Source organism: Gossypium arboreum, chromosome 9 (genome assembly GCF_025698485.1).
Source record: "Gossypium arboreum isolate Shixiya-1 chromosome 9, ASM2569848v2, whole genome shotgun sequence".
NCBI lineage: Eukaryota > Viridiplantae > Streptophyta > Magnoliopsida > Malvales > Malvaceae > Gossypium > Gossypium arboreum.
In genome coordinates, this window is record NC_069078.1 from 1,770,632 (window position 1) to 1,842,720 (window position 72,089).

The window sequence follows — 72,089 nt, forward strand, 5'->3', positions numbered from 1 at the left end:
AAATTTTGGTTAAAGTCTAAAAGTGCTCCAGTATCACCTTCCATCTGTACTAGTCATTGAAATTGGTGAGGGGTTTACATGATTACTCATCCAATGAATCAAAAATAGTAACTGAGTCAAGCTTTGATGAGAATGCACCATTGAAAAATGTCACTGCTAGAAAATCTGAGACTAAGCGACCCAATGTTCCTCTCTGCACAATAGAGAAACAAAAAAATTAAGCAAGTCGGGGTTCTAAAGTTGCTTGTTGATGCTGCCAGCAAAGAAAAAGAAGAAAGGTTGGTTGAGAAGTGGAATCAAGTATTCCTAACCTCTACCTATTCTAAGAAATACCTTTCTATTCTTAACAAAAACTTTAACAAAGAGCAAAACATTGATGAATCTAGTTTTGCTAACCCCGGGATCAATATAGTTCTTAAGAATAATGGATAGATAGGGTCAGTTAATTTTGTTAAACCCTATGTTTGAAATGTTATCTTGGAATTCTATACCAATCTCCTCTACAGTCTCAATTATGACAAAAGCAAACTTTATCATAAGGCTTTCGTTAATGGTGAAATGTACGAGTTTAGTCCAAAAGTGATCTGAAAGGTACTGAAATACTACTATCAAAACATGGTCGAGTTAGATGAGACCTAGATCAAGCTACTATTGTTATCACCAATAATGTGCATCTCTTGTGTCCTAAAAAAGGTGTCATCCATGCCTCTTCACTTTCTATAATTTTTGCTACTGTGTATGTTATTGCTACCGAGAATTGGCTTATTGGTAGCCAGCAAAATCCTGTAAGTAAGAAGGTTGCAATCCTTCTTAGAAAAATTTTGAAACACTAAGTCATGGAAGTCTCTTCTCCTCACCTATTTTTGTAAAAATTTTGATAAAAGAAAGATTATTTTTTCTCTTTGTTTTGGTTCGAATTAAAATACGAAAAAGGAGAACACCAAAAAAAGCTTTATTTTGATCTTGAATGTGACGAGTTTTTGTGTTTGTGCACTATTAAGAGTTTGGATTTCCGTACTTTTGTTTGGCCTGGGTTTTCGATTGTAATATGTGTGCTCCCCTTTTTTCCTTTCTTGTTTGCAGGATCTAGTTCTGTGTTCTTTTTCTTTTTTTTTAATGTTGGAACATTTTCTTTTTGGAGGAGGTAGCTTCATTGGGGGCTTGATTTTAGGATTTTTTTTCCATTAATTTGCAAAAAGAGAAAGATAGGGTTTTTTTCCCTTTCTTTTTCCCCCACTCTCACCCTCCCTTTGGCTTTCAGAGGTTGAGCAAGAGATCGAACAGCTTCCATTTTCCCTTCTTCTCCTCTTATTATTTTCTTCATCTTCTCCATTTCTTTTATTCTTCTTTTTACTTTTTTTTTACCCTTTGACTATTTGTCCAACGTGACAAGTTAACTAGCCACATTAGCCAGTTAACTTGCCACATCAATAGTCCCGTTAAGACAGTAACAACAAATATTAATAAGTGACTGATTTGTCACTTTTTAATAACGTTAGTGATTATTTTGTCATTTTTTTAAAGTTGAGTGACTGAAATGAAACCAATGTGACTATTTTGTCAGCTAACTCAAAGTTGAGTGATTGTTGATGGAATTTACCCTTGTTATAAACACCCATTCAAACTTATCTTCATAAAATAATTTCTTCATGTAATAATGTTTTTAAGAAAAATTAGTGTCAGTATTTTAATCGAAATATTTTATAATATTAATAGTTTAAATTATTAATGACATTATAAAATTATAGATATTAAATTATGTCAAAATTTTAAGTGTAGAAATTAAATTTTAAAATTTACATTTCAAGTATAAGAGCCAAAGCGGAAAACTGAAAATTGTATTATAATATAGAAAACAAAAGGCAAAATAAAAAGAAGACCTTTTGGACTTTTCTTTTAACTATAACCAGTATTGATTATTTAACACATGTACTTGTTTCATTATGGATGCTGATTACATTTGTTTTTTTTTTTTACATAACGCCTAAAACTATCCATAACTTTTCCCTAACCTATAAATAAGAAGATAATGCGATTCAGCACATTTGAACTTACGTCCTCCTCTATTATAATTATAATTATATCTTTTTTTTAACCGTAGATAATACAAATTTAATTGACCGACCAATTCAAGTTTTTTTTATAATTATAATTGTATTTTTTTTAGGACAAATGTACGAAAATGCATTCTATCCACAATTAATGGGGGCAACTCAAAAAGTTGTCTTCGTCTCCATTTAGTGGTTGCGACTGTGGAATTACATGAAATACATGCATCCATCCCGCTCTCACTTAGACCACATTCAATGTACCCCTCTCTCTCTCTACGCACATGAGAGGTGAATCCAAAAATATATATTTTTAAATATAAATTCTTTTAAAAATTATTATTATTATTAATTTATTATTTTATAAATGGTAAAGAGATTAAATTGTTTTTGATATTTTTTGTAGTTTCTTATTTCGCAATGTATAGATTAATTGTATACTTTAACTATAATATATTAATTCATTTTGTATTACAATTTATTTATAAATTATACACATAATATAATAAAAAATTTAATACTGAAAACAAGAGAAAATAAGAAATGAGGGTTTATTTAATACTGAAAATGGGATATAAGGCTTTATTTATTTACATAACTAATTTTAAAAGTTATTAAAATGTATAAAAATATTTAAAAACAATTTTGTTTTAATATTATTGATAAAGTGTTATTTCAATTTTTAAAATTATTTTTTTGTGAATTATAAGGAGGACAAAGAATTCCATAATAATTTACTCTCTTTTTTCTATGTTTGATCATTGTGAAAAGAATTCTAAAATAAAATCTTGCAAGGATAAATTTAATATGAGAAATCACTCAAAATTGGTTGGTATCAATATTATTGCCTATGTAAGATAACGCGAGTTCAAGCGCCTTGTAGCTCATTTATCATCCTATTTAAAAGTTGGGAGGACTATAGATAATTCTAAACATTTGTATCAATTCAAAAAAAATAATAATAATAATAATCCAAACAATCCATATGATGTATCATATTTTTAAAGATAAATATATATATATATATATATATATATATATATATATTGAAAGTGATACAATATCAAACCATTACGACAGAGACTGTTTAAGGAATGATAAAGTAGAATCAAACCATTACAGTACGACCAAACTAAAGTTAACAAACTAGATTAACTGGACTAAACCCACACATGACAACTGCACATGATGAGACTTTGAAAACATATATAATTGCGAATGATGGATCTCGAATATGAATACTCAAGATCTAAGACTTCCACCTTTACCAACTAAACCAAAGTATGATTGACAAAAATATTTATATTTGAAGTGGAAGCATTTTAAGTTATTAGTCCTATAAAGTAAGAAAAAAGTTAAATAATTATGAATTACATGAATTGCAAATTGATTTCATTAAAGAAAGATGGTAAAATATCAAAATGTGGCCTAACCTATAGCATAGTTGAGAGATTGGATTTTCCATATGTGAATTAATGGATAAATAATGAATAAGCAAATTATAATTTGTAAATCCAATTAGAATTGTCTAATAGCCTATTAATGGATAAATAAGATGTTGATTGGCAACTCATGCTTATTGAATAGCATTTCAATGTCTTCATTCATTTAAAATAAATTTGCATATGCGATTTTTAATTTTAAAAAATTAGGTAAGCTATAGAATTAATATTTTTTTAGTCATCCAACTATGAAAATTTTCAATTTAATTACTAACATTTTAGATCACTTCTATTATGGTCACACACGTTTTATATCATTTCTATATTGATCGAAAAAAAAAAGTCGCTTATATGATTTTTAACTTTTAAAGAAAAAACTAGGGAATGCTATAGAATTAATCATCCATTTTGTTTTAGTTACCTAACTTTAAAATGTTCAATTTAATCACTAATATTTTAGATCATTTCTATTATAACCACACACATTTTAAATTATTTCTATTTTGGTCATATTTAGTTAAATGGTTAACTAAAGTGATGATGTGATCTTTTTAAATTGACATAATAACAAATTTAGTCCTCAATATTTATATATTCAATCAATTTAATCCTATTTCTAAATAATTCAATAAATTTAACCCTCAATATTTACAAATTCTATCAATTTGATCCTCAAACACATATAATTAAGTATAAATTATATATTAGAAAGCCTCGAACAACTCTATATAATTGAAAAACTAGTATAAAATTGATGTATTGGCCATGAAAGCACTTAATCTATTGAGGTAAAGAACATTATTTATGAGAATGCATTTGATTATAAAATCTTTTGTATTGTAATTTTACAAACCAAGTTCAAAAACAGTGAATTTAGTGGCAAGTATACTAATCTTTAAAATACAAAAAATAGGAAATTATCACTACAAATATGATAAATTTAAATTCGCTTACTCTAAATATCTAAGATAGTAACTATTTCTCATTAAGTTAAACTCTGCAAATATAAAAAACCGAATTGTGTCCCTTTTTTTGTTCTTTGTTTCGTATCTTTGTTTGGAGAAATACCCACTTTCGCAAGCACTTCTACACTTCCACTTTATTTTTTAAAACTAAAATTTATCGTCGGTCTAAATGACCGAAATGCGTTGCATGCACTTAGCCCCGCCTATATTATTATATATTAATAATTAAATTACATTATTCCATTTGATTTAATTATAAAAAATGAAATATTAACATAACACATTCAAAGTTAAAAGAAATTAGAGAAATTTTCGGACCTACCATTAGCGTCTTCCTATAAACTTGGTAAGGTAGGCATTATTTCACCAACCCCACCAATACCTTTGATTATTTATGGATAAAAATACAATGGGAGACTTTTTATTATGATTAATTCCATAAGATTAAAAATCACATTGATCTTTATATTAAAAATTTCATTTATTTTTATTGTTAAAAATCTAATTATTTTTGTCAACCATCTCAATTTTTAACAGTAAAATGAAAAAATATTCTTAATAGAAACAATTTATTACAATGATTAATTTACCTTTTTACATTAATTTATAGATGTATCACTTAATAAACTTTCTAACATAATTCATAAACCTACTCAGGTCAACTTCAATGATTCATTTTACTATTTCATAAATAATAATATAATATTAAGAAATATTATATTATTTTATCATTACTTCAAAAAGAATTACTATCAATAATATCTACTATATTAATTAGCAAAAGAACATCACTCACGATGATGATAATAATATTAATAAAATAAAGTCCAATAAATAATTGCAATAGCGGACACTACCCCAACCAAATTCCAAACTTACCTTCTTTTCTTATCTTCTTTTCTTATCTCTAAAATAAAAATACTCTTTTCACAAAAAGAAAAAAACCATGACATCACATGGAAACACTATCATCTAATATATCAAGAATTATTAATAGTAAAAATACTATTGAAACCTAGATTGCATTTTGCGTTAAAATATTCTTTTACCATTAAAATATGATATATATATTTCATGTTGCCGTGTCAATTTTTAAATGAATGGCCAATTTATTTTTTCATCTAATATATAAAGACTAATTTACCCATCTTTTTAGTGAAAGGGCAAAATGCAACCCCACCTCAACTACAAAAGCCTCCATGATACTATTACCAATTATTAATACCTTAAACAAAATTGTGAAATGAAAAAATAATACCGACACAAGGCCTGAACAAGTAATCCATCCGTGTCTAGATTAAATTTAGCATTGGTAGATTTGTAAACAAAACAAGATCAAGAATTGCAGTGTCAAAATTTTACGACTAGATCATATGATTTAAAGAAAAACCAAGTAGTTCGAATAAAATGGTTTTGCCCTACTCACAACCGGATCTATTGCGGATAAACAAGATCATCTAACAAAAAAATGGCTTTAAAAAAAATAGATATACATGACTTAACGAATTGTTGTACCTTGCCCAGCTGGTATACCTTCTTCAATAACCTTGTTTGCTTGAATGGTGCTGATAAGACTGGCAACATTGCCCTGGTGAATGAAATGGGTTGGGTTGCTAAGTATAAACACGAGTTCAATAAAATAAGAGACTCATACTGCTTTGGACATGATAATATTTCACTACAAAAAAGATTAATCTATGCAGATAGTAATTACGGACAAGCAGAAACAACAGGGATATGTTTTCGACTATGCCCAACAAAAATACGAGTTTTCAAACAGTTCGATATTTAAAAAAATTAAATAAATAAACAAAGCATCTATTGTATGAAATACTTTACCCTCCATGTTGCTAGTTTTGATCGAAGAGACAGCCATTGATGCGGGCCAAAAATGTGCTCGCTGCAGCGGCTGCATGTTGAATGAAGAAATGAAACCAGACAAACTTAAATCACACATCACCAGAAGGAGAGAACTAACAGCTTACCTTACAATCACAACCTGATTCATCTGATCCATTTTACAGTCCATTAGTTTAGCAGTTATTGCCTTAACAACCCACAATTCCACCTCGTCATCATTGGTCTACAAAGAAAAAAGCCTAGATTATGGCATCATGCATCAAATGTGGTCAACAGATAGCTAAGCAAATTTTACCCTAAGAGTATCCTTGATGAGAGCATATGGAATTTGTCCGGATTCATTTAAGCCAAGATCAACCAATGATATCAATCTCATCTTTGTTATACAATCTTCATGAACAAGACCTGAACCATGGAAAGTAATAATAATATCAAATTTGCCCATGAAATATCCCATTATAATAGGTAAAAAGAAAGATAGAACATTACCATAACTTTTCATTAAGGTCGAATTAGCAGCCTGAAATTCAAGGTAGGCGTCCAACTTCTGGGTCAAAAAGATCTTCAGAAGCTGATAGACCAATGCGTATTTAGAATCCTTCTCCAATTGTGCTACAGCAGGAATATCTAATAGATCACACTGCAAAAGGACAACAAAAATTAGTAACTAACCCTGAGCTTAAAAAAGAAGAATGCAGTATATAAAATGGAAACAAGATAAGCTAAATATTTAAAGAGCTCTAAGGATGGAAGCCATAGAGAAAAGTTGTAAACCCAGAAAGAAAAAAGAAGAAAAAAAAAAAGAGGGCAGCGAAGTAGGGGTTTGTTTTTCTATAAGATCTTCGAGATGGGTATTGCTTTATTAACTGATTTATGTATCTGATTCCACAAGCCCCACAATTGGGAACTAATGATTGGCTCTATCTAGAAAGATTTTGGATTTGCTCATAATTGATCAAATTATATCACAATTTAGAATCAATTTCAACATATTCCGTACAGAATATTTATATACTACATATTACATATATAAAAGGGCACCCTACTTTTCAAGAGGATGAGCTGATGTCCAGCCTTGGTAAGATTCTTCGCTTTGCATCTTAATTAAACCATATGCTCCATTGTGAGTTGCTTAAGCAATCCCAATCAGCCCCTCTCATGGTGACAAAACAAATAGGTACTAGTTATACCAGAATTGATGGTTATCTTCGTTCATTAGAAATTGGATGGGATCCTTAGTGGGCGAGGAAATAAACCGTTTCATAGAAATATGGTACAAATTATTTTTTAGCTCTTACTAGTGTGTGTGCTTCATGAGGAGAAGACTGAGCTTCATGCAAATAAAATGGAGAAATGTTTGCATTCGGATCAGCTAGGATCTACAACATTAATATGATAGTAAAATACCTGAAACATGTCTAGAGCCTTCACAAATTCTATGACAGAACGAACAGCTTCCTCCTTGGCTTCACTAATTATATACGAGTCCTCACCAGAGAAAGTTGCCAAGTACTTGGTCAAGAATTTGAAAGAATCCTTTCCGGAGCTGGATTTGCAGGACAAGCACAAAGTTGAAGTATATGTAAGTGTGCATCCAATATGAAAGAAAATATATAATAAATATAGGCACAGGCATGAATTTATGCTTTGGGTTGCTCTATACCTTTTGCTTTCTTTAAGTACATTTGCAATGGTAAGGAAGAGGTTCCTTTGATCCTTGACCCCAATATTCCACTCTTTCAAGAAAAAGTCAATCTTTTTAAAAGAAGGTATAATATGATCAACAACTTTCCCATTCAAAGCCAAATTTAAAGCTTGCATGTACACGAAGAACCGGCTATCTGGGCCCCCCAACAAATTATAGAGATTAAACAAGCTGGAAAGAGAAAGTCAAACATTAGAGAAAGCCTTGAAAGTTCTATAAGCTAGAAGTTTGGATCATTATTACTCATTACATCTTTAAACGCAGTGCAGGCTTGTCATTTGGTTGTTGAGTTATTTTCGTTGATACGAGTTTTGCCACCTCAAATTCATCTAGATTTTCAAGCTTCGAGGCAAGATTGCAGATAACAGTAAAGATGCACTCAAGATCTGTAAAAGATAATAACAAAATTACTTTATTTATAAAACTAGATATTCAATGCAAATTTATAACTTCACAATAGCAATATAGCAGCAATAATATATCTAAAGTTAGGGCATCCTTATAAGAAGAAAGTTAGTGTTATCAGCCAAATCTGTGTTGTTAGGTGCACTCCAGGCACTAGAACCCTTACGTCATAATGGATTTTTGAAACACAAGATGAATTTTGGAAAATAATATAAAGCCACAACCAATCTTTTTCCTTTAGTACGATTGGCAACATATAGAATTTATCCTTTCGATAAAGTTTTAAATTAATTGAAGATTACCAAAAAGATATTTTAGATCTACAAAACAAAAATTGGGTTCCAGAGCACCATTATGTGCGAGAAAAGTATTAGCACCCACGATGACCAGTAATAAAAACAGTACCTTATTAATTATAGATTGTCATGACTGTTGAGAATTAAAGGTTTTATTTTAGAAGGGGAATTGGAAGTCCATGGCACTTCCATTTTCCAATTCCAATTGACTTAAAATATTCTTTTTGGAAATAAAGAACACTTTTTTCATATTTCACGATAATCAGCAAAATATGAAAATCATTTTTGTATTATTTTTAAAAAAAAGTATACTCATTTGATTTTGCAAAGGATAATTCTTTTACTAATAATAATCAATTTAATCCTTTTTGACATGGCAGCTGAGGACCCATTATTTTAACTTAGGAATAGACAGTAACATGTTAGTAATAGATTATCACAATTGAATAATTACACACATATATGTATATGGTTTAAAAAACATTTTTCATGTGTATCTCTCTCTCCACAAGTATTCAAATACCTATAGAGGTATCCAAATGTTTTAGTGAAACAAACTGAACACTAAAGTAACAAGTGCAATAATTTTTCCAACTTCCTGAGAAATCTGAACCTCATAAGATTAAGTGCCCAGATTCTAAAAACGAAAAACTTGGATGTCCTCTCCCCATTAGCTCGATTGAGGGGAATTTTGAAACTCCTCTTCCATTAGCTCGACAGAGGAGAATTTAGAACTCCCCTCCCTAAAAGCTCTATCAAGGGACTGTCCATTTATGAAAAAAAAAAATTGCATTTTGAATTCTAAAATTATATTTAATGAAAATTTAGAAATGAGAGTTTGGATTTTTAAAAAGGCAAAACTATAAGTTGTAGACACTCAATTTTGCCCGGGTCCAGAAATAAGTCCAAAAATAAAAATAATAAACCCCCAAAAAAAAAACCGAAATCCAAGTTCAGTTCAGAATGACAAATATAATTTGGCCCGATCGAAATGGCCCATTATTTGAAAAGATTTAAGTTCCATCTACAAGCTTGACTCATATGGAAATATAATCTTCAATGATATGCAATCTTAGATATGATATGCAATCTTAGAAGATATGATTTTATAATCTTAGAGATTTAATTTGTAGATACCTTTTAATCTTAACCGTTGATGTAATTGATCTATTCCGTTGGATTTGAGGAGGTTCAACTATAAATAGAGGCCTCTCCCTTCATTGCGAACACACTGGAGCTTTGGGAAACAATAAAAATTTTTAAGAGCTTTCACTCAAATTTCTCTCCCTCTTACGTTCTTATTTTCTACGGTTTGTTCTTATTTTATTCTTTGTTCATCTTCGTTTTTCAACCCTTTTTATTTTGATTTAATCCATGTTTCCTGATTTTTTTATATATTTTAATTTTTACTAATTTTAGTATCATATCAAACTCTTTCAAAAATAATTTTTTAGTATTACTCATAGTAAATTATTTTTAAATTTTACTCAAATCATTATTTTAAAAAATATATTTCATTTAATTTTCATATTTTATCCAAAAATTTTTCTAAAATGAGGCAATGTTTTTCTTATTTAGGAATTAGGAAATAGTACCCTAACATCTTTGGGTTGCCATTTCCGTTTGTCTAAATACCTAAAGTATCCTTCTAAATAGATTTTGTAAATCACGAGATGATTTCGATTCACGAGTTTAAGAATATCGTGTCCTATCATCTTTGGATGTGATGTTTGTATTCTTTCGAGCTAAGGAATCTCGATTTTCAACTTAAATAATTTTGATTTTAAAAAGGATTCTCTTTTAAATCCTTTCAAATTTTGACATTAAGGCGAAAACTATTCAATTTAGTACCAATTTTGAGCGTTGCGAGGGTGCTAATCCTTCCTCGTACGTAATCGACTCCCGAACCTGTTTTCTTAATTTTCGTAGACCAAAATGTTTTATAAGGTGATCCAATCACACCTAAAAAGGTTGGTGGCGACTCACGTTTTCGTTTTTCAAAAGTCGATCCCCATTTTTCAAACATCTCTTTAAAAAATAGTTTCGACAGCTTGACGACTCCACTAGGGACTTAAGAGAGTCAAACCAAAAAATTGAGTATTTTCTGTCTTAATGTCGAAAGTTTGGAAAATTTAAAATTGGATCCTTTTTACATGTGTTTGCTGCATATGTTACCTTATTGCTATACATTGCATTTGCATGACCTTGTGGTCACTCTTAAGTGGGAGTGAGAAGCTACGCTTTCGTAAGATTTTCACATTCGTATGAGCTAGTGGATTACTTCCGGTATACTGTACCTATGTCTTCGTAAAATTTTCATCTCCGTATGGTCATAGGGAAATGTGTCCCCCTGAACTGAACTTGGTCTATATGAGCCTATAATGGGTGAAGACCAAGGAATCTGCTGGTTCAGGTACCCTGGCTTTAGAGTTAAAACTCATATAGTGAACTTTAAAGAGTTTAGGAAAGATAGTGATAGCCTTTAGTAAGCTACCCTTGTAAGTACTTGTTTATTATTTTTTTTATGATACTAAACTATTTTTATTTTGCTGTCATTGAATGTCATTTAAAGGTGTCGATTCACGACTCGATTAGAAAGTTTTGTAATGAGGAATGAATACCTTGACAGAGTAGAGACAATGCTTACATGCATGCACAGTCGAGAAAACTTCGATTAGATAAAGGAGATAGTGTCACCGAGGGATATACGTCAGAGTTATGGGACTTCACCCGTATTAATTTGACGCAAAATGAGTTTCAGGAGATGAGAAACATTTGGGCCCAGTGAGATAACGAGGCTAAGTAGCTTTTCTATCAGAGTTATAGAGACCTTCCCTATTTGCTAAACGTCAAAGTAGATAGGCACTTGTTTCGAGCTATGGTACAGTTCTGGAACCCTACTTATAGTTGCTTTACATTTGGTGATGTTGATCTTGCACCTACTTTGGAGGAGTATACGACTTTACTGCGTTCCTGAGGATTCAGGGTCACAAGGCTTATGTTAGGCCTGCTAGTTTTCCAACTTTTGCAAAGAAGTTGGTGATGATTACTGGGATGAGTGAGCAGTGGGCTGTAGCTCGTATACAACAAAAAGGTGATAGTAAGTGTGTTCCATGACCGTTTTGAGGGATTTGATATCGACACATCCAAACGTAAAAAAAAGGGTTGACGTCCTGGCTTTGAGTATTTACGGCATGGTGATTTTCCCAAAGGCGTTTGGGCACATAGATGAAGCAGTTGCGGATTTATTCGATCGCGTTGGTAAGCAGAATACACCGGTACCAACAATCTTAGCTGAGACATTTAGATCCTTGAGTGCATGTCAGAGAGCCGACGAAGGTAGATTCATTGGATGTGCACAGTTGCTGTTGGTTTGGTTCCACAGTCATTTTTGAAAGCTTGATAAGGTTCATTGTCGAGTATTCTTTGAGAGTTATTCTTCCTTAAAAGAAGCAGTAGACATGTCGAGGAGAGATGGATAGACATTCTTCAGAATTTTCGAAAGGAAGATGTTATGTGGAAGGCTCCTTGATTGGTTCCTAGTGAATCCTTTACCGCTGTGGCAGTTTTGATTGGGTCCCTTTGCCAAGAATTTAGGGAGTTGTTGGATATGCACCATTGCTTGTTCTAAGGCAATATAGAACGATGCAGTTCATCTTGGTTACACAAGGTCTAGCTCAAAGTAATTTTTCTTATAAAGGAGATCACTATAAGAAGAAGATGCGAGAGATTTCTGAGGCTTGGAAGAAGCCTTTCTGTATAAAAATCTTGACCGAAAGCTCGACGTCAATCCTTGAGTATAAAGGGTGGTTTAGTAGGAGAGTCAACGATAATTTCCCTAAGCCAATTTTGAGAGTGGCTCAATCATTAGAGGAGAGCTTACAAGTGATTCCATCAGAGTTGGAGGTTATAAAGCAAGAGTTCGAGAGAAAGAATTCGGAGATTGAAAAGAGGATTGAGAAGCTCGAAGAGGAAAAAATGTGCTTCAGTCTCGACGTCGATGTTCAAAAGATGGAAGTCGAAAAGGTAAAAAAAGATAGAGGAAGATCGAGATGATTTAAAGACGCACTACAAAAATGCCCAAGTAACGTTGAAATGGGTCGGATTAAGGAGATCTCCAAAGTAGTGGCAGCAAGAGATTCAAGAAGAAAGAGCTAAAGCCGAGTATTGGGAGAAGTTTCAAGAGATGCAGTCGCGTAATCAGGCCCTAGAGATGGAAAATCAAGGATTAAAAACTAAGGTGGCTGAACTTGGACGATCTCTTCATCATCACCGAAGTCGTAACCTTGCAATCAAGTTAAAAGCAAGCTTGAATAAGATCAAGGAAATGAAGCACGATATTGAAAAGTTGGAAGCAGTACTACAGGGCTGTGAGTTACGGATTGAGCAGCTCGAGGCAAGAGAAGAACAGTGGAAGGGAGAACTTCACCATATTCAGGATTAAGTTGGAAATAAGGATTATCTCATGAGAAAAGCCTTAGTTCAGATTCGAGAGGTTGTTGAATACTTGCAGGATTTGGCAGTACAAGCTAGAACGCTGAGTATAATGTATGAGTTATCGTCAGACAGAGGACGAGAGTTAACATTGTTATTAGATAGGATTAAGACTCTAGGTCTACGGGTGAAAGCGTATTTGTAATCCGTTTTATGAAAAAATTTTGTTCCTTAAATAACGTTTTTTAAAATGAAATTGAATCAAAATCGACATCTTTTTGCATTCATGCATTTGATAGAATTTTATTGTATCATATTCATTCAAGTTTATAAAGACCCTAATTAGTTAAAATTAATAGGGAGAAAGAGAAAGAAAATCTGGAAGCAACACATCACTACGGAATTCGTGTAAAAACTAAGAACATAGACTAAAGATTTGAACAGTTACAGAAGGACATGCAAGACCAATTGGCAAAGATGCAAAACGACATGAGTGAGCAAATGTTGGAGGCACAAAGGAACATGATAGCTGAAATGGCCCAACTTTTAAGTGCTACTGATAAAGGAAAGGCTCCCATGGCAATTACTGGCGAGGAGGGTAAGGATCATCCTCTAGGTTTCACCCCACCCCACGTGCCTACACAAACTGAAGCACTTCCTAGGAGGCCATCTATCACTATAAAACCCCAACAAGGGTCGGTCGATATTGGGATCCCCGTGAATTTCCCAACTGGTTCAGGATTCAATTTGGATGACAATCCTGCAAATCTTGACTTAGATATGCATGAAAAAGACGATCTAAGAACTGAGGCTGTAAGACAATTAGAAAATCGCTGCAAATGGTTGGAGAAAAAGTTCAAGGCTTTAGAGAATGCTGATGGACATCATAGGGTTGATGCCAAAGATCTAAGCTTGGTCCCAGACTTGGTGCTTCCTCACAAATTTAAGATGCCAGAATTTGAGAAGTATAATGGGACTACTTGCCTAGAAACCCACATTACGATGTTCTGGGTATGTGAATAATGATTAATTGTTGATTCACTGTTTCCAAGACAATTTAATTGGGCGTGACCAAGTGGTATAATCAATGGTAGGGCGAGAATAAATTCATGGAGGGATCTTGCACGGGCCTTCATGCGTGATATAATCATGTGACTGACATAACTCCAGATAGGATCACGCTGCAAAACATGGAGAAAAAACCTAATGAAAAGTTTAGACAATATGCATAGAGATGGAGAGAGGTAGCAATGTAAGTTCAACCACCGTTGTTGGAGAAGACTACCATGTTGCTCATCAACACTCTTAAAGCTTAATTCATCACTCCCATGATTGGTAGCACCACCAAAAGCTTTGCGGATATAGTAATGGCGGGAGAGATGATTGAGAATTCCATAAGGGGTGACAAAATTGAAGGGAAAACAACTAAAAGATCAACCCCAAAAAGAAAAGATAGTGAAGTGAATAACACAAGGGCAATTACAGTTGGTCAACCTAAAACAGCTGCGGTTGAGCAACAGAGTTCTCAAAGGCAGGAGTCAAGTGCAAAGCAAAATTTTGAAAGGATGCAATTCACACCTATCCCCGTGACGTATCATGAGGTCTATGATTTGAAAAAATAGGTGTGAATTGCATCCTTTCAGAATTCTGCTTTGTACCTAACTCTTACTTTTGAGAACTCTGTTGCTCAACCGCAACTGTTTTAGGTTGACCAACTGTAATTGCCATCGTGTTGAAAGTGCTTGTGTTATTCACTTCACCATCCTTTCTCTTTGGGACTGATTTTTTAGTTGTTTCTCCCTTAATTTTGCCACCCCTTATGGCATTCTCTATTATCTCTCTCGCCATGACTATATCCGAAAGCTTTTGGTGGTGCTCTCAATCATGTGAGTGATGAATGGAGCTTTTAGAGTGTTGATGAACATGGTAATCTCCTTCTCTAACAACGGTGGTTGAACTTGCAATGCTACCTCTCCATCTCCGTGCATATTGCCTAAAATTTTCATTAGGTTTTTTTTCCATGTTTTGTAGCGTGATCTTATCCGGAGTCATGTCAGTCACATGATTTTACTACTGCATGAAGGCCTGTGCAAGATCCCTCTATAAACTTATTCTAGCCCGACTCAGTTGATTATACCACTTGACTGCTGCTCCAATTAAATTGTCTTGGAAACAATGAATCAACAATTGATCATTATTCACATACCCAATCATCCTCCTACATTACATCGTAATGTGGGCTTCTGGGCAAGTAGTCTCATTGTACTTCTCAAATTCTGGCATCTTAAATTTGTGAGGAAGCATTAAGTCTAGGACCAAGCTTAGATCTTTGGCATCAACCCTATGATGCCCATTAGCATTCTCTAAAGCATTGAACTTTTTCTCCAACCATTTGCAACGATTTTCCAACTGTCTTGCAGCTTCAGTTCTTAGATCTTTTTTAGCCATATCTAAGTCGGGAATGACAGGATTTGTAGGATTGTCACCCAAATTAAATTTTAAACCAGTTAAAAAATTCATGGGGATCCCAGTATATACCGACCCTTGTTGGGGCCTTATAGTGACAGATGGCCTCCTAAGAAGTACCTCAGTTTGTGTAGGCATGTAGGGTGGCGTGAAACCTGGAGGATGATCCTCACCCTCATCGCCAGTAATTGTCATGAGAGTCTTTCCTTTATCAGTAGCACTCAAAAGTTGGGTCATCTCAGCCATCATGTTCCTTTGTGCCTCCAACATTTGCTCACTCATGTCGTTTTACATCTTTGCCAATTGCTCTTGCAATTGGTCTTGCATGTCCTTCTGTAACTGTTCAAATCTTTGGTCCATGTTCTTAGTTTTTGCATGAATTCCGTAATGATGTATTGCTTCCAGATTTTCTTTCTCTTACTCTTTTTCTCCCTATTAATTTTAACTAATTAAGGTCTTTTTATAAACTTGAATGCATATGATACAATAAGATGCTATGAAATGCAAATGCATTAATGCAAAAAGATGTCAATTCTGATTCAATTTCATTTTAAAAAACGTTATTTAAGGAATAAAATATTTTCATAAAACAGATTACAAATACGCTTTCGCCCGTAGGCTTAGAGTCTTAATCCTATCTAATAACAATGTTAACTCTCATCCTCTGTCTGACGATGACTTATACATCATACTTAGCGTTTTAACTTATACTGCCAAATCTTGCAAGTATTCAACTTCTCGAATCTGAACTAAGGCTTCTCCCATGAGATAATCCATATTTTTAACTTGATCCTGAATATGGTAAAGTTCTCCCTTCTACTGTTCTTCTCTTGCCTCGAGCTGCTCAATCCGTAGCTCACAGCCCTAAAGTACTACTTCCAACCTTCCAATATCGTGCTTCATTTTCTCAATCTTATTCAAGCTTACCTTTAACTCGATTGCAAAGTTACGACTTCGGTAATGATGAAAAGATCGTCCAAGTTCAGCCACCTTAGTTTTTAATCATTGATTTTCTATCTCTAGAGCCTGATTACGCGACTGCATCTCTTGGAACTTCTCTCAATACTCGACTTTGGCTCTTTTTTCCTATATCTCTTGCTGCCACTGCTCTGGAGATCTCCTTAATCCGACCATTTTCAATGTTACCTGGACTTTTTTGTAGTGCGTCTTTAAATCATCTCGATCTTCCTCTATCTTTCTCTTTTCCTTTTTCACCTTTTCGACTTCCATCTTTTGAACATCGACGTTGAAATTTAAGCAAATTTTTTTTTCTTCAAGCTTCTCAATCCTCTTTTCAATCTCCGAATTCTTTCTCTCAAACTCTTGCTTTATAACCTCCAACTTTGATAGAATCACTCGTAAGCTCTCCTCTAATGATCGAGCCACTCCCAAAATTGGCCTAGGGACATTATCGTTGACTCTCCTACTAAACCACCATTTATACTAAAGGATTAACGTCAAGCCTTCGATTAAGATCTTCATACAGAAAGGCTTCTTCTAAGCTTCAGAAATCTCACATTTTATTTTTATAGTGATCTTTATAAGAGAAATTACTTTAAGCTAAACCCTGTGTAACCGGTATGAACTACTTCGCTCTATATTGCCTTAGAACAAGCAATGGTGCATATCCAACAACTCTTCAAATTCTTGACAAAATGACCCAATCAAAACTGCCACAGCAGTAAAAGACTTCACTAGGAACCAACCAAAGAGCCTTCCAATAACATCTTCCTCTCGAAAATTCTAAAGAATGTCTATCCACCTCTCCTCTAAAATGTCATCTCTCCTCGGCATGTCTATTGCTTCTTTTAAGGGAAAATAACCCTCAAAGAATACTCAACAAGGAACCTTATCAAGCTTCCAAAAATGACTGTGAAACCAAACCAACAACAACTGTGCACATCTAATGAATCTACCTTCGTCGGCTCTCCAACATGCACTCAAAAATCTAAATGTCTCAGCTAGGATTGCTAGTACCGGTGTATTCTACTTACCAACGCGATCGAACAAATCCACAACTGCCTCATCTATGTGCCCCAACGCCTTTGGAAAAATCACAATGTCATAAATACTCAAAGCCAGGACGTCGACTCTTTTCTTTACGTCTGGATGTGTCGATATCAAATCCCTTAAAACGGTCCATAGAACGCACTATCACCCTATTGCTGTATACGAGCTACAGCCAACTGCTCATTCATCCCAGTAATTATCACCAATTTCTTTGCAAAAGTTGAAAGACTAACAGGCCTAACATAAGCCTTGTAACTTTAAATTCTCAGGCAACGCAGTAAAGTCGTATACTCCTCCAAAATAAGTGCAAGATCAACGTCACCAAATGTAAAGCAACTATAAGAAGGATTCCAGAACTGTACCATAGCTCGAAATAAGTGCCTATCTATTTTGACGTTTAGCAAATAGGGAAGGTCTCCATAATTCTAATAGAAAAGCTGTTTAACCTCGTCATCCCATTGGGCCCAAATGTTTCTCAACTCCTGAAATTCATTCTACATCAAATTAATACGGGTGAAGTCTCAACTCTGACGTATATCCCTCGGTGACACTATCTCTTTTCTCTAACTGGATTTTCTCTGACCAAGTATAGATAAAAGTATTGTCCTCCATTCTATCAAGGTATTCATTCCTCATTAAAAAACTTTCTAATGTAAAAATCGAGCCATAAATCGACACCTTTAAATGCCAAATAACATGCAATGACAGCAAAATAAAAATATGTTAGTATCATAAAAAAATGATAAACAAGTACTTACAAGGGTAGCTTACTAAAGGCTATCACTATCTTTTCTAAACTCTTTAAAATTCACTATATGAGTTTTAACTCTAAAGGCAGGATACTTGAACCAGCATATTCCTTGGTCTTCACCTATTATAGGCTCATATAGACCAAGTTCAGTTTAGGGGGACACATTTTTCTATGGCCATACGGAGATGAAAATCTCACGAAGACATAAATACAATATCCCGGAAGCAATCCACTAGCTCATACGAAGATGAAAACCTTACGAAAGCGTAACTTCTCACTCCCACTTAAGAGTGTGATCACAACGGTCATGCAAATGCAATGTACAGCAATAAAGTAACAAACATATGCAGCAAACACATGTAAAAAAGATCCAATTTTAAATTTTCTAAATTTTCGACATTAAGATAAAAAATATTCAATTTCTTGATTTCTTTTAAATCCCCGGTGGAGTAGCCAAGCTGTCGAAACCATTTTTTAAAAGGATGTTTGAAAAATGGAGATCAACTTTTAAAAAATGAAAACGAGTCGCCACCAACCTTTTTACGTGTGATTGGATCACCTTATAAAACGTTTGTCTACGAAAATTAAGAAAATAAGTTCAAGAATCGGTTACATACGGGGAATGATTAGCACCCTCGCAACGCTCAAAATTGGTACCAAATTGAATAGTTTTCTGTCTTAATGTTAAAAATTTGAAAGGATTTTAAAATAAAATCCCTTTTTTTAAAACCGAAATTATTTAAGTTAAAAAATCGAGATTCCTTAGTTCCGAAAAAATACAAACATCACATCCAGCATGACAGGACACGATATTTTTAAACTCTCGTAACTGAAATCATCTCGTGATTTACAAAATCTATTTAGAAGAATACTTTAGGCATTTAGAAAAACGGGAAATCACAACCCAACATGTTAGGGCACTATTTCTTGAATTCCTAAATACAAAAACATTCCCTCATTTTAGAAAAACTTTTGAATAAAATATGACAATTAAATGAAATATATTTTTTAAAATAATGATTTGAGTAAAATTTAAAAATAATTTACTAAGAGTAATACTAAAAAATTATTAAAAATAGAAGTTTGATATGATACTAAAATTATTAAAAATTAAAATATATAAAAAATAAGGGAAACATAGATTAAATCAAAATAAAAAGATTGAAAAACGAATATGAACAAAAAATAAAATAAGAATAAACCGTAGAAAATAAGAGCATAAGAGGGAGAGAAATTTGAGTGAAAGCTCTCAAAAATTTTTATTGTTTCCCAAAACTCCAATGTGTTTACAATGAAGGGAGAAGCCTCTATTTATAGTTGAACTTCCTCAAATCCAACGGTACAGATCAATTATATCAACGGTTAAGATTAAAAGGTATCTACAAATTAAATCTCTAAGATTATAAAATCATAACTTCTAAGATTGCATATCATATCTAAGATTGTATCAATCTAAGATTGCATATCATATCTAAGATTGCATATCATTGAAGATTATATTTCCATATGAGTCAAGCTTGTAGATGGACCTTAAATCTTTTCAAATAATGAGCCATTCCGATCGAGCCAAATTATATTTGTAATTCTAGACTAAACTTGGACTTCATTTTTTTTTAGTTTATTATTTTTGTTTTTAGACTTATTTCTTAGCCCGGGCAAAATTGAGTGTCTACACAATGCCTTCATCCTCGACAAATTTAGCCTCTCCAAAGTTTGGCCAAAGGATCATCCATTTTAAAAATCATATAATTTTACTCATTTCATTAAAATGAGTTTAGATTTTAATATATATACATAAAAGAATGTAGCCTGATTTCAAGAAAAATCCTTAGCTCAATATGCCAAAAATCACTCTTTAACATTGAAAAAACAGTTTGATTAAGATTTTTGAAATCTATCTAGTCAAATTTTATATTTTGGACTCATTTTAAAACCAAAATAACTAAATCAACGCCTAAGGCAAGATTACGATTATCCAAAGCACAACCACATCCAAACAACTCATAACCAAATAGCAACTTCAAGTAATGTATCCAAAACATCACAACACTGCCAAAAATCACAAATAAACACATCCAAACAATTCACAATTACATAGCAATGTCAAACAATATATCTAAAACACCATATAACATCCAAACAATCTCAAATATTAAGAAAAATTAGGAATTTTCAAAGACAAAACTCTTTTTAAAAAAAATCAAAACCCCTTTTTATATTATTTGGAAGTTAAAATGCTGAAGTTTTACCTTAGAAATCTTAAAGGTTTCTTAATTTCTCCAAGATTGGGTTTCTCTTTCAACACAAGCTCAAGAATTCTATGGGTGGCATAAAAAAAAAATTAAACATTTCTTAACTTCTCAAGATTGGGTTTCTCTTTCAAAGCAAGCTCAAGAATCCTATGGGTGGCATAAAAAATTCAGTGTTGCTTTAAACTCCACCCACTTTGGGTTTTTACCTTAGAATTGCGTTCTTTCTTTTTTTATTGTGTTATCATGTTGAGAATTCAAATCTCTCCCAAAAGACAATTTTAGTTCTAATAGATGGCATAAAATCTAATGACAAATTCTTCAACTTAGCTAATCATGTATGATCAAAATGGATTTAAAGGCACAAAATGTAACTGAGGGTTCAAGGTTACAAAGGAAAGGATAGTCTAGGCCAAATAACTATTTGAAGGCAAACCAAGAACCATTTCTTTCCATAAGGAACTTCCTAGTTCTTCTGTTTTTTTCCTTTCACTCATTTCATTTCTTTCTTCTTGTTTTGTTTTCTTTATTCACACTTTTCTTTCCCTTCTTTTCATTTTCACCTTTTGTTGTTGCCTCTCGAAATAAGTTCAAAACTTCCAAGCTCTCTTACATTTGCAGCCATATCTTGAGGCTCCAATTTCACAGCATAATGAAAACCATCGACTCATTTTTTAGACACCTAATTTTGTACTAGACACCAAAAACTCGATTGTCCTTAATCTAAGTCCTTAGGTTTTGCTTAAATTGAGTCTCATAAAATATACTGAGACCTTTGGCACGTTCAAAAGGAACCTAAAGATCCCAATAAAGGAGTTAATAGGAGAGGTAAAATTGGAAGGCTCAAATTAAAAAAGTCAACCATGCATCCTTAAAGTGAAAAGTCTACATTTTGAGAGAGTTAAAATGGACGAGTTAAATGAGCTTAACGAGTGGGAGAAATGGAAGTAAGAAGGGGGCAAATTATAGTCCCATCCTATGTTGCTCGAACTCTTCATTTTTCTTTTAAGTACACATGTTCGGCACTCGTGTCCAACAGATGGATACATATAACCCCTAAAGATCTTCCAAATACATGAAAAAACATAGAAAAATCTAACCATGATTGTGTCAAATACATATATGCATCACTCACACCTAAACACAAGTAACATAAGTTCCACCCATTTCCATCTGTAGGCTAGGCACATCACGCATGTACATCATCAAATGCAACTTGCCTAAAGTGGTCTAAATTGCTTTTCTTGTATGGCACTAAGGTATAGTGCTGTAAGGCGTACACCTCGTGCCTTAGCATTAGACAACAAAAGCACCTCAGACCCTTTCTCAAGAGGTCCATTTGATAATTGATCAAGCACGCACTTGGTTCATCTAGTCGCTCTCTTTGCAAGGCAATAGGCACAAAAAAGAAAAGCCCACCCAACCAAGGTTATCTTTAATTTCTATTATTTTTCACATTTTTTGTTGGATATACCTTCACTAGTAAGAAAGGAATAGAATCCAATTATATATTCCTCAATTATTTGAGTATTCAACATAGAAATGGACCATCTTGACCAATAAAAAAAAATTACATGTTTTGTAGATAAACTAGACCATATATGTGATATATCTATCACATATATATATTAAGCTTTATATGTATATATATGACATATATACATTGATAAATTCATAGACAGACACATTCAAAGTTTCACCCATGGACATATTGCGCTTTACTTCATTCAAGTTGGAATCTTTTTTTCTTTTTCTTTTTTTGCCTTACGCCTAGAGGCAATATAAGGGTCCTAGTGCCTAGAGAGCACCCTAAGGCACAAGGCCTAAGCGCATGCCTTAACAACACCAGCTGAACCCATTTCCATGCCATTGCAACTCAAATAAATAAATAGAAGTTACAAGTGACCTCAAAACAAAAATTCGATTTACTACACTAAGAAGTAAGAAATAAAACTTAGTTTGAAAGATCTCAACTATTTTATCAAAAGAAGTTGCAGACTTGGTAGCTGTTATGTACTCATAAATGATTAAAACTGGAGAAAATCAAAACCAACAATTGATTTTCCAGAAAGTTGAATCTTTAATTTATAGATTCTTGAAAACATTATTTTTTTGTAATTCCAAACACGCTTTAAGAAAATGAAACAACTTGACATAAAATTAAGAATTCCACAAACTTCACTGAACCGGGAATGAAGCTAAGAAAATAATATTCATCTCAATTCATAAATCTCCCAAATTATTCAAATAAATAAATAGAAAAAGGGGTAATTTGTACCTTTATCAGAGACCTTGGAAAACACTAAATCAGCAGAAGTAAGCATCAAAGAAGCTAAATCCAACCATCTTCCCATCACTATACACTCTTGCGCTTCCATACAAAGCCTCGTCACTTGCGGCTCCGCAACCTACCACCATAGTTGAGCAACAAATAATTAATGAAAATTTGAAATTTCTGATTTAAGAATTTCTTTTTGGAAAATAAACTGAGGTTACCTCTGGACCAGCATCGGCCCAAGCGAGTTCGGACGTGAAGCGGACGACAGCGAGAGCGGGATCATCTTCGGAGGTTGGAACGACTGTGGTCATTGTCGTTTTGCAGCTCTCTGTAAAACCCTAACGTCCTTTGGTAGGGGGCGACAAAGCAGACAGAAGAGCAGCAAGAGAGCGAGTGGAAAACCCTCAGTTTTTTTTTTTTTTTTAAAGTCATTATTATTTTAAAGATATAATATATATATATCTTTTTTGTTTAGTTATATTTTTAAGGAAATTGGATTGGTATGGACAGTTAAAATCCAGACCAGATCCAAAAAAACTGAAAAGTATTGATCATAAAACGGCGTCGTTTACAGGTAGCTTAAACCCAAAGTAATAATGAGAGGGGGCGGTGGGTAGATAAAAGAGAAAAGTAAGATCTATAGGATATTAATAAGTCGTTTATCTTTTTCTACAAAATCCCAATCTCTGACGTCAGCAACTGAATCCCATTTCTCTAAAAGGTCTGTTCTTCTTCTTCTTCTTCTTATTCTTAATATCTGCTTTCTTGGTTTTTAACATACCCTGTGTTAGTTTTTATGGGTCTCTCTCTGTGTATTTTAAGTGTTGTTACATGTTTTGTCTTAAGCTTTAATTCTTTGTTCTAAGAACGGATTTGCTATTGTAATCACGGAAAAGCCTGGAATTTTGTGTTGAGGCAAAGATAAAATTAAAAAGAATTTGGGGGCAGAAGATTATTTTTTTTTTGTGTGTTCAAATGATTGACTTTTTGGAGAGGATAGAAATGCAATTTGTTTTCGTTAAAATGGACTAAATTAAACTGTTAATTTTTGAAAGGGATTAAAAGTGCAATTATACCATTTAACCCTGGCTTCCACCCTGATTGGAGTATAATTATTTTTTATATACACCACAGCAGTGGAGTTCAAAAACTATTTGTTTTACCAGATTTATGCACTTCTATTTGTTCATGTTGGTTTAACTATGGTAAGAAACCCAATGTTGAGTTATACTAAGTTTGTATAGTTAGATAAATCAACAACTAAAAGGTATAACTATGTTCCTCCGACTCATCATTATCCTTGAACTATCTTTGTCCGACTTATATAAGGGTATGCCCCTTTAAAATTATGGAAGAATACAAAAAATTGATCCTTAGTCCAAGCAACATGGGGGTATAATATAACTCTCCATACTTGAATCTTAGGTGCAAAAGCTGGTTGGACTGTAATGTTTTTGCTAGGTCATGTGAGTTTATAAACTTGGAAAATATGGATGTGTTCTGTAGATTGTTCACAATTTAACTGGATGACTTGAGTTAGAATATGTATTTTAGCATTTAGACTTTTTTTGTATTTTAGACTCTGGGTATGGGAGACTGTTTGCCTAGATATCCAATCCATTGAATTGTTTGGTTGTTCCCAAATAACGAAGAGAAATTTTTATGTGGAATCATGAATGGTTAACTAATAGCGCCGAGCATGAAGTTTGCATGTTATATTAATAAGTTTGCTTGATCATGTCATTTGATACTTATTGCAGGCCCCTATCAAAAAAGGGAATGAATTGAGGAGGTTGGAGGAAACATGGAGGCTGACTTGATTAAGGAAAATGATAGAAAACGATCATTGCATGAAAACCATGGGTTTTCAACTAATTCTGATTCTTTCTCGATAGCCAATATTGAAATGCAAGGTAGCTTTGTAGAATTAAATGAGTCGCAAGCTTCATTTGTGGGAACTTTCGAGACAGGCAAGGATGCAGCCCAGATTTTTTCAGAAACAAGGTCAGCGATTACAAAGAAAAGCAAGTTTAGGAAAAGGATGGAGCAGCTTGATTCCTCGGACTGTAGTGATCAAAGTCAGATTGATAAGCATCCTGAGGAAGTTGGCCTTACTAACACTGATCAAACGAATACTGTTTCAGGTCCAACTCTATCGGATGAAGGGAATAGTGAAGAAAAGATTGATTCATTTGATGCAAATGAAACAAGTGATGTATCTCTTGCTATTGTTAAACCTCCTGTTAGTCAATCGAGGAAAAAGCTGCTTGTTCTTGATTTGAATGGGTTACTTGCCGATATAGTCTATAATCCTCCAATTGATTACACTCCAGATGCACTCGTTGCAGGACGGGCCAGTAAGAACTTGGTTTCAGGAACTTTATATGCTTGTTAATGCTTTTTACATTCTAACTATTTTTAAAACTAATTGGAAATTTGCTTATTTTCTTCCAGTTTTTAAGAGACCCTACTGTGATGAATTTTTGAAGTTCTGTTGTGAGAGGTTTGAAGTTGGTATCTGGTCTTCAAGAAACAGGTACTTCTCATTTTTTTTTCTTTTGGAAACAAATAATTTATTGCCTTCTCTTAGTGCTAGATTGTTGCCATGGAGAATTGATGTATCATCTTAGTTGCTGGAATTTCGAACTTTCGCAGGAAAAATGTGGAAAGATTTATTGATTTTCTGATGGGAGATATGAAACAAAAATTGCTGTTTTGTTGGGTAATTATGGCCTGTTTCATTTTACTTTCTGTTAAACCATGCAATCTGCATAATTCTTCTTTATATTTTTGTTTTCTCTCTTCTAAGTCATCTTTGATAGCATCGCCTTGTCGTTATCCATAGTTAAGAAAATGTTCAAGCTAAAAGCAGTCAAGATTGATGGTTGCCACTAACAAGAGTGAAGATTGAATCTTCAAGCTGTTTAACCTTTGATTTTTATTTTCAGAAAAGAAAAGAGAAGGCCTGCTTGGTCCCTTTACCTAAGAAAATGCTCTTCCTGATTGGTATTCAATCACCAGCAAGAGTAAAGATTGAATCTTCGAGCTGTTTAACCTTTGCTTTTGTATTATCAGAAAAAGAAAGAAGAAAAAAGGCCTGCTTGGTGCCCATCTAAGAAATTACTCTTGCTGATTGATATTCGATCACCAGCAAGGGTAAAGATTGAATCTTTGAGCTGTTTAACCTTTGCTTAGAATTCTCAGGAAAAGAAAAGGAAAAAAGGCCATCTTGTTGTCCGTGCCTAGAAAATGCTCCAGCTGATTGGTGGTCAACCACTAGCAAGAGCAAACATTGAATCTTCGAGTAACAAAATTCAATTTCCTTAGTTTCAGGATTAGTTGCTTTTCTGACACCATTTTATATAAGAGCTAAGATAAGAGATAGCATGAGAAGATATTGAGTGCCTACGTAGTAAGGCCGTGCTTGAACAATTCATGAAGTAATATGTCGTAATTCTTGAAGATTATTTGGGTAAATACAAATGTACTGGTCTAATTTCATTCATGCTTTTTGCATCAACTACGATTATATGCAATAAACTGGGAACAGTACCAATTCTGATTCATTTGCTTTATGCACAATATTTATTAGGATTCGTCTTACTGCACCACTACACAATTCAATACTCTTGGGCATAAATATAAGCCCTTGGTTTTTAAAGATTTGAGGAAGCTTTGGGAAAAACATGACCCTGATCTTCCATGGGAGAAGGGATATTATAACGAATCAAACACGTTGTTGATAGATGATTCTCCCTACAAAGCACTGCTTAATCCCGTAAGTTAACGGACTACTTCATTTTGTTTTATTTTTATTTTCCGTTGTCTTCCTAATATAGGTCCCTGATATATATATATTTTTTTTCGATTTTCTACTAATCTTTGCAGCCACATACTGCAATATTTCCTCATTCATTCAAGTTCGACATGAAGGATAATTCATTAGGTAAAAGAACTTCTGGAATTATTTACATTTGTGGTAAAAGTATTATGAAGGCTCTAGGAGTCAAATTGTATTTTACCCCCTCTATACAAAAAATGGGCAAATTAGTCCCTATACATTAGATTAAAAAGCAAATTAGTCCTTTTTGTTAACAATTTCATTTATTTGTACCAGTAAAAACTGGCGTGGTTGATAGAATAACCAGGCAATAACACGTCGTGTGCCACGTTTACCTCATGCTAATGTCTAGGGACCAATTTTAACAGTAGAAATGGATGAAATTTTTAGAATGACTAATTTGTTGTTTGATCTACCGTATCGGGATTAATTTGCCTAATTTTTTAGTAAAGGAGGAAAAATGCAATACAACTCTTAGTACAAGGGCCTCTATGGTACTATTACCTAGTTTTGTCAAGTTCCATCATTTGAAAAATGTTGAATAACTTGGTTCTTTTTTGTATGTATTTCAGGTGACGGAGGTGATCTTAAAGTTTACTTGGAAAGACTAGCTTCAGCTGATAATGTACAGAACTTTGTCGAGCAAAATCCACTTGGTCAAATAGCCATCACTGAAAGAAGCCAAGATTGGGGGTTCTACAGCCAAGTTATTGATACATGTCTTCAGTCCGAACTACAAAATGATGTGGGTCTTCCAACTTAACTTCTAGTTCAGTTTCTGTTAATCTGAAATGAAATTTCAGCATAAGTAACTTACATGAAAAAAAGAAAAAAGGGGGGGGGGAGGAAAAAAAATACAGAAACCCTAAAAACCAAAGGCCTAGGGTGGATTCATTGCTAACTTTTTGCTTTGTCTTTGTTCCATGCTTATATAATTTGGTATTTTTGTTGGATCACTTTGAGCTGGTTACCATTATACCTTTTCCAGTTTTTTTTCTTAAGTGTACAATATTTTTCTTTCTGGTTACTTCAGTGGAGCAAAATACGAGTTGTGACCTGGCTGTTACATTGTTATTATTTTTCCTTTTGGGATAATAAGTTTATGTACTCATTGAGATTGACATAAGTGAGATTTAAAGGATGGTGATCCTATAAAACAGGGTCATCTTGTTGTTTATTGTGGGTTATTATAATGTATCATTGGAACCTTAATACTTGGTTTCTTTTTTTCCTATTCAGTCAGATTGCTTTAAGATGAGTTTCCATTGATGAACTCAAAGAAATGTATATTATGCATGGATATAGTTGGATTTGTGTTGAGAACAGAATATTTTCAAGTCAAATGTCCATCCAATTATCCTCGTGTTCTTGTTTTAGTCACCTAATTTTAAAATTTTAGTATAATAATGAAAAATCTTTTTCTAATTGGTATAATTGAATTCGTTTTTATTTTGGTTACTTCGCAGATAAATTGATAACAAAAAGCTTCTTTTCTAATTGGTATAATAATATATTTAGTCTTCAATACTTACATATTTTATCAATTTAGTCTTAATTTTAAATAATTCTATAAATTTAACTATTTATTTCTCAACTTCCTAGCCAAAGTTTTCACCTTTTAAATTCAATAAATAGTTATGAACACTCGTCATTCTAGCAACATTACTCCTCCGAACACTAATCATAACGGTGGTTTATGGGAATTATGTACTTCTTAAATAATTTTAGAACAAAAATAATTATAATCTATACATATAATTTAGTTTTCGGTGGTTTATGGGAATTATGTACTTCTTAAATAATTTTAGAACAAAAATAATTGCAATCTATACATATAATTTAGTTTTCTTAATTTTACTGGTATATTTCATATAAATAAATAAATAAATCAACGTATGTAACATGGTATCAAAAACAAAGACATGGTTGCTACATTTGTTTCAAGACCAGTTAAACTAAAATCCAACGTCAAATCTTATTCAAGGAGAAGAGATCATTACTATAGGTATTACAGCCAATCCTTGTAGCCATATAAATATTAGGTTATATGAGTTTATCTACAAGTAGAAATTGAAAAAGTGAAGGTATTCAAATTACAATTGTATTACTTGGTTAAACATAGTAAAGTTGTAATTAAATTATTTTTTATTTTCATTCTCTCTCTTTTACTTCTTTTTCATGTTTTTCCCATTCTTTTCTTTTTATTTTCTACTCTCTTCCCCACAATTTTTATTCTTTCTTTTTCCCATTAATGTGGAAGGAAAGAAAAAACCATGGGTAGTTTTTAGAAGAAGCGCGATGGAGAGACAGAATGAAAATTAAAAATAATTTAATTTAATTTTTTTTAAAATTTCATGTAAGTGATAATATAAATTTAAAATGCTATAAAAATATAAATTTAAAAATGACATACTGTGGGTTTTATTGGTTGAAGTCATTATTTTAATGCAGATAACAGTAGAGACTCATAATGGTTACGAAATTATAATTTAAGTACATAGTTTGACCAAAAAAGCTTGAATTAAAATTATTTTAACCATTCATTTAATTTTTGTTTCTTGTAACCCTTCAATTTGTGTTTTTTTGTCAAATCACTTTAAAATGGATAGAAAAATTAACATTATTATTAACGTGACATACATATGAATTGCTATATATATGTGATGCCAACATTTTGATTAATTTTAAAATTTTAATAAATATTAATAAATATTTTTATAATTTTTAAAATTATTTTAAAATATTTTTATAATTTTTTAATTTTAAAATTACAAAAATTAATTAAATGTTGATATATCATTCGCTTGGCGATCTACATGTAAATCACATCAATAAAGTTGAAAAATAAACTTTTTCATCTATTTTGAGTGATCTGACAAAATACACAAGTTTAAGGGTTAAATGAAATGGACGATTGAGTCTTAACTTGATTCGCATGGGCATTGTTGCCAATACAAGAGGATGTGGGTTCGAGTGCGTTGAAGCACATTATCCTTTATATATGGATTGGGAAGAGGCTATGGACAGTTCTAGATATTATATTAAAAAATAGTTAAAATAGACAAAATTAAAAGAAGACCCACACCTGTTTTCTCATAGTTTCACAATTGTGTCCTTGTGTATTTAAAGAAAAATAAATAGCTGGAGCAAGATCAGGGGCGAAGCCCAAAATATTTTTTAGGGGTCAAAATTAAATTGTAATTCTTATGATAGTAAAAATACAATTTCACCATTTGAATAACCTATATCTTTATAATTTTTAAATAATCAAATCAAATTTTTATCATTTTTAGGAAGATCAAAGTGTAATTTTATCTTTATTAATTTAAAATTTTCAAATGGTCTAAATAAATAAAAAAATTCTATTTTAGAGGGTCGAGGCCCCTGTCAACCCCCTAACTACAGCCTTGAGCAAAGATGAAGCGAAAGATTTAGTAGTTTCTATACTGTGTAGTTAACAGGGTTGGACTAATATTTTATCAAATATTTCTAAAAGCAAAGAATGAAATCACAAAATAATATTCAAATACAATCAACTCTATTTATAACGGTTTCATTTGTTTGTCAAGATTTTGTCTATTATAAAGAGATAGTTGTTATAGACATATAACAACATATTGTTACAAAAAAGTGAGAATTATGTTAGATAAAAGAAAGCAAAAATCAAATCAACAAAATTAAAAGGACACATAGAAGGTGTTTGCATTATTGCTTCTATACATATTTTATTTCACATTATTTCACATGATTAGTTATGAAACTCATAGATCTAACAAATTCAAATAATTAATTTATCATGAGCTATTAAATTCAAGTAACCAATTTATAAATTTATGATATTTGAATTCATAAAACAATATTTAATTAGAAAAGTTAATAAAATATGATTAATATGATTAATTTTGGGTTTGTCTTGTACTGATAAAAACACTGAAACAAGCAGTGCACTATGCTAAGAAACTATTGCTTTCACTCTCTTGATCTTAACATACATCGTAATGGTTATTATGTTATTCGAATTTAAGTGTAAATGTTAGATACAGATTCGAGTATGTTAGGCGTCAAACATTGGTACTTCATGAGAATAAAAAACAAACAAACATGGAAGTGTCCATCAGGGGCACATTCAAATTTTTCAGGATTTATGCAGAATATAGAAATTTGAAGAAAAATGATGAGTTATGGTAACATAACTCACTAGTCTAACAGTAACTCTAAAATGCGCACATGAAAGCATCAAGCTTTTTTTTTTTTTTTAGTTTATACATAAATCAGAACGTGGGTTAATGCATCATATGCGATTCCAGGCAACTAACAAGATAGTAATCATTATGCAGTAAAAATATCATGGAAATCCCTGCATTAAAAATTAGATTGTATTTTACCCCTTTTACTTAAAAAGTGAATAAATTAATCGCTATATATTATATCAAAAAACAAATTAATCATTTGTTAAGTTTTTCATCATTTTTATTACGAAAAATTAATATAACTGACAAAATAACCAGACAGTTACCATGTGTATCTCATTTTGACGTACATGCTCCAATTTTTAACAGTAAAAATGGATAAAAATTTTAACAAAATGACCAATTTACTTTGTGATCTATCATATAGGGATTAATTTGCCCTTTTTTAAAAAAAAATGAAAAAACGTAATCTAATTCCTAATACAAGAGCTTCCATAGTACTTTACCATCATTATGTTTATTACCTAGCCTCACCATTCAGCTTTAGTCTGCCAACCATATACTATGTTACTCAAATATGTCCCACACGAGCTCCCAAAAATTTCATGTGTTTTTAGGGTACTAGGACTGTATCCCAATGCTCATGTCTAAGCATATGTTGAACAAGGATATTTAAGTTAAAAGTAAGATAGTCATAACTAGTCATTAGAGGTTATCATCAACATGTCAACAAAACAACTGAACAAGGCCATTCAATATGAAATAGAGATTCATCCTATAGTGTAGATCACAATTATATCTTATTCGTCAACCAATTAAAATTCAGATTCCATATTATTCCATATTATTTATAGGCTAAATGCTTAAATTGAAGCCAAGTTGCTTATATAAGGATCGAACCTTTCAAAATAATCATATAATGCCCTAACCTGAATAAAAAGTGCTCAAATGAAGGTTAAACCTTTCAAAATGGTCAAACAAGGACCAAATCTTCTCAAAAATGCTAAAATAAGGATCAAACCTTTTCGATAGTGCTCAAATAAGTGCTTCTCAAATGACGTATATCAAGTTTCAAATAATGTTTTTATTATTTGCTTTCTTTTCAAGCAACATCTGATTCAATTTTTATGTATTTTATTCTAAAAGCGGCAGCTTTCACCTAATTTTTACAAAAATTGGGTTGACGTGAGTGAAAAGTTCTTATTTGAACACTCTGTAAAAGTTAGGCCCTTATATGACCACTTTGAAAGGTTTGGCCCTTATATGAATAACCCCTAAAATGTTGGGTCCTAGTTTGAGGATTTAGCCTTATTTATAATAATGTACAACATGATTCAAGTTAAAGAAAGATTGTAGCAAATAATAACTGTTCTCCAACTTCCGTTTCAACTTAAAAATTCAGAAAGCAAGTGACGCCATAATCTGCCTTCATTAATAACAAATAGCAATACAATATGGTACAAAGCTTTAACAATTGCGAGCATAGTGTACATATGGAGATTCAGGTTGAGTGAGAAAACCGATTAATCCATGATCAGACAAAGACATGAAGAAAAAACACAAGATTCTCAATTAGAACTAATCATGGAAAATGTTATGTCCATACCTCGAGAAATTTGTCAAAGCTGGAGACTTCTCTATGGTTGTTTTCACTGACCATTTCTAGATTGGTCACCAAGAAGTCTACAAAGGATGATAACAACAAACCTAGTTTACAATTGAATCTTATTCCTTGGAGCTTTCTACAGATTCTTTCAGAATTTTTTCCACTCGTCTTTTCTTGTCATCCTTTTCATTATCATTTCCAAACCACGAGGCAATCTTCAGAAGGTCCTCCTCATTCTGTGAATTTAAATCCGACATTGTGCCTAAGGATTTCTTTCCAATTCCAATCTTAAAACGCACTGTAGGCCTCTGATCATAAAGAAGCTTCTTCTTTACATTGTCAGAATCACATAACCCACTCTTCATTGCTTCAATGGCAGGAGCAAATGTCTCCAACACAGAAACATGGTTTCCCACATCGACATGAACTGGATTTCTCAAAGCCACTTCATTTGAAAGCTTAGTTGGAAGAACAACCGATGACACTTCCTTTTCCCCAACATGCAAAGGTGCAGCAAGATACGGATTACTCTCAGTAGCAACATATCCACTACCATGTGAAGAACCTCCTTTATTTTCATTATGAGCAAACCGCAACTGCAAATTCAACAATGACCGATCCATATTCCTTTCAACCCTTTCTAACTCAGACTCAGTCTTCTTCCCATTAGAAACACCCATTGTTTCATTCTCTACACTCAACCGAGTCGCATAAGTCTCAGGATCAGGAAAAGCAGGCAACCAACTCGGTATATGCTCCCCAGGAGGATCTTCTCCTTTTTCCCAAAAACTCCCAGTTTTTGCCGACTCTTTAACAACCGGGAATCCAGGAACATCATAAGCAAATGGGATAAAATCCGAAACACCGACAAAGTGAGTAATATCCTTAACTACCCCTGAACTAACAACACAGCGGTCAACATCGGACGCGCCGGAGAATCCTAAATTTGATCCTAAATCTTCTAACCCATGAATAATGTCAAACACATTCCCTTCCACTCTCCCGGCTAAATTAGCACTAAGATTCGCAGTTTTCCCTATGCTGTAAATATACCTAACACTAATATCAGATAATGTTTCTAAAGCAGAGAGATGAAAACCCTGAAACCCTACGCTTTCACATAGTTGCGCCACTGCAACCTTCGCGATTGCTAGGGCAAAATCGTCACTTTTGCTACCGAATTTGTAAGACTTTGGCCGTTTTTGTGAATTGTCATGTTCTTTTTTTCTATTCTCCAAACACCCATTGTTCATGTTCAATAATTCTTCCTCATATCATTTCATGTTCATTTATCTAAAGAAATCAGAACAAAATTATTAAAACAATAGAAAAAAGAAGAAATATCCGGAAAGAATTAAAAGAGAAATGGAGGCCGAAAGCTTACCTTTTTTTTTTTTTGTTGTTGACGGTTGATAAATTGAAGCGGGTATTTGGGGAAATTAGGGTTTGAAATTAGAATCTTAGGTTTCAAAAGTTGGGTGATTTAGATTTAGATTAAAATCCTTGGAGATGGAGGATTTGGTCGTTAGCTTTTATAAACGGAAAGAAGAGATGGTGTCGGAACTATGAAGAGCAGTGATTGATATCTAGAATTTACTCTCTTCAAATTTCAGCCCACGAGTTTCAGGTGTCAATTTTTCTTTTTAATAATTTTATTATAAGTTGTAATAAATTTTTTTTTTTTTACACGTGATTCATTCCACTGAGTAAACAGAAATCAAATTCGTTGATATTAAGAGAAGACTTTTAATAAATTGAATTTAAGAAAAGACTTTTATTCCTAAAATCAATTTCGGTAAGTTGATTTAAATTTTGGGAGTTTGACTTAGAATAAGATATAGGATGTACGTTCTCAACTTATAAATAGAAGAATAATACGTTTCAGTGCACTCAAACTCACGTCCTCTTGTATTGACAATAATACTTATACCAATCGAGTTAAGACTCAATCGACCTATTCGTTAAAAAAATAGCCCAAATATAAAATTAACGAATATGTAGTTAATTGTAATTTAATTATTGTGTATGTGATTTGTTGATGAATTATTTCTAAACTGTTGGGTGTTGAATAGTATTGAATGAGTCATTGACTATGGTAAAAGAATTTATTATTCTTGATGTTTTAAGCTAATCTTCTTAAGATTGGACTATGTATGTACCATGAAATTGTAACAACAACAATTAACATTTGATTGTACTGGAAACAAGAAAGGGAATCTATTTTGTGCTTTTACATTTTGGGCTAATTCAAATTCAACCCTAACAATTTATTATATGTGCAATCAAGCCTTTGTTGGTAGTTTTACTTGTTCAATTTAATCATATTGTTAATTATTTTAATTAATTGTTAGTTGATATTGATTTTTTTGTGAGATTAATTGATGAATTCATGTTATTTGTTTGTTCATGAGTATGAATTAAATTTGATTTTTAAAATGAAATAAATTGAATTTTATTTATTAATGGAATCATAATAAGAACCCTTATAAATAATTTGGGAAAGCTATCGATTATAGTTGACATGCTATAGGATATAAAGCTCTCTAAACATTGTGTATGCGAGTTGCTATATGCATTCAGGAGTATCATATAGTTGCGTTTTATGCATTTGGGTTGTTGGTGGGTTAAGTCGTGCTACGCACACATCGGAGTATGGTAACGTAGCACCTTGTGCTGGAAAAATCGGTTAAAAAAATGATTTTACAGTTACAACAGAAGTTTAAAATATTTCAAAACCGAGCTAGTTTGTGATATTTATGTTGGATCTGACGCCCTAAGTGTAGTATATTCATTTGTATACTTGTATTTTTTTAACAGGTTGGTTTAATAAAATTATCCATAAATTACATTATTACCTTTTTTATATTGTCCTCAATGGTTTTTGCACGTAAAGCAAAATGAAAGCAAATATTGCTTCATTGGTTATCTAATATTTAACTAATACTAAGCGATATTACGTAGTTAAGCGATATTACGTGGTCGGATCGTAATATGGAAAAACAACTTGTATTAGTAGATAAACCTAAACATGTCCTTAGTCTAATCGGAAATGAGCAAATTGATTGAAAGACTAATATGCCGTCTAATAAGTCCAATTTGGGAGATGTTTTGTCTTGGGCATCGGAGCATATGACTCCCAAAAGATAGGGACATAGATGTGATTGACTGAGCTAACAGTACATCGGACAGGATTCAAGTAGAATAGATCCTGAATCCATTGGTAGATTTATTCACTTGTGAAGTTCATAGTGTGACATACCTTAATCCTGAGTGGATGATAAACTTTGTATACATGTCACGTTACAATGTTTAATCCTGAGTTGATTTTGTGGGACTCTTTGATCACACTTCCATAACATTGATTACCCTCTCGATTTTTAGCAACCCTATGCTCAAATCTCAATCAACCGTTTATGAAGCACTTTGCCTTCCATAAAACCATGTAGTTGTTTACAAGTTGTTTCACTTTGACCAATTCGACCATACAAGTAAAACACTAGAGGAATTCTTTCATAGCTGAACAAGACTTCAAACAAGTTATTACCTTGTTTACAAATCTTCTTCTTCCTTATTAGTGATTCCATAATATCAATTCCGACTCTGATCCATATACAGTTATTAATAAAATTCCTATGGCTACTAGCATCTATTGGAAAAATCGTCTATAAAAATTGTTTTCTTGCATAATGAAAATTTAAAATTTTTCATAAAACCTAAATCATCATTGTGTTATCTATGGAAATTATTTTTACTAAATTTAGAACTTTTTTTTCAGAGCTAGGTAGTTCTGTCGAATTCTGAGTTTTGACCAAATGATTTTCTCTGCTATTCTTGAACCCTTTGTTGCTAATAGAATGAGCTTTTATCTAAAATCAAATACAGAATGAAAATCGAGACTTTTCAGTGAAGAAAGTTCACTTTCTCTATGGGAACCAAAATCAAAATTCACAATCACAAGTACTGACAAAAATAAAATTTATTTGTAGCTAAATAAAATTTCCCTAAATTTAGATAGAGTATCCACGTATCAGTAGTGTATGTATTCGACTTCCCCCATAGTCCAAATATATAGGGGAGAAATCACAAGAGTTATACTAGAATAAAAAGAGAGGTAAAAATAATAATATTTTAATAAAAATCCAAAGTCCTATTGAGACTTAGTGTGATGGGCGACACCCATACACATGGATTTCATGTATTGGGTACAATTATATGTGTAATCTAGTTATAGTTTTAATTAAAATAAGCTCATAAAATTATCCAATCCAATAATTAGTTTTTCCAAAAATATTATTTATTCAATTAATTAAAATTAAATTATTTTATCAATCCAATTCTAATCCATCAAAGTTATGACAACTTTATCATATTAGAATTTTGAATAAACATATTTAGTTGTCCTTTTAGTAAAGTTGCGATGAATAATTAACTTCATTTTCACGTTGAATTCAATTATGTAATCTCAATCAATTAAATAATAATACAAAGAAATTAAATTAATTTCTAAGTTATCTCTTGTTTCTTTTGAGCAAATGCATTTATTACGAATAATAATTCATGCAATCTATTTCTCTTTTGTCGTTCTCATTCATTTATCATATCGATTCTAATTTACAAGCCATACATAATTGTGTGGATTGATAAATATGGAACGTGGTATCACCGTCATTTGTTGACAATGGCCATATTAATCATTAAGAATACACAATGGTGACAATGAGATGAAATATGATTGTATTGAGTGAATGGATTTAACTCAAAGGAATCAAGAATATCATATGAGGATAACACACAAATGATGAGGTTATTGGACAAAGCAGTTGGATGAATTGCTTTCCTAAAGAGTATACAATAAAAAATTTTCAATCATGGTACATCTTGTGGACTGACTCCATGATTAAGTAAATTGCGAATTATCAGAATGATACTTTTGGGCATAATTGCAATTACTAGAGCCTAATTGTATATGTTCGATTGGTCCCTCTGTTAGCTCAACAAAAACTCGATTGGACTGCATTTGAATCAAAAGGAAATTCTACGAATTTGGAAATAATTTAATTGAGTCAATTTATTTGATGAGAAATTAAATTAGGCAGTCATGAGAATTGTTTAACTAGAGAATTTGATTAAAGAATTTTCTTGAAAATTTAATTTTAGAAAATCTCAGTGGTTTTTGAGAAAATTAATTTTGATCAAGCAAAATTAAATTAATTAAATTAATCAAATTAATTAAAATAAATATGATATTTTTGGAAATTAATTTTCAAGTCAGGCAATTGACCCAATAGGTAATTGAACTTAAAAATTGGACTTGAGATCAAAAATTGGGTCCGAGAACCCAAAACCAAGATTGAGACCCAAAAACTAGTCGAACTAGGCCTGGTATGTGGAACAGGGCTAATGGCCCAACCGATGGCGAGATCGGACTGGTCAAGCTGTCATTGGCCCAAGTTGAACCGACTCAGGACAGTGTCGATTGCGACGACGGCAACATTCCTATGACCGGCGGGTGGTCTTTCAGCAGTTGAGCAGTGGTGGAATCACACTCCTACTGGGACTCTACAGGATGATTTGATTTCAAATTAACTATTCCAAAAATAATATTATTGTAATAAATTTAATATTTAATTTAATTTAATACTTATCTTAATATTATTGTATTAATTTAATATTAAAGTGATCATCTTAATATTAAATTTAATCTAATATTTATCTTGATAAGTATTATATTAATTTAATAATAAAGTGATTAAGTTTAATCATAGTTGAATTTTCTAAACTCTCATTATATAGAAAGAGCCCGAGTCATTATTTTGCACATACTTGAGTTCAAGGGAAAGTTTTAAGGAGAAATTTTTTGAAGAAATTATTTTAGAAAATTTATAAAGATATTTTTCATATTTACAATATAAAGATATTTTCCATATTTACAACTTGATCCTGAAGTTTAGACAAGTTATAAAATTACCCCACTGGTAATTTTGTGAAATTTTTTTTTGATTCACAATGGGCTTACACTCAGTAGACGTGAACTTGAGGATAGCGAAGAAGACTACTCAGTCAAAGCGTTCATCCTAGACGAATAAAAAAGGTATAATTTTGATTAAGTTTTTATTACTTTAGATATCACAACCAAGTTATTGTTTTTGGAAAAAAAACTTAAACATCTAGTTTTGCTTTAAACTTATTTTCTGTTGCGTTTTCGAACCCTTTTTTTTTCCAATAGTAACAAACTAGGACTGTGTGTCTAAAATAATGACCATGTGAATAGTACAACACAGGCATGTGACCAACCCATGTATTTTTTCTGTAATCGTGTAGTGGTCATGCTATTAAAAATTCAAAGAAGCACACAGCTATGTCACTAGCTTGTGTGGGACACGCGGCCGTGTGTCAAACCGTGTAGGGCATAAAATACCTTTTCATACAAGTTACCTATTCCAAACCAAACCAAACCAAACATACACCAATTCTTATACTCATAATATAGTAAATCAAACATGTCAAGATATACTATAAACGTTGCCTAATCTTCTAACTGATATGCCACAATTGACACCACAAAACAACTCTAATCAAACCATTCACTATAAAATATACCATAATATCAATGCTTAAAATTCCATCACAAAATCATCATTTCCAAGTGTCAAAATTCATTAAGCAAGGTTCACCATTCCAGCTCAAAACACAAATACCATTTCATCAAAACAAAATTAAGGCTTACAACATTACACATATATCATTTTAACATGAACCAAAACATGATTTTCAAGTTCACATTATACAATTATTTACACCTATTTACATGCCACTTATAACTGGGCTAAAATGTTCAAAAGTCTACCGAAGAGATTCCTGATAGTGTGAGCTCCGAAAATGATCCAATCGACGGCACGATTTTCGACAATCTACAAAGAAGAAAAGCAAAACAAATGTAAGCTTTCTCAAGGCTTAGTAAGTTCGTATGAAATTAAACACAACGTACCTGACATTTAATATCTTAACAATTAAAATAACATATAAAAATAGTATTCCTTGTTACCTTACATAATTCATGCCATAACCAACTTGGTTAGTGCATCATCACATACATATAAGTAACATAATAAGCATAATATTCATATTCAATTCATAGTTAACATTTCCATTCAAATACATGTTTTCCCTCAATCAATTTCATACTTAGTTTTGCTCGGATAACTATAGTAAATTAACCTTGGATACTCGAGATAGCTTTGCTCACACGAGCCGTAAATAAGGACATTAAACTTTACTCGACATTACTCACACTAGTTGTGTAGAGTCCGTAACAAATGTTGGATCTCAGCCATCAGTAAGGTATCCATCACAGATACATAGTACCTGATAAGTTATAAACACCGACACATGGTGCTTGATACAATATGAACACTGATACAAGGTACCAGATAATATAGTCACTGGTACGTAGTACCTGATATAATGTAACCACTGATACATAGTACCTGAAACTTTAAACCCTGATGACATGTCATTTGTATCTTAATCATTCACTAAGTTCATACGGGCCTTTAATATATTCTCATATACTTTCCAACAATTTAACTTGTCTCATAAATCAACATATCCAATTAACATTCCATATAATTTTTCTATTCATTCAATGAACATTTATATATCATACTTTGTAATTCAGTCCTTTCAATGTCACTTTTATAATCCATACAACTCAACCACAAGGAATACATATATATTACAACACAAACTAATTTAATAAAAATGAACATTATACGAACTTATCTAGCCAGAACAGAAACAAACACAACACAAGGACTATTTCGCAAATTTTTCTTTTTCCACAATTATCGTCCAGTTGATTCGTTTCTTGATCTATATAATTATTAAGTTCAAATATCAATTCCAATTACTTTATTTTACTCAAATACATGCATATGAACTCCTATTATCATTTTTCATAATTTCCCTAAAGTTTTATATTTTATTCAATTTAGTCCTTAAAACTGTGACAAGCATATTTTTCACCATTAAGACCCAATATTTAAAACCAAGTTCATTATAATCCTTTTACAACTCTCAAGCATCTAAATTTATATGGATTTCATGTCAATTTCAACATGTTATCATTTTAGTCGCTAAACTCAAAACTAACTAAATTCACTTTGCAAAATAATCCCATTTCATAACAAAGCTTCAAACTCTAGCATTTAACATCCAAAAAATTCAAAAACAACAATGGTAAATTTAAAAATCTTTGACAATTTTACAAATTTGTCCCAAGGCTAGCTAGATTGAGCTACAATAATTTCAAAAACATAAAATTTACGAAAAATGAGCTTGATTTACATTCCATGCACAAGGTCGAAGGATTGAAGTTAAAACCTTAGCTTTTCTTTGTTTTTGTCGTGAAGAAGAACATGATAATAAATCAAAATAAAATGAATGGCCTTTCTTTCCACTACATATTTGTTTTTTTTTATTTCATTTTATTTTAATAATAATTTAAAATATTTTTTTCTAATTAAAAAGTAAAAATTAATTGTCCATAACCATTAAAATGGTCTAATTATGCCATAGGCCCTTTCACATTTATTATTTAAGCTTTTAGCTACAAAAATATCAATAGTGATTAACTTTTGTGGGTTTTACGATTTAGTCCTTATACATTAATCAACTATTCAAACATCAAAATTACCAAACCAAAATTTAATATGACATTCTAATGACCTCGTAAATATTATTTATATTTATAGACTCACTCATTGGATTGTGGTCCCAAAACCACTGTTTTCTACACCACTAAAAAACGGGCTGTTACAAATATGGAATATGATACCATTTGATTTGAGTTGAAAATGAGCCCTGAGGGACGAATATGTATAAAGAGCTATCATGCTTAAAAATGACTAAAATGTTAAAATGAAATGGGACTTATGAACTTGTTATGATAATAAATAGTGAATTAGTGACATTATTCATGAATGGATGTGCAAATAGACTAATTACCAATAAATAAGATTTTTATATGTTTGAATTACTAAATGATACAATTACACGTTGACCCCATCTTGTTGATATGTGGTTGCCATGCTTAGGCAAACTTGTCAACCTAGTAGTTTATCATATTAAATAGTAAAATGAGATAAGTTGTTGTTTAATGCCTATGAACTTACTAAGTATTCAAAATGCTTATCCCGTTATTTCCTTTCCTCTGTTGATTGCCAACTTGCAGAATGTGTCAAGTGGATCATCGAGAAGTTCAAACTATCTTGTTATTGATTTGATAGTCTTTTAGTCATTTTCTAAAGCTCGATTATGTGGTATGTACACATGTTTTCTTATATTAACTTGGTATTGATAGCTTTGGTTTAATCCTCAATAATGCTTGATTTTAGGGAGGTGAATGTTCTTATTTATGTGTGTATATTTTGGTGGTTGTTCTTATCGATGTGTGCATATTTTGGTGAAATATTAAGCTATCTGTATGGCATTAGAAATGGCATGGTTGAGTATGAATTAACATGGTTAAAGTGATGATATTGAATCTTATATGCAATTTTGAATTGAGATATGTTTATGGAAAATGAAATGGTATAAATGAATGTGTTTTGGCATGTTTAAAGAAACTTGAGATAGGTAAATGATTAGCAATTGTCAAATGGTTAAGTTTGAAAGCCATAATATTGAAATGTTATGTTTAATGGTTGAATTGATAGCATAGGTTGATGTAAAGATGATTGTAGATGTTTATACATATATTAGTATGTGTTTGGAACATTTTTGGTGCAGGAAAGATTGTGCAAATATACAACAAATGGTATGTAACAGCCCGTTTTTGGGTCAAATAGAAACAGTAGTTTTAAGACAACAAATCTAAGGTCAAAATATTTATTTTATTATTTTAATAAGGTCTACAGCATGATAGATTAATTACGTGGAAGTTTCGTGAAGAAGTTTTTCCGTTTAAAATGCTTAATTTGGTAAAAATGACTAAATCGCGTAAAGTGTAAAAGTACAGTTCTATAAGCTAAAAGTATTTATTAGCAATGGTTTTTAAAGTGGGGGTCCTCAAATGGTAATTAAACGATTTGAAATGTGAGTGGACATTTTTGGGCATTATTTATGCATGTTTTAAAGTATTAATAATGGGCAATTAGGTAATTATTAAAATAAATTTAGTAAAATGATTAAAAAAACAAAGTCATCATCTTTGTTTTTCCATCTTGACTGAATATTAAGCAAAGAAAACAGCCATAGAAGCTCTTCAAGTTTTGACAATTGCATGATTTAATTGCAAGTTTATTTTTGACTCGGTTTCTAATAAATTCTACGTTTTTGAGATCGTTGCAGCTTAATCTAGCTAGCCCGTATCTCCGATTTCAAAACTGTTAAAGTATTTGAATGTTTCCGTTGTTAAATGCATGAGTTTTTTGTTAGCTGATGAAGGAAAATAAATCATTGTTGTTAGATGTACAAGTTTTGCAAAGTGAATTTTGGTAAAAATGTCAATTTTGGATTAAATTGTGAAATATGAAAATTTAGTGGTTGAATTTTAAAATAAATGAAAAATATGGGCAGATATGAGAATAGGAAATATTTGGCCAGCATGAATTTGTATTAAATTGAATAAATTGTGATTTTATGTGATAATGACTAATATGCAAAAATGTGAAATAATAGGGGTAAAAATGTAAATTTTTCAAAATTTGTAAATTATGCTAAATTGAATGAAATGATGATTAAATAAGTAAATTTTGATATTATATAGATCGAGATAAACGAGATTTGGATCTAGAACGGGGGAAAACAAAATATCGGATTAGTTGACCTAATTCGCCATTCTAGCGAACGAGGTAAGTTCATATGTTTAATAAGTATTAAATTAAATATGTATAAATTCTTAAATGATATAATTGTGGTAAATTCTATATTATTGAAATGAAATGTGAATGCTGTTGAGTACAATACTACTGAAATGACCGACAGAGATTCAATACAGCGAAAGTCCCGGTTGAACCTTAGGAATAGATAAGATACAAATGTCATGACATTAGGATTACTGAGATTATGTGTAAGACCATATCTAGGATATGGCATCGATATGAGACTTCGTGTAAGACCATAGCTGGGCTATTAGCAATTTGTACGAGATTACATGTAATACTATATCTGGGATATGGCATTGGTACGATACTGTGTGTATGAGATTCCCGAGTATCCTTTAGTATTCCAAATGGTTCAACGAGAAATGTTGATGAAACGTGGTTACAAGTGATGGTATGACTCAGTCGAGGTATTCGTGACAAAAATTGACAAGTAAGTGTTAAAAGTGAATTTCATATGATGAGTAAGTGGAAAATTATGAGAATTCATATGGTTCAATTGATTATATATATAAATGTGATGGCTATTAAATTGAATATAGTTTATTTCTATCTGCTTATGTTTATGTAAATATGAATGAATGGATAAGAAGTATTCAAATCATATAAGCATTGAAATGAATAAATTTGTGAAATTCTTGGTTAACTATGTGAATCGATACATGATATAAAGGTAGAATTATACAAGTTATATTATAGTATTTATAATGGCTTAAAATGTGTTTATTTGATGAGATGAGTTATTATCATACGAGCTTACTAAACTTTATAGCTTACTTTGTTATATTTTCTATGTTTTTAGTGATTCAGAGGCTCGTTAGGGTTGGAAGTCATCGGAGATCATATCACACTATCCAGCTATGGTTTGATACTTATAAGCTTTGTGAGATTGGTTATATGGCATGTATAGGTTTTGTGGTTATTTGTTGAGTATAAGTAATTTTGATGATTGATGTATAGGTGCTTAATGATGGTTTATGTTATTCAAATGGCCATTTGGTATATGTTGTGTAATATCTGGAGATGTGCTTAGTTTTGGTTTTGTATTTGAATTTCAAATTGGTTAAAAAAGTAGGTTGATTTAGTATATGCTATATATGTGAATTTTGGCTTATGAATCTTGTTGATTAGTATGTTAATTAATTAAGTAAATGATTGTGATATAAGCTTTGAACAGATTAGTTTTGAAATGATTTATAATGTGATGATTTGACATTGATTTGGTTGTTTAATTGTGTATGGAAATAGTATTATTTGCACTTGTTTAGGTGTGAATGAAATAGGGTGGCTAATTGGCTTTGCAAATGGCCTATTTTTGTCCACACAGGCAGAGACATGGGCGTGTGTGTAACAGCCCGATTTAGACCCTATTCGAAAAGGTAGTTTCGAGACCACGAATTTGAGTCAGAAAAATATTAAATATTTTTCTGTGTTCATTATGTATGAATTTATATCTGTGAAATTTTCTCGTTTTAATTTTGCAGTTTGAGTGTCGATTTAATAAAAAGGGCTTAATCGCGTAAAATGAAAACTTGATAATTTAATGTGTAAGGGCCGAATTGATGTTGTCTTTTTAAATAGAGGCATTTAATTTGCAATTAGACCATAATATTAGGTGATGGACGGTTGTAGACAACCATTATAAAGATTTCATATTATATTATAAAGGATAATTGTGTAATTTATTAAATAACATATGTTATAATAAAACATAAAAATTCAAATATGGTTTCATAATACTTTGTTTTTTCTGAAACATAAAAGAAAAGAAAAGAAATAAGGGTTCAAGGGTTCGGCCATTTTTGGAACTTAATCAAGGTATGTAACTAGCTCGGTTTTTTTATAATTTTTACGTTTTTGAGATCGTTGCAGTGTAATGTACAAAGCCCATGCTTGAATTTTTTATTTTGGTGAATATTTTGAGTTATTCCATTGATGAATATTTGAGCTTTGTGATAATAGTTGATGAAATATGAAAGATATGTTTTAGATTAACATGTTTTGTATTGGAATTTTTTATGTTTTTGAGTAATTAGGACTAAATTCAAAAATAATAAATTGAGCGACTAAAATGTGAAATAATGAAATGTATGGACTTGCATAAACACATGGAACATTCGGCCTAAGCATGGTATGTGCAAATTTGGCATGTTTTGTGTTTTGTGCAATTTGGACTAAATTGTAAAAAGTGTAAAATGTCAGGGGTAAAATTTTAATTTACCCATTTATGTGTTTTTGGACTAAAATGAGTGAAAATATGTTTGAATAAGTTTAATTTGAATATGTTTAGATCAAGAACCAAAGAAATCAGATTTGGATCCGGGGAAAACTAAAGTTATCGATTAGCTATCCTGTTTCGATTTTCATCATCCGAGGTAAGTTTATAAGCAAATAGATATTGTTTATTTTTTTAAAAAAAATTAGTTTTATATTCTTAAATGAAATATGTGAAAATATATATGTGTTAGCCGAATGTAAATAAGCTTGGGAGCTATGTTTACGAATTTGTTTCGACCGAGTTATGACATCCGAAAGCCCCGTACAAACCTTAGGAATAGCTAGGATACATATGTCATGACATAGGATTTTCGATATGTGCTTTCGTGTAAGACCACGTCTGGGACGTTGGCATCGATATACGGTTACGAGTAAGACCATGTCTGGGACATCGGTATCGTATTTAATTCGTGTAAAACCCTGTCTGGGACAGTGGCATCAATACGTGATAGCATGTAAGACCACATCTGGGACGTTAGCATTGTACTATACATGTGATTATCCGAGTATCCTATTCAATTCCGAATGGTTCAACGAGCAATAATAAGTTGTGATTGAATGTGTAAAACAAGTAAAGGTGATCAGGAATGTAATAACCTATTTCTTATTTGAAACAAGGTAAGTTGGTTACTTTATTTGTGTTGCAAATAAGGTATGTATATATATATATATATATATATATATATATATATATATGAAATGTGTATTCGGCCAAAGGTTTGTATAGTGATATTATAATGGTAATTTATATGCAAACATATATAAGTGATTGCATTCGGTCTTATGAATATGTGTATATGAGTCTATGTATATTAGATCATACAATGGTACCATGATTTAGAAATTTAATCATACTTGAATAATAGACACATGTATATTCGGTCGAGGTAAAATTGTATATGGAAGTATATGTTATATGAATTTTTGAGTTTGAAACAAATGTAATCATGATGGTATAAACTAGTTTGATTAGATTGAGTTGATACTGATATTGAGTTATTTATTTTCTTATGACTTACTAAGCTTTAATAGCTTACTGTGTGTTATGCTTGCCTCTGTTTTATAGATTCGAGATCTAGTTACGAGCTTGGGGATTGTCAGCGAAGCTTATCACACTATCGACTGTTTCGGTACATTATAAGTTGAATTTTGAACTTATGGCATTTATTGGCTAGATTATAGTTTGAAATACTGGATTTTTGGTTTATGTATATATATAAGCCATGCGAAAATGGCTTGTTTATTTTGTTAGAATCGGTTTCAAGGTTTGAACAACCTATGAGTATGTTTGGTTGTGGTTTTGATGTTTCGATCAATATGTGTTTATATATGTGAATCATGGTTGATATACGTGCTAATGGTGATGAGGTTATGCCAAAGTATATGTGTATGGTATATTTGGTTTAAAGTGAAATTATGGTTACATGTTTTTGTTGAGCGAATTACATGATTAAAAAGTGGGATATATGTATTAGGTAAATGATTATGATTTGAATTGTTGAAATTAGGTAAGGAAAATACTTGATTGATGATTCGACATATGTACATATAAATATATTTATGCACATGATGTATTTGTATGATATATATATATACTATCTCGTGGTGTGTATACATATATATATGGTGGTGTTTGGTTATGTGTTTTGGTAATGGAGTAAATGATGGATGTTATTGAGTTATAAAATGTAATGCATTAGTTAGTAATATGTATGCCATATATATATATATATATATATATATATATATATATATATATAGTGTGCTTGGTATAAGCTCACGGTTTTAAAATAATGGTATGAATAGTTATAATTGATCATTTTGGTAAGTTTTTCATAATGGATATATGTATATATATATATATTTTGATTGTGGCTTAGAACTTGCTCATTTGGAACATATGATTTGTATTATGAATTAGCTCAAATTAATAAATTTAATTCAAGGATTATATGTTTATCATGTTTGTTATATGTTTCGGTAAAATGGGTAAAGTTAAGTATAATGTATATTTGGCTATAGTACTAAATTATTTTATAAGTGTTTTATTGGCATATATTATGTGGTGGATTAGTATGATTTTGTGAATGTATATATATATTTGATAATTGAAATTTTGACCATTTGTTTAGTAAAAATAAATGTTAAGTTAATGTTTATATTTGGATAGTCATGAGTAAAATAAATGTATTCACCAATGTAATGAGCACATGTACTTGATTATGTATGAGTTAATTATGTATGAAATCTAGCATGCAAATATGGTGTACTATGAGTTATATTTTGTGTTTATTTAATGATTCATAATGGTATGATAAAATGTGTATTATTTATATATAGTATTAAAGTTATATTCGGCAATATAGCAATGTTTGACTCTATTAAGCTGTGTAGGGATCGATAATGGCTCGTAACCCTAATCCGACGATGGATACGGGTTAGGGGTATTACAGTGTGTCTCAGATGTGTGCGACACACGGTCATGCTGCACAGCCTTGTGTCCCCTGGTGTTGCAATTGAATTGAAGTCAGTATGCTCCATACGGTCTCATACACGAGCATGTGTGACCATTTCGAAGGGCACACGGGCTAGATATACGGGCTTGTGGTTAGCCGTGTGACCCAAGTCAGTATACTCTCTAGTTTTCACACGGCCTGACACACGGGCGTGTCCTTGGCCATGTGATGCAAGTCAGTATGTATGCCCTATTTTCACACGGCTTAAGACACGGGCTTGTCTACTAGCCGTGTGAGGCACACGGCCTGTTCACACGAGCATGTAACCCTTGTATGATTGAAAAATTTCTAAGTTTCCAAAATTATCGTATGTTATCGGTTTAGTCCCAAACCACTTCTAAAGCATGTTTAAGGCCTTGTAGGCCATTATAAGGGACAATGTGATTGTATTGAATGATGTATGAGAATGAATACTTTAGGTTGATTTATGTAAGCTATATGTTGTGTATTGATCGGGAATACCTCGTAACCCTATTTCGGCAACGAATACGGGTTAGGGGTGTTACATTTAATTGGTATCAGAGTTACGGTTTAGTCGATTCTAGGACTAATGTAGCATATGTGAGCCTAGGTATACATGCCATATAAAACCTGTCATTGATGAATGTTATGTTATATGTATGTATATATTAGAGTTAAATTTGAGGTAATTCTGATAGTGCAGAAAGTGACACTCAAATATTTGAGCAAAAATGTGTTTATGATGAGTTGAAATTCATAAAGGTATGAATAAAAGTTCATAATATTATGTTATTGATAAATGTTATGTTATTTGTATGTATATGTGAGAGTTAAATTTAAGGCTTAATGACCCTCACCCCCTTATCAGTATAGTGTTACAACGAATCCATAAGATTTAGATTGAATAAGCTTACAAGTGTGGAATTACAGAGTTTTGTGATTGAAGGATTAATACTATGGCCAGATAAGAGAATGAGTCAACAGTAATGACAGTACTAGAAGAGATATTAGATCGTTTTGAAGGTTATTTGGATTATGCAAAGTCACTATTAAAGAAGTAGTTGACTTTGATGAAACAAAATATTCAGGTATGACATCTAAAGAATGTCTTAACTGGAAGTTCTACTTAATTGATTTCTGTTAGTGATGGGATAAAGAGGAATCAATAATGACAGAATTAGATAGTGGAATAATGTTTGAATTATAAATATATCTGAGTACAATACTATAGTGTAGGGATGGGTGGGTTGAATTAATCCCTACAAAAAGTGTAGGGTTGGACGGAGATGGTGTGTAGAGGCTGGTTGGGTAGTGCTCTGTTTTGCATTACTGTCACTATGATGGGCTAAAGCCCTAATGCATATCTGATACTGAACTGAAATAGGCTAAGGCCCGAACTGCTACCAAGACTATAATGGGTTTAAACCCAGACTGTATATGATTGTTTACTGCTATGTGACTAAATACATGTTTTCTGTAGGGATTACACACTGAGTTTACGTAAACTTACTCCTTCTGTTGAATGTGTACAGGTAATCCCCAGACTTGACGGAACGGTGCAGCGGAGGACTTGATGGTGGCCACACGTATTTTTAAACTATTTTAATTTCAGTTTTGGTACTTATTTCTTAATTATTTTTGGGGATATTTTTTATGTAATTTGGACTTTTTGGACTGATTGCTTTTATTTCGGATTTTAGACTGTTTCCGTGGATTTAATAACGGCACAAACTCAACAAACAAACTGTTTTCTCTAAAGCAAAGAGGTTTTTCTAAGATGGACGGATTTACCTAATTAACTCAGTTTTTCATAAATTAAATGATTTCTAACCTTCGCAACGAATTGTGTTTTAAAACAATTGATTAAATAAGTAAGCGATTTTGGAGTCAACAAGAGTAAACAAATGAAAACGGTTTTATCTTAACAACTTAGTTTCAACACGCTATCATGTGACATCGCTAGATTCGACCATAAAGTCTAGGTCGGGTTTAGGGTGTTACAAGTAAAATCCGTATAATGCTAGTATTCTGTTTCCACTGGTTATTGTTTTGTTGAATATATATGAAGATCATATTGCTTCTGTCACAGTTAATTTCAGTGTTTATGAATAATGTTTTCTTCTGAAATTTCTCTAGGATATCATTGAGATCTTTATCATTCTATTTGGGTTGTAATTTTCAGAAATTCTGTATAGTTCCTTACTTTGAGATTTCACTACCTCGATTTTATTATGATTCTATGTGATTACCTGTTATAATTATAATTTCTAGTTTGATCATGGGACTACAATGGAATTGTCATCGGATTTATAGATGTTATGTTTCTGCATTTATTTCTATTCAAACCATAATTGATTTTCTTCTGTGTTCAAAATACATTATTAACAGTTGGGATATTAGCTATTTATACGGGTGAAATGTCGGTCTTATTATGGCATTATGATTTTTATCTGAAAGAGGTGGCTTCAGTATAGTACAACGCTTCGATCATTAAGTGTTGAGATAGCTTTATTATATAATCCTTCTAGTTTTCTTGAAAGGGAATTGACATTGGCAAAAGCATAAACGAAAGAAGATCAAGTTCAAATATGTATAATAGTTATCACTTTCAGATAAATCTTGATATATGTCAATAAGTAAAGACGGAATGTTATGTCATATTCAAGTTATGTAAATTTTAAGAAGATCTTGACTAATATCTTGAAGAAATTGCGATAAATTGTATGTCTGAGTTATCTTGACAACTAGAAGAAAGGTTTTCTTTGAAAGGTTATTGTTTGACAGCCAAGATCGGTTCAGTTGTTTAGTTTGATTGGGTTTTTTGTTTGAAAGGTTAGTTGAGTTATATGTGTTTAAGTTTATCGTTGGGTCTGAAAATAAATTTTGTGTGTTCATAGGTAAATAGATGGATAGTCTAAATGAAGAATTAATATTTTAGAAGACATGATACAAAATTATATCTATTAGAATGGTTCTATATGAGAAATATTATTGTAAATTAAAGTTGTTTCGATTGTTGAAGTTTTCATTTGTGCGAAGTTTGTTTTGGTATAATATATGTTAATAAAGTTATAAACAGTTGAAAACAATGTTAACTGAAGCATCAATTTTGGTTCAACCTGAATCGGGTAAAGAGTTTATGATTTTCAATCCTGCGTCATTGAATGGTTTGGAGTGTGTTTTAGTACAAGAATGTATAGTGATGGCTTATGCTTCTATACATTTAAAACTACATGAAAAGAGTTATTCGACATGCGAATTAGAGATGGTTGACATTGTAATTGCATTGAATAGTTAGCGACATTAATTGTTTGGTGAGTAATGTAACCTATTCGATGTTATAGAGAGATCTGAATTTGGGACATCAAAGATGGCTTGAACTATCGAAAGATTTTGAGTTAGTAATTGGTTATCATCCTGGAAAAACGATTATAGTTACGGATATTTTGAACAAGAAATCTTTGTGTGCTTTACAAGCAATAAATACGCGATTGATCTTATCAGACGATGGATAGATATTAGCTGAGTTAAAAGCTAAATTGATCTTTATTTTGCGATTTTTTGAAACTCAGAAATGTATCAATGAATTACAAGTTAAAAGAGTTCAACGTGAATTGACTTCTGATTAGAGCTTCAGATTAGAACTGATGATTATTGGTTGTTTTGAGACAGAGTTCATGTACCAAGAAATCCAGAGATTTTACAACCATTATTATATCTAGCTCACAATGGTAATTATCTGTTCATTTGGGGAATGCTAGGATGTAAAATAATCTGAGACATTTTTACTGGTGAATGAGTATGAAACGTGATATTTTTGACTTGTATCCAAATTCTGATTTATCAACATGTTAAAGCTAATTATCAAGTACTTTCAGGACTATTACAGTCTATTTTTTTTATCTGAGTGGAGATGAAATAGAATTTCTTTGGAATTTGTAAAAGGAGGAAGTTATCTAAACTATTATTGATTGTTGAAGAAGTCTATACATTTTATCTTAGTACGTATAATTTTTCTCTTGATAGACTAGTTAAGTTATACATTTCTGAAATTGTCAATTTTTACAGAGTGCCAGTCTCCATTATTTCGGATAGAGATTCGAGGTTTATATTGTGTTTCTAAAGAAAATTACTGTAAACTTTGGGTATGAGGTTGTTTTGTAACCCCGCTTTTCATTCTCCAATTGATGAATAATATGAGAAAGTGATTCAGATTCTCAAAGATACAATTTGTTATTGTACTTTCGAATGTAAAAGCAATTAAGAAAGACAATTATTGTTGGTTGAGGTTGAGCATATTAATAATTATCATATGAGTATAAAAAGGGCATTGTATGAAGTGTTCTATGATTGCAATTACCGAACTCCATTGTTATTGGATCAAACTTTGTGAGAAAAAGATTCATGGTATTGATTTCAACAGAGAAATGAAATAGAAAGTGAAAGTAATTCGTAGCAATTAGAAAGCAGTTTCAGATTGACAGAAAATATTTATAGACTTAATACGTAAAAGCATTGAATTTCAGTTGGTGAACTGAGTGTTTGTGAAAGTATTGCTGTGAGAATAGAATTTCTAAAATTAGCTATAAAGAGAAGTTAAGTTCATGATCCATCGGGCCGTATGAGATTATTGAAAAAATTACGTTAATGGCTTATTCAACTTATATTATTGTTAGAACTTGAGAAGATCCATAATATGTCTCTTATATTTTTGATGTGAGGATTCAGATAAGACCCTTTGTATATAAAATCTCTTTCAGAAGTTGAAATTCAGCTTGATATGACATATCTCAAAGGACAAATCAGAATCATAGCTTGTGAGATTAAATAGTTGAGAAATATGAGGCTATGTCAGAAATTGATAAGGTTATAAGAAAGCAAATCTCTAATTTATTCTCTGGTAAGATTTTCGGGGACAAAAATCCCTAAGGGGGAGAGTTGTAACAGTCCGTTTTTGGGTCAAATCGAAACAATAGTTTCAAGACCACAAATACGAGGTTAAAATATTTATTTTATTATTTTAATAAGGTCAACAGCATGACAGATTAATTACGTGGAAGTTTCGTAAAGAAATTTTACTGTTGAAAATGCTTAATTTGGTAAAAAGGACTAAATCGCGTAAAATGTAAAAGTACAGTTCTATAAGGTAAAAGTGTTTATTAGCTATGGTTCTTAAAGTGGGGTTCCTCAAATGGTAATTAAACCATTTGAAATGTGAGTGGACATTTTTGGGTATTATTTATGCATGTTTTAAAGTATTAATAATGGGTAATAAGGTAATTGTTAAAATAAATTTAGGAAAATGATTACAAAAACAAAGCCATCATCTTTGTTTTTCCATCTTGACCGAATATTAAGGAAAGAAAATAGCCATGGAAGCTTTTCAAGTTTCAGCAATTGCATGATTTAATTGTAAGTTCATTTTTAACTCGGTTTTTAATAAATTCTACGTTTTTGAGATCGTTTCAGCTTAATCTAGCTAGCCCGTATCTTCGATTTCAAAAATGTTAAAGTATTTGAATGTTTCCATTGTTGAATGCATGAGTATTTTGTTAGTTGATGATGGAAAATAAATCATTGTTGTTAGATGTACAAGTCTTGTAAAGTGAATTTTGGTAAAAATGTCAATTTGGATTAAATTGTGAAATATGAAAATTTAGTGGTTGAATTTTAAAATAAATGAAAAATATGGGCTGATATGAGAATAGGTAATATTCAGCCAGTATGAATTTGTATTAAATTGAATACATTGTGATTTTATGTAATAAGGACTAAATTGCAAAATGAAATAATCGGGGCAAAAATGTAATTTTTCAAAAATGTGTAAATTATACTAAATTGAATGAAATTATGATTAAATAAGTAAATTTTGATATTATATGGATTGAGATAAACGAGATTTGGATCTAAAACGGGAAAAACAAAGTATCGAATTAATCGACCTAATTCGTCGTTCCAGAGAACGAGGTAAGTTCGTATATTTAATAAGTATTAAATTATATATGTATAAATGCTTAAATGATATAACTGTGGTAAATGTTATATTATTGAAATGAAATGTGAATGGGATTGAGTACAATACTACTGAAATGACCGACAGAGATTCAATACAGCGAAAGTTCCAGTTGAACCTTAGGAATAGATAGGATACAAATTTCATGACATTAGGATTACTGAGATTACGTATAAGACCATATCCATGACTTCATGTAAGACCATAGCTGGGCTATTGGCATCGATACGAGATTACATGTAAGACCATATTTGGGATATGGCATTGGTACGGTACTGAGTGTACGAGATTCCCGAGTATCCTTTAGTATTCCAAATGGTTTAACGAGAAATGTTGACGAAACGTGGCTACAAGTGATAGTATGACTTAGTTGAGGTATTCGTGACAGAAATTGACAAGTAAGTGTTAAAAGTGAATTTCATATGATGAATAAGTGAAAATTTATGAGAATTCATATGGTTCAATTGTTTATTTATATAAATGTGATGGCTATTAAATTGAATATAGTTTATTTCTATTCGCTTATGTTTATGTAAATGCGAATGAATGGATAAGAAGTATTCAAATCATATAAGCATTGAAATGAATAAATTTGTGAAATTCTTGGTTAACTATGTGAATGGATACATGATATAAAGGTAGAATTATACAAGTTATATTATAGTAATGGTAATGGCTTAGAATGCGTTTATTTGATGAGATGAGTTATTATCATACGAGCTTACTAAGCTTTATAGCTTACTTTGTTATATTTTCTATGTTTTTAGTGATTCAGAGGCTCGTTCAGGTTGGAAGTCATCGGAGATCATATCACACTATCCAGCTATGGTTTGATACTTATAAGCTTTGTGAGATTGGTTATATGGCATGTATAGGTTTTGTGGTTATTTGTTGAGTATAAGTAATTTTGGTGATTGATGTATAAGTGCTTAATGATGGTTTATGTTATTCAAATGGCCATTTGGTATATGTTGTGTAATATCTAGAGATGTGCTTAGTTTTGGTTTTGTATTTGAATTTCAAATTGGTTAATAAAGTAGGTTGATTTAGTATATGATATATATGTGAATTTTGACTTATGAATCTTGTTGATTAGTATTTGAATTAATTAAGTAAATGATTGTGATATAAGCTTTGAACATATTGGTATTGAAATGATTTATAATGTGATGATTTTTGTGTTTGCCATACAACCACAGCCTGTTATACTACCGTGTGACCCATGATTTGCAAATTTTACAGTTTTACCCTGAAATTTATCGTAACAGCCCATTTTTAATAGCGTCAAAAATAGTAGTTTTGGAACCATGATTTCCATGAGTGAGTTAGTATTTTAATGTTTATTTAATGTCTATAGGGTTATATCAGGGTTGTATTAAATTTTCGTTAAGAAATTTTAAAGTTTAAATGGTTAATTAGGTAAAAAGGACTAAATTGAAAAAGGTGCAAAAGTTAAATTGTATTAGTTTTGTTAAGTGATTTTTAGTAATTTAAGGTTTAGGGATTAATTTGTTAAAAGAGTAAAATTTATTGGTAAAAATGTGAAATTTTGATAAATATGGGTTGTTAGAGAACCCTATGAAAATCGGTTAGCATGAGATTTGGTCAATTTTGGTAAAATTGCAAGTTTCAAGTTTAGGGACTAAATTGCATAAAAGTTAAAATGGTAGGGGTAAATTTTTTATTTTACATTAAAAAGGGTTATAAGTTAGAATTAATGATGTCAAGCTACTTAGATTATTTAACTGAATAAAATTATTATTTAGATCAAGAAAAGAATCAACCGGACTTGAACTGAGGAAAACGAAAGTCTCAGATTAGTTTTCGGCATTGTTGTAACAACCGTTGTGATTGAGGTAAGTTCGTATGAGTTATAAAATTATTAATTATTGTTGGGATTGTATATTATTTAATGTTGTGTTAGTTATAATTTAAGTTGGTAATATCACGATGCTTTGATTATTTGACAGTTTAATAGTCTCGTATGAACCTTGAGAATACTTAAGATACAAATGGCATGTCAGTAGGGATTATATGGTTTTGGGTGCTAGTCTTGAATGTCCTACCGATGTCTAAGGTCTTGCTTTTGTTGCGGATTCTCCATAGCTCGTGTGAACACTATGATAAGGTTATTGTTACATGAATAGACACACTTTGTGTGAGCATTCCTGAGTATCTGCTATTATTCTGTATGGTTCAACGGGTAAGTGAATTTTAATGGAAAGGCATGTATATAAAATTATTAGTGTTAATGATCATATGAAACAGAAATTTTAGTATGTGCAAATGAATTGAAAAGGAAATTAATTAAACATGTGATGAATTATAGATGTATGGAATTCATTTCATAATGTATGTCGTGTTTCATAGATATTATATTTTTATGGAATTCATTTCATAATGTATGCCGTGTTTCATAGATATTATATTTTTAAGTTATCTACTAACTATATGTATTGTTGTGAATAGGAAAATAAAATGTCTAAATGATTTAATGAGCATGGTTGAATGTGTAACGACCTGAAATTCAAGGGTGTTGAGAAACATACTTCCAAGACCTCGCTTCCATGAATCGTGTTTATAAATATTTTCATTAAATATTTTTAGAGTTGCCTAAGGAGGGAATTGAATGATAAAAGTAGGTATTAAGTATGTGATAAAATTTGATAAAGGGACTTAATAAAGAAATAGACCATTAATCATGTGAGTTTTGATAGTGGATATTTATAAAAGTAAGACATATGTTATATATATACATATTAATTATATGTTAACCTTTAAGTTAGTATATTATGTTAGAATAAAATAAAACAAAGGAAACAAATAGCTTAGTAGAGAGGGAAAATAAGTTTTGAAGCGTTACTTCTTTGCATGCTAAGTGGGTGAAGGGAGAAAGCATATCTGTGTAACGCCCCAATTTTCGGGAATTCTGTGAATGATTGGTAAAATTTAAAATTTTGTGTTCTATCTGCTTGATGAAGGTTTAATTATGATAGGGGGCCTCTAGAAGGCCCAAGCTTAGGTTGAATCCAGTAATTTTAGGTGATTTTAATCCATAGAGAAAAAGGGGTTCTGGTTAACTGGGCTTTTAGGTATTAATTGGGTAAAAGAAGACACAAGGAAGCCTGTGGTAAGATGGCATGTGACGCCACTTAGGGGCTTTAGAGGTGGCGTGTGGGTAACCAAGGAGGGCTAAGGTTCGAGTCACAAGGTAAGCAAATTAATTTTTATGTACAGAAAAGGTAAGCAATGGAACTGAAGTGAAAGTCTGTCTGGAGAAGATTTAGGAGCTGATAAGGGAGAGGATTTAGGAGCTGATCAGGGAGAGGATTTAGGAGCTGATTAGGGTGAACTATGTTGGCTGAATGGTGGACTCTTGAAGAGCAAGAGTTGGTCGGCCAAGGGATGCTTAAGGGGGAAAATTTCGGCTAGGGTTAGTGCCAGTATAAATTTGGCATTAGTGGTAAGTGGTGCCGTTTCCTGACTATTCTCCTCTTCTTTTCTTTTTCTCTTCTCTCCATCCATTTATTCTTTTCTTCTTCTTTTCCCCATAACCGAATCCTTCAGCCACCCTACTCTATACCACCTTCCTTCCATTATTTTTAAGACTATAGCCGATTGCCTCAAATCCCGAAATCCTGAAAACTTGACTCCTTTTGTACCAATTTTTCCCTAGCCAAAATCTCTTATTTTTCTCATCATCTTTGGCCGATTCTCTCAACCTCTAAACCCCAGGTTTCTGTCGAAAATACCACAAGTAAAAACCCTCATATTTTATCTTTCTCTACACTTTTGCAAAAAGCCGAAACTCCCACACTATCCTAGGGACATAGCCGATTACTAAGATCACTGAAGGCTCGACTTTTGTTATCATTTGAGGGCTTAGAACTGCATCAGAATCAAGTAAGAACTAAAAGGGAACATTGACTGAAAGAATCGGTGGTAAGTCTTTCCAACTTAGTCTATCTTTCATATTTTAAGAAAAGCCGGAATCCCTAAAAGGTTAGGGAGGTTGTCGTTTTTTGGACTTGTAGCCTTAAAGGGTTGTGATAATAGTATTATTTTGGTAATAGTGTGATTAAGAGGCTGTTGATCAAGGGCTTGGACAAGTGGAGCGAACTGATCTGGATCGAGACGCTATTTTCGGCAAAGGTAGGAACGCTAAGGCCTAAGGTGTTGTTGGCCGAATATGGTAAGAAGTTAATATGTAGTTCGTTTCGGTAGTAAGATTAACGTGGTAGTATTATAATTGTAGGCAGTTCGTGCGTGGATCTTGTCAACGAATCGTCATAAAATAAGTGTGTAACTGACACCCTCTGATAGACTAGATCGGCAAAAGCTGAAAAGCCGAAATGCCTGAAAGTTGGTATTTTGGGGAATTTGCGAGTGTGCGAATGCTCGTAAGATAGTTGGGTTTGTATGTTTGGTATTCTGAAGGTAATAAACTGCAGTACGTGCGATTTTGTGCATTTTGATAACTTGGGCTTAATGGGCCAAAAAATCGGGTTCATGGGCCAACGGGCTCAATTTGGTAAGTATCTTGTGGTAAGTATACGATAGTACGTAAATGGATAGGATATGCATGAAAACCCTAAAGGTAGCTAAATTACTACAATACCCTTATGTATGGAAAATTACCATGATACCCCTAGGTGTAAATGACCAATATGCCCCTAAGGTTAATTTTGTCTGAAAAACATGTTGATTTAAATCTGTATGATATATGCCATGAATGAATATTTGTTGCATGGGGACATGGGTTATATTATGAAGGAAGCGTCCTGGTGGCTATGCCACAATTATCTGATCTGGTGGCTCTGCCACATATATATCTGTTCTGGTGGTTCTGCTACGATTATCTGTATTTGGTGACTCTGTCACATTATCTGTCTGACAGCCATGCTGCATAATTCTGTGGCGTGTAGTGGTTGGGTGGGTCGAGTAGTCTCCCCACATGGTGAAAGGTTGGTAAGGGGGTGCATATGGTTGGTTATGGGTTGGGTTTTACATATACATGAAATATCTGATCTGATCTGTTATGGGCCTATGGGCTTAATTCTATATTCTGTTCTGGGCTAAGGCCAATTTATTCTGTTTCTGTGGTTTGAACCAATATGGGCTATGGTTAGGTTAATTTTACACACTGAGTTTCCCCAAACTCATCTCCTATTTTCATCCATGTAGGTAATCCCCAACCATAGTGGGCTTGGGGCCGCGAGGGATTCAGAGTGGCCACTCGTTCTGCAATATGGATTTCTTCTAGTGATTTGGACTTCAATTTTCTTTACTTTGATGATTTGGGTTTTGTTATGTAATAAGGCCGCTTATGATTTTTTTTTTGAGTTTTGATTTATAACTTATCATGATGATCTTAAATTATATTAACTATCAAAATGGGCTAGATCTAGGGTTCGTTTTCCAAAAACCTAAACTGATTTCAAAGTAACACGATTACAAACAAGGCTTCTGCTATGATAACGTTTTCCAAATTTAAATATGTTTTATTCTAAAATAGACATAATTACAATGGTAACCTAAAAATATACGCGATGTTAGAGTGTGGCAATGGCGGTGTGCATGTCTAGGATTTGATCCGAAAGAGCTTGGTACTTAAGCAGTCTGATGGACTCACCTCCTCTTTTCTAGTTTCCTACCTGGTGCACAGCTTCCATTCACTTTAACCCTTAATGAATTAATCCTTTGAACATCAAGTACGATTTTCTGAACTTAGAATGAAAAATGTTTTTAACGTTTTTGATGTCGCACGTCGGATCCGGTCATAACGTCTAGGCCTGGTTTGGGGTGTTACATTTAGTGGTATCAGAGTCAAGTTGCAACATCTCAGCTGTGGAATGGGTTTACAAAAACGAAGATTTTCAAAAAAAATTCGATTTCTAAAATCTGGACTTCTGAATGTGGCATTCCGAATCTCTGGCCCAAGCCTGTAAGTATCATTCTGAATTTCTCTGAATATTTTTCTGGATTATTTATCTGTACTAAAACTCTGCTATGATGCTCTAGATAGGATGATAATAAAACCCTAGGAAATTTTGATAAGAGACTGAAACTGTAGTTAGACTTCGATTCTACGAGAACAATCTAAAATCTTCTCGATTCATAAAACATCGTAATAATCTTTGGAATACTGGGTTAATGCATAAAATTAAGTAAGCAGATAATACGATATAAATACAAGAGCCACTCGTGGAAGAGGCCGTGGACGTGGCCGAGGAAGGGCTCGAGCGGTATCTTCATCTTCGGGACATATGCCGGTGGCAGATGCACCGGTACCATCGGCAATGGAAGTAGAGTCACATGATCATGGTGCCGGGGATGACGCCCTGTCGCAGGCAATGCTTCGTGTTCTGGAAAGGGTTGCCGGGGCAAGTACGGGCAATGGAGTTCGGGGGTCCATTTCGGAACGACTCTGGGCCAACGGAGTTCGGGGTGTGTCTGGTATCGCCCCGAATGTGGCAGAATGTTGGTTGGAGGCCACAGAACGAATTATGGATGACTTGGATTGCTCGTGGAGCGGCGAAGGGAGCCGTATCGTTGCTTACGGACGAGGCTTACCGGTGGTGGCTCACCGTGAGAGAAGGAACCCAATTGAAAGGGTAACTTGGGAATTGTTTAAGACGGCCTTTAAAGGCAAGTATGTTGGGGCAAGTTATGTGGAAGCTCGCAGGAAGGAATTTTTGAATCTGGTGCAAGGAGGTAAGACAGTTGCTGAGTACGAGGCTGAGTTTCTGAGGTTGAGCCGGTATGCCGTGGGCATAGTTGCTACGGAATATGAGCGAAGTGTGCGCTTCGAGGATGGTCTTAGGGATGACCTGAGGGTATTGATTGCTCCGTAGAGGAAGCGAGACTTTGCGGTCTTGGTGGAGAAGGCAAAGATAGCAGATGAGGTTAAACGGGCTGAAAAGTAGAATTGGGAGAAGAATTGAAACCGTTTTTGGAGGGATTCAGGACCCTCGGGTGGTGCTAATAAGAATATTAAGAGAGCAAGAGTAGAGGAACCAGTACGAGCAATGCCAATGAATGTGGTTAGACCACCAATCTGTGGAGACTGTGGTAAGGTATATTTAGGCGAGTGTAGGAAATGTTCCGGTGCTTGTTTCCGATATGGATCTATGGAGCATAGAGTTAAGTACTGCCCACAAGGAGCTGACCAGGCTCAGGTTGCTATACAGAGGGTTGTTCAACCCATGAGAGGTGGACCACAACCACTGAGAGGACGTGGACAAGGTAGGGGTGGAAACGGAAATGGCCGAGGTCGAGGGGCACTTGGCAGGGGTGTCGGAAATGCTGAAGCTCGATAGCCAGCTTTGGTGTATGCAGCTCGTCGTCGAAAGGAGGGCGACGCACCTGACGTCATAACTGGTACGTTCTTGGTTTCTGGCATGCCATATACTACTTTAGTGGATATTTGATACTCATTCCTATGTTGCATGTGCCATATCTGGGTCGTTAGGTGTGCACTCTGAGAAGATTGTGAGTGGGGTATCTGTGTTAAGTCCTTTGGGTCACTCGGTTAGGGTAGACAAACTGTATAGGAATGTACCATTAGAAACTCAAGGCAAGGTTTTTCCTGGAGATCTGATGGAGTTACCGTTCAGAGAGTTTGACCTCATTTTGGGAATGGACTGGCTTGTTAAGCATAGGGCGACTTTGGATTGTGCTGCAAAACGAATGGTGTTAAGGACCACGGAGGGTGAGGAGGTTATGATGATAGGTGAGCGAAGGGATTATTTTTCTAATATGGTGTCGGCATTGAGGGCCGAAAAGTGGATTCGAAAAGGTTGTGAGGCCTATTTGGCATTTGTAAGCCAGTCGGAAGAGAAGGGATTGATAGTGGAAAAGGTCAGGACCGTAAAGGAGTTTCAAGATATTTTTCCGGAGGAGCTTCCAGGATTACCTCCAAATCGAGAAGTGGAGTTTGGAATCGACTTGTTGCCTGGAACGATGCCAGTGTCTATCGCACCGTATAGGATGGCACCGAAGGAGTTGGTGGAGCTAAAGGCACAAATTCAAGAGTTGTTGGATAGGGGATTTATTAGGCCAAGCGTGTCTCCATGGGGAGCACTGGTATTATTCGTGAAGAAGAAGGATGGTACAATGCGGATGTGCATTGATTATCGCCAGTTGAACAAACTGACAATTAAGAATAAGTATCTACTACCAAGGATTAACGATCTGTTTGACCAGCTTAGGGGGGCTTCTATATTTTCTAAGATCGACCTTCGATCTGGATATCATCAGTTAAGGGTCAAGGAGACAGATATCCATAAGACGGCATTCAGGACTCGGTTTCTGGTTATGTAATTTGGGCTGACGAATGCTCCTGCGGCATTTATGGATCTGATGAATCTGGTGTTTCAACCATTTTTGGATCAATTCGTAGTCGTCTTTATTGATGATATTTTGGTATATTCTGAAATGGAAGCAAAACATGGTGAGCATCTCCGTATAGTGCTACAAGTGTTAAGGGAGAAGGAACTTTATCCAAAGTTCAGCAAGTGTGAATTCTGGTTGAGGGAGGTAACTTTCTTAGGACATGTGGTCTCTGCTGACGGGATTAAGGTGGATCCTCGAAAAATTGAAGCAGTTTTGGAGTGGAAGCCGCCTAGGTCAAGATGTCGAGATCTGAGTTTCCTAGGATTGGCAAGATACTACAGAAGGTTTGTGGAAGGTTTTTCGGTGTTGGCTGCACCTCTGACTAAACTCATAAGAAAAGGGGTACCGTTTGTATGGACGAAGACCCAGCAGGAAGCTTTTGAAAAGTTAAAGAAAGTTTTGACTGAAGCACCTGTGTTAATTCAGCCGGAGTCTGGGAAGGATTTTACTGTGTACAACGACGCATCACATGTAGGTTTGGGCTGCGTGCTAATGCAGGAGGATAAGGTGGTTACATATGTGTCACGGCAGCTTAAACCTCACGAGGGGAACTATCCTACTCATGATTTGGAATTAGCAGCTGTGGTCTTTGCACTTAAGATTTTGAGACATTACTTGTACGGAGAAAGGTGTATTATATACACAGACCATAAGAGTCTTAAGTATTTGTTGACTCAGAAGGAGCTGAACCTTAGGCAAAGGAGATGGATTGAACTGCTTAAGGATTATGACTGTTCAATCGAGTATCACCCAGGAAAGGCTAATGTGGTAGCTGATGCTTTGAGTCGTAGAATCGTATCTGATCTAAGAGTAATGTTTGCTCGTTTGAGTCTGTATGATGATGGCAGTTTGTTGGCTGAATTGCAAGTAAGGCCAACCTGGGTGGACCAGATTAAGGAAAAATAGTTGAAAGATGAGTCTTTGGTCGCTCGTTTTCAACAAGTTAAGGAAGGGGAAACTTCTGAGTTCAGTTTAAATAGTGATGGAGTTCTATATTTCCGAGGAAGAATTTGTGTTCCGAAGGACTTTGATCTAAGGCAGACAATATTGAAGGAAGCTCATGGGGGACTATGTGCCATGCATCCTGGAAGGAATAAGTTGTATCACGACTTGCGAGAATTGTACTGGTGGCCTAGACTTAAGCGAGAAGTAACGGAGTTTGTAGGAAAATGTCTGACATGCCAACAAGTGAAAGTCGAGCATCAATTACCTTCAATTTATTACAGTAGGTGAAGATACCACTTTGGAAGTGGGAGAGGGTAACCATGGACTTTGTGAGTGGGTTTCGTCGACACCATCGAAGAAAGACTCAGACGGTGATTGTGGATAGGTTGACCAAATCGCCCATTTCATACCAAGACGTACCAACTTTTCGCTTCAAAAGTTAGCCAAACCGTATGTGGCGTAGATTGTGCGACTTCATGGAGTCTCGGGCCGATTATCTCGACTGGGATCCCAGATTCACATCTCGGTTTTGGAAAAAGTTGCTTGAGGCATTGGGGACGCGGTTGAACTTCAATACGGCTTTCCATCCCCAAACTGATGGTCAGTCAGAAAGGGTCATTCAGATTCTGGAGGACATGTTAAGGGGATACGTGATTGACTTTCGAGGTAGTTGGGAGGACTACTTACCGTTGGCAGAATTTGCGTACAATAACAGTTATCAGGCGAGTATTCAAATGGCACCGTATGAAGCACTGTATGGTCGAAGGTGTCGTACACCTAGTTGTTGGACGGAGCTAGGGGAGCGACAAGTTCTTGGACCGAAATTGGTGGCTGATACTGAGGCTAAGGTCAGAATAATTAGGGACCGTTTAAAAGAAGCATCTGATAGGCAAAAATCGTATGCAAATTTGAAGCGTAAGGAGATTGAGTATTCAGTAGGGGATATGGTCTTTTTAAAGGTTTCTCCTTGGAAGAAGATATTGAGGTTTGGTAAGAAAGGCAAGTTGAGTCTGCAGTTCATTGGGCCTTATCAGATTTTGAAGCGAGTAGGCCCAGTGGCTTATCAGTTGGAATTGCCTCCAGAACTAGACAGAATTCATGATGTTTTTCACGTCTCTATGTTAAGGCGTTATCGTTCTGATCCTGCTCATGTCGTTCCAGTCGCAGAAATTGACGTTCAAACTGATTTGACATTCGAGGAAGAGCCGGTGCAAATATTGGATCGAGATGTTAAGGTTTTGAGAAGTAAATCTGTCCCCTTAGTGAAGGTGCTTTGGCGTAATCATGGCAGAGAGGAAGCTACTTGGGAGCCAGAAGAGGCGATGCAGCAGCAATACCCTCATCTGTTTGGACCAGGTAAATTTCGAGGACGAAATTTCTTTAAGGAGGGTAGAATTGTAACGCCCCAATTTTTCGGGAATTCTGTGAATGATTGGTAAAATTTAAAATTTTGTGTTCTGTCTACTTGATGAAGTTTTAATTATGATAGGGGGCCTCTAGAAGGCCCAAGCTTAGGTTAAATCCAGTAATTTTAGGTGATTTTAATCCATAGGGAAAAAGAGGTTCTGGTTAACTGCGCTTTTAGGTATTAATTGGGTAAAAGAAGACACAAGGAAGCCTATGGTAAGTTGGCATGTGACGCCACTTAGGGGCTTTAGAGGTGGCGTGCGGGTAACCAAGGAGGGCTAAAGTTCGAGTCACAAGGTAAGCAAATTAATTTTTATGTACAGAAAAGGTAAGCAGTGGAACTGAAGTGAAAGTCTGTCTGGAGAAGATTTAGGAGCTGATAAGGGAGAGGATTTAGGAGCTGATCAGGGAGAGGATTTAGGAGCTGATTAGGGTGAACTGTGTTGGTTGAATGGTGGACTCTTGAAGAGCAAGAGTTGGTCGGCCAAGGGATGCTTAAGGGGGAAAATTTCGGCTAGGGTTAGTGCCAGTATAAATTCGGCATTAGTGGTAAGTGGTGCCGTTTCCTGACCATTCTCCTCTTCTTTTCTTTTTCTCTTCTCTCCATCCATTTATTCTTTTCTTCTTCTTTTCCCCATAGCCGAATCCTTCAGCCACCCTACTCTATACCACCTTCCTTCCATTATTTTTAAGACTATAGCCGATTGCCTCAAATCTCGAAATCCCGAAAACTTGACTAATTTTGTACCGATTTTTCCCTAGCCAAAATCTCTTATTTTTCTCATCATCTTTGGCCGATTCTCTCAACCTCTAAACCCCAGGTTTCTATCGACAATACCACAAGTAAAAACCCTCATATTTTATCTTTCTCTACACTTTTACAAAAAGCCGAAACTCCTACACTATCCTAGGGACATAGCCGAATACTGAGATCACTGAAGGCTCAACTTTTGTTATCATTTGAGGGCTTAGAACTGTATCAGAATCAAGTAAGAACTAAGGGGGAACATTGACTGAAAGAATCGGTGGGAAGTCTTTCCAACTTAGTCTATCTTTCATATTTTAAGAAAAGCCGGAATCCCTAAGAGGTTAGGGAGGTTGTCGTTTTTTGGACTTGTAGCCTTAAAGGGTTGTGATAATAGTATTATTTTGGTAATAGTGTGATTAAGAGGCTGTTGATCAAGGGCTTGGACAAGTAGAGTGAACGAATCTGGATCGAGACGCTATTTTCGGCAAAGGTAGGAACTCTAAGGCCTAAGGTGTTGTTGGCCGAATATGGTAAGAAGTTAATATGTAGCTCGTTTCGGTAGTAAGATTAACGTGGTAGTATTATAATTGTAGGCAGTTCTTGCGTAGATCTTGTCAACGAATCGTCATAAAACAGGTGTGTAACTGATACCCTCTGATAGACTAGATCGGCAAAAGCTGAAAAGCCGAAATGCCGGAAAGTTGGTATTTTGGGGAATTTGCGAGTGTGCGAATGCTCGTAAAATAGTTGGGTTTGTATGTTTGGTATTCTGAAGGTAATAAACTGCAGTACGTGCGATTTTGTGCATTTTGATAACTTGGGCTTAATGGGCCAAAAAATTGGGTTCATGGGCCAACGGGCTCAATTTGGTAAGTATGCGCGGTAAGTATTCTGATAGTACGTAAATGGATAGGATATGCATGAAAACCCTAAAGGTAGCTAAATTACTACAATACCCTTATGTATAGAAAATTACCATGATACCCCTAGGTGTAAATGACCAATATGCCCCTAAGGTTAATTTTGTCTGAAAAACATGTTGATTTAAATCTGTATGATATATGCCATGAATGAATATTTGTTGCATGGGGACATGGGTTATATTATGAAGGAAGCATCCTGGTGGCTATGCCACAATTATCTGATCTGGTGGCTCTGCCACATATATATCTGATACGTGGTTACGCCACGATTATTCAGTATCCGTGACTCTGTCACATTATCATTCTAGCAGACCATGCCGCATAATTTCATGGCGATGTAGTGGTTGGGTGGGTCGAGTAGTCTCCCCACATGGTGAAAGGTTGGTAAGGGGGTGCATGTGGTTGGTTCTGGGTTGGGTTTTACATATACATGAAATATCTGATCTGATCTGTTATGGGCCTATGGGCTTAATTCTATATTCTGTTCTGGGCTAAGGCCAATTTATTCTGTTTCTGTGGTTTGAACCGATATGGGCTATGGTTGGGTTAATTTTACACACTAAGTTTCCCCAAACTCATCTCCTATTTTCATCCATGTAGGTAATCCCCAACCATAGTGGGCTTGGGACCGCGAGGGATTCAGAGTGGCCACTCGTTCTGCAATATGGATTTTTTCTGGTGATTTGGACTTCAATTTTCTTTACTTTGATGATTTGGGTTTTGTTATGTAATAAGGCCGCTTATGATTTTTTTTTTGAGTTTTGATTTATAACTTATCATGATGATCTTAAATTATATTAACTATCAAAATGGGCTAGATCTAGGGTTCGTTTTCCAAAAACCTAAACTGATTTCAAAGTAACACGATTACAAACAAGGCTTCTGTTATGATAACGTTTTCCAAATTTAAATATGTTTTATTCTAAAATAGACATAATTACAATGGTAACCTAAAATATCTGCTGATGTTAGAGTGTGGCAATGGCGGTGTGCATGTCTAGGATTGGATCCGAAAGAGCTTGGTACTTCAAAGTCCGATGGACTCACCTCTTCTTTTCCGGTTTCCTACCTGGTGCACAGCTTCCATTCACTTTAACCCTTAATGAATTAATCCTTTGAACATCAAGTACGATTTTCTGAACTTAGAATGGAAAAATATTTTTAACGTTTTTTATGTAGCACGTCGGATCCGGTAATAACGTGTAGGCCGGGTTTGGGGTGTTACAATTTGTCCATGGTTGTTTAGTTTGCAGCTAAAATTAGTTGGTATGTTTTGATCCTTTTTACTTGTATTTTATATTTTTGGAACCTAAGGATCATGAACTCACTTACCCATGTTGGAATTTTAAGAATTAGTGAAGTTTGTAGAGATTGTCATTGTAGGGAAACTAAGTTTTTAGTGTTATTTTGTTGGATACTAATATTGGTAATTAAATGGACATTTTTGGTTAAATGATTTTAGCTAGTATTAGTTTCCAAGGATTAAAATGTTGAATTCTAAAAATAGCATGGTATTAAACTATGAAATATAAGATTTTAAAGACTGCATATAAATTCTTATAGGTTTGATTAGCTAGGGAGTTTAGTTTAAGAATGCTAATTAAGTGGTTTGTAATAGGGACTAAGTTATGCATATAACAAAAGTTGAGTGCAAATGTGTAAATTATGATTTATGGATTAGTTATTTAAGTAGGAATGTTTTAAGGGCTTGAATAAATTAAATTATTGTTTTAGATCAAGAAACAAACCAGCCAGACATGAATCATGGAAAAAGTAAAGTGCCGGAGGAGTTTTTGGCCTCACGTCATCAATTAATTTTTGCTAAGGTAAGTTCGTAGACTCGAACTTAATCATTTTAGTTAATTATTTGATGCTATTTAAATATTGGATATACAATCTTTTGTTTATATTTGAATGTTGATGTTATTTAATGAATGAGGAAATTATGAAATTAAATAATGACAATTCGTTGGTTAATCCAACCAGAGCTGGGCTCATTACTAATTTGTCGGTTTATTCGGCTAGCGCTGAGTGCAAATATCATTGGTATATCCAACTAGAGCCGGGCTCACTATTTATTTTCGGTTTATTTGACTAGCACTAGGTGCAATTTTCACCAGTTTATCTGACTTGTGCTTGGCACATATTTGTTAGTTTATCCGGCTAGCGCTGCGCGCAAACTCTTTCGTAATTTATCCACTAGGCACCGAGTGTCGTGTAGCAACTGGACTATACAACAAGGTTATATGAATTATTGACGATTTATGGTTTTAGGTATTACTAAATAATATTATATTTACTTATGTATATATATTTATTTATTGGAAGATATGATATATTCTTGAGTTAGATTATTAAAGTTGTGAAATAAATCAAATGCTTTAGATATACTTGTGGTTAATCAAATAAGTGAAGTTTACTTAATGTGGATTGGTTTCTATGTTTACAGGTTTGGTAAATAGTAGACTCGGACTTAGCATCCTACAAGAATCCCATACTCAACGTCGGTGATGTCCTCTTTTATGTTTTTGGCATGTACCTAGGGGGTATTAGTTGATTAAAATCTTTTGATTATAGATAGTTGTATAAGATGTTTTGTAGTAGTATCTTGTGAATATGTTATTGGTGTTTTGGTATATATATATGTTTTGAAGTTTGTATTTGGTTTGGTGAACCTTAACACCTCACTATGTTATGTCATTTTGGTACTTTAAAATGCTTGTAAATAAGATACTCTTGGTATGTTGATGATAGTTTGGAAATGGTCATTCATGGCATAATTGGCACTTAATTGTACTAGGTTATCATGCATGAAATGAGGCAATATTGGTATGTTTTAATAGTTGAAGTTTTGGTACAATTGTGGTGCCTTTGAATGGCATATTGGTTAGGTGACTTAGGCTGATTGAAATGACATGTTTAAGTATGTTTGAATGATATTTAAACCCCTTGGAGGTGTGCCCAAATGGTATGAATGGCTAGGTAGGAATTGGTTTTGAAATGACTTGATTTTAGGTAAATTTTGGGTTCACATGGCCGTGTGTCATTTGGGAGTTTCTTAGGGTTCAAGTCAGTGAGTTACACAGCCTAGTACATAGCCTGACACCCAAGCGTGTGTGACAACTCAAAGAGTTACACGGCCTAGCACACGGCCCGGCACACGGGCTTGTGAGGCATCTCAGTGAGTTACAAGAGTGAGAGCATGGGTTGGGACACTGCCGTGTATCCCTTGTTCGAAAGTTACATGGCCTGGGATGATGTCACACGGCCATGTGACCCCTATTTTTCAATTTTTGTATATTTTTCCTAAAACTTTTGATTTGTTTCAAATTAGTCCCGAAGAGTCTCAAAGCTATTTTTAGGACATCAAGGGCTCGATTTAGGTTCGGAATGCATGTGATTGAATGAACTACAATATGTTTAATTTACTTAAATATTATGATGTTAAATGTTTCTGATTATTTGGTAATGCTTCGTGACGCTAATCCAGCGACAGATATGGGTTAGGGGTGTTACAGAATGATTTATTGTTTTATGTTCGGTAAGTTTGAGTTTTTCTTATACAAGCTTACTAAGCACTAGTTGCTTATGTAGTTGTTTTTCTTTAGTATTGTAGATCATCGAAAGCTCGATCGGTTAGAAATCTTGTCAGAGCCTTATCACACTATCCGTCGATCTTTTTGGTAGTTTTTGGTTATTTTGGCTTATGGTTATAAATGGCATGTATAAGATTTAAGTGTAATAGTGCTTGATGTTAATGTGGGCATTTGGTATCTTTTGAGATATGTTAAGTTTAAGAATGTTTTAATGTTCTTATTTGAAGTTGTAAATGATGATGTAAGTAGATAAAATTTCACTTGTGTTTGTTCTGTCTTACTTTAAGTATGTCATGATTGAGTTATATGCTTTTCAGTTGGATGTTGATATGTAAATAATGGTGTTAAGATGTGTGTTTTGACCCTTATGCATGTTTGATTGATAGAAGATATCATATGGTGGAATGGCATGTTTTTGGAATGGATATTTGGCACTATTGGTATAGGTTTAAGTTATGATATTAAGATGTTGAATTGAATTTTAGCTTGATATGTGAATTGTGATGCTTTCATTGGCTTTTTGGTTAGATTAAGGGTGAATGATTTTTGGTATATTTCTAGTGTCCTTGAATGTATTTTAAGCCACGTGAATTAAGCTAAGAATGGTGTGTCTTAGTGTGTAAGATTTTGGACTTGAAATGGCTTGTTTTAGGGGAAATTTATGTTGCACACAGCCTGGGACACAAGCTGTCACACGGCTGTGTGCCACACAGGGTTACCCCAAACTGTTGTGTGTCATTATTGTATTTAGGTGTAGGTTTCATATGGTTTATGACATGGTCGTGTGTTTCAAGTCAGTTTTTAACACGGCCTACAACACGACCATGTGGCCCTATTTCAATTAGCCACACGGGTTGTGACACGGCTGTGTCTCCAAACTTCAAATGTTCATACAATCTGGGCTATGTCATACGGCCATGTGACCCCTGTTTTCCCAAATTTTCATGTTTTCCCAAAATTTTCTTATTTGTTTCAAATTGATCCCTGATTGTTTCCAAGTTATTTTTAGGGCCCTGAAGGCTCGATTTAATGCTCGGTAATGTATTTCTACTATGATTATATTGAGCTATTAGAAGTTTATATTAAATTGCATAAGTATTTTTTTTTGAAAGTAAACGTTCTATTTTATATAGTAATGTTCTGTAACCCTAATTTGACGATAAAGATGGGTTAGGGGCGTTACATTTATGATACGTTCAATTTAGTGTATATGCAATGAATTGTTTTAGAGTTTTTACTTGCTCAATTAAGTCCCTTATATTGTGTTAATTCCGGAATCTATGATTTAATGCCTAAAGTGTTATTGTTACATCGCATTATAGGTGAATATCATATGCTTTCTATTAAAATGAAACTGAAAAATTGTTAGCGGTAATATTGTTACGGCCTTACTAAGAACAAAATTTGCATGTTTACTGTTAATAATAAATTTAGTACGTGTTAAACATGTCTACTGTTAATGATGAATTGAGTACATGTTAAACATGTCTACTGTTAATAATGAATTGAGCACATGTTGTACATGTTTACTGCAAGTGTTGAATTGTTCTACTACAAAGCATGACATATTGCATTGCATGGGGTGAAACAATATGTACGGAGGAAAATTTGCAGTTTATCTACAAATTTGCTATGCATCCAAAACTAGAGGCAAATTTTATTTGCGGGTTAGTGTTTTCACAGCCATAAGCAGATTTTATCTACGATATTTTCTGTGTATCCACAGCTAAAGACAAATTCTAACTACCGGATAATTATTGTGTTTTCATAGCCAGAGGCAGATTTTATCTGCTAGCTTTTTGTTGTGCACCCACAGCTGGAGACAGATTCTAACTGCGGGATTTTGTTGTGTGTCCACAGCCACTAGCAGTTTTGCTGCA

The 72,089-nt window shown here is 33.3% G+C and overlaps 3 protein-coding genes across 7 annotated transcripts; 1 reads left to right on the plus strand and 2 right to left on the minus strand.

The window, feature by feature from the left end:
• Positions 1–5,797: 5,797 nt before the first annotated feature.
• On the minus strand, positions 5,798–23,383 carry LOC108456992 (uncharacterized). Its single transcript, XM_017755780.2, has 10 exons — positions 23,128–23,383; positions 22,910–23,039; positions 8,271–8,406; positions 7,979–8,191; positions 7,723–7,861; positions 6,805–6,955; positions 6,611–6,720; positions 6,441–6,538; positions 6,295–6,364; positions 5,798–6,043 (listed from the first exon to the last, which is right to left on the minus strand). Exons 1-10 carry the CDS (start codon positions 23,218–23,220, stop codon positions 5,954–5,956), a joined length of 1,230 nt encoding a protein of 409 aa, XP_017611269.1. The 5' UTR covers positions 23,221–23,383; the 3' UTR covers positions 5,798–5,953.
• Positions 23,384–23,482: 99 nt separating this feature from the next.
• LOC108457458 (uncharacterized) lies at positions 23,483–28,078 on the plus strand. Of its 5 annotated transcripts, none has more exons than XM_053019539.1 (8): positions 23,484–23,630; positions 24,670–24,987; positions 25,054–25,266; positions 25,364–25,445; positions 25,565–25,631; positions 26,502–26,687; positions 26,798–26,855; positions 27,323–28,078. In XM_053019539.1, the coding sequence occupies exons 2-8, from the start codon at positions 24,714–24,716 to the stop codon at positions 27,511–27,513; spliced, it is 1,071 nt and encodes a 356-aa protein (XP_052875499.1). In that variant the 5' UTR covers positions 23,484–23,630; positions 24,670–24,713; the 3' UTR covers positions 27,514–28,078. The 5 variants fall into 5 exon arrangements, 4 of the variants coding, with proteins under 4 accessions (XP_052875500.1, XP_052875499.1, XP_017612023.1 ...); XM_053019541.1 differs by having other exon boundaries at positions 23,490–23,630; positions 24,670–24,913; XM_017756534.2 differs by having other exon boundaries at positions 24,670–25,266.
• A 4,272-nt stretch (positions 28,079–32,350) lies between these two features.
• Positions 32,351–34,202, minus strand: LOC108454401 (transcription initiation factor TFIID subunit 8-like). The gene is made up of 2 exons (XM_017752850.2): positions 33,931–34,202; positions 32,351–33,839 (listed from the first exon to the last, which is right to left on the minus strand). Exon 2 carries the CDS (start codon positions 33,797–33,799, stop codon positions 32,666–32,668), a length of 1,134 nt encoding a protein of 377 aa, XP_017608339.1. The 5' UTR covers positions 33,800–33,839; positions 33,931–34,202; the 3' UTR covers positions 32,351–32,665.
• Between the last annotated feature and the right edge of the window lie 37,887 nt (positions 34,203–72,089).

Excerpts from the sequence above, each read along its gene's own strand:
- LOC108456992 (XM_017755780.2), bottom strand. The coding sequence starts at position 23,220 with ATGACCACAGTCGTTCCAACCTCCGAAGATGATCCCGCTCTCGCTGTC. Across the intron at positions 6,956-7,722 it reads AGGCTCTAGACATGTTTCAG|TGTGATCTATTAGATATTCC; the intron begins GTATTTTACTAT and ends GTCCTTTTGCAG. Across the intron at positions 6,721-6,804 it reads GACCTTAATGAAAAGTTATG|GTCTTGTTCATGAAGATTGT; the intron begins GTAATGTTCTAT and ends TCCATGGTTCAG.
- LOC108454401 (XM_017752850.2), bottom strand. The coding sequence starts at position 33,799 with ATGAACAATGGGTGTTTGGAGAATAGAAAAAAAGAACATGACAATTCA.
- LOC108457458 (XM_017756534.2), top strand. The coding sequence starts at position 24,714 with ATGGAGGCTGACTTGATTAAGGAAAATGATAGAAAACGATCATTGCAT. Across the intron at positions 25,446-25,564 it reads ATCTGGTCTTCAAGAAACAG|GAAAAATGTGGAAAGATTTA; the intron begins GTACTTCTCATT and ends GAACTTTCGCAG. Across the intron at positions 25,632-26,501 it reads AAAAATTGCTGTTTTGTTGG|GATTCGTCTTACTGCACCAC; the intron begins GTAATTATGGCC and ends AATATTTATTAG.